The 67472-nt window shown below is 53.5% G+C and overlaps 4 protein-coding genes, 3 pseudogenes and 9 gene segments (V, D, J or C); 7 read left to right on the top strand and 9 right to left on the bottom strand.

Annotated features, from left to right (window-relative positions):
• Window positions 1-13659: 13659 nt before the first annotated feature.
• LOC128138264 (immunoglobulin heavy variable 3-23-like) lies at window positions 13660-14457 on the bottom strand. The segment is given in 2 exon segments: window positions 13660-14192; window positions 14373-14457. Coding segments are annotated over 2 exon segments (591 nt in total).
• Window positions 14458-27119: 12662 nt separating this feature from the next.
• LOC128138263 (immunoglobulin alpha-2 heavy chain-like) lies at window positions 27120-30511 on the bottom strand. Its single transcript, XM_052779560.1, has 3 exons — window positions 30341-30511; window positions 30106-30199; window positions 27120-27824 (listed from the first exon to the last, which is right to left on the bottom strand). Exons 1-3 carry the CDS (start codon window positions 30509-30511, stop codon window positions 27370-27372), a joined length of 720 nt encoding a protein of 239 aa, XP_052635520.1. The 3' UTR covers window positions 27120-27369.
• A 1799-nt stretch (window positions 30512-32310) lies between these two features.
• Window positions 32311-33191, top strand: LOC128138262 (immunoglobulin alpha-2 heavy chain-like). Its single transcript, XM_052779559.1, has 3 exons — window positions 32311-32413; window positions 32503-32604; window positions 32698-33191. The coding sequence occupies exons 1-3, from the start codon at window positions 32311-32313 to the stop codon at window positions 33189-33191; spliced, it is 699 nt and encodes a 232-aa protein (XP_052635519.1).
• A 210-nt stretch (window positions 33192-33401) lies between these two features.
• Window positions 33402-34021, bottom strand: LOC128138261 (immunoglobulin heavy variable 3-11-like). The segment is given in 2 exon segments: window positions 33402-33828; window positions 33942-34021. Coding segments are annotated over 2 exon segments (507 nt in total).
• A 95-nt stretch (window positions 34022-34116) lies between these two features.
• LOC128138260 (immunoglobulin heavy variable 3-23-like) lies at window positions 34117-34759 on the top strand (annotated as a pseudogene).
• A 916-nt stretch (window positions 34760-35675) lies between these two features.
• On the bottom strand, window positions 35676-36448 carry LOC128138259 (immunoglobulin alpha-2 heavy chain-like). The gene is made up of 2 exons (XM_052779557.1): window positions 36166-36448; window positions 35676-36073 (listed from the first exon to the last, which is right to left on the bottom strand). Exons 1-2 carry the CDS (start codon window positions 36446-36448, stop codon window positions 35676-35678), a joined length of 681 nt encoding a protein of 226 aa, XP_052635517.1.
• A 605-nt stretch (window positions 36449-37053) lies between these two features.
• Window positions 37054-37960, bottom strand: LOC128138258 (Ig heavy chain V region 914-like). The segment is given in 2 exon segments: window positions 37054-37540; window positions 37955-37960. Coding segments are annotated over 2 exon segments (493 nt in total).
• A 113-nt stretch (window positions 37961-38073) lies between these two features.
• LOC128138257 (immunoglobulin heavy variable 3-23-like) lies at window positions 38074-39211 on the top strand. The segment is given in 2 exon segments: window positions 38074-38127; window positions 38660-39211. Coding segments are annotated over 2 exon segments (606 nt in total).
• A 2090-nt stretch (window positions 39212-41301) lies between these two features.
• Window positions 41302-42943, top strand: LOC128138256 (immunoglobulin heavy variable 3-23-like). The segment is given in 3 exon segments: window positions 41302-41306; window positions 41662-41744; window positions 42504-42943. Coding segments are annotated over 3 exon segments (528 nt in total).
• Window positions 42944-43212: 269 nt separating this feature from the next.
• Window positions 43213-44764, bottom strand: LOC128138255 (immunoglobulin heavy variable 3-23-like). The segment is given in 2 exon segments: window positions 43213-43740; window positions 44693-44764. Coding segments are annotated over 2 exon segments (600 nt in total).
• Window positions 44765-50325: 5561 nt separating this feature from the next.
• Window positions 50326-51505, bottom strand: LOC128138254 (uncharacterized). The gene is made up of 3 exons (XM_052779555.1): window positions 51355-51505; window positions 51144-51262; window positions 50326-50751 (listed from the first exon to the last, which is right to left on the bottom strand). The coding sequence occupies exons 1-3, from the start codon at window positions 51503-51505 to the stop codon at window positions 50326-50328; spliced, it is 696 nt and encodes a 231-aa protein (XP_052635515.1).
• A 3747-nt stretch (window positions 51506-55252) lies between these two features.
• Window positions 55253-55744, top strand: LOC128138253 (immunoglobulin heavy variable 3-21-like; annotated as a pseudogene).
• A 92-nt stretch (window positions 55745-55836) lies between these two features.
• Window positions 55837-56558, bottom strand: LOC128138252 (immunoglobulin heavy variable 3-23-like; the record flags this gene model as incomplete). The annotated part of the segment is given in 2 exon segments: window positions 55837-56004; window positions 56151-56558. Coding segments are annotated over 2 exon segments (576 nt in total), but the record flags the coding sequence as incomplete, so codon positions are not given.
• Window positions 56559-56894: 336 nt separating this feature from the next.
• Window positions 56895-57536, top strand: LOC128138251 (immunoglobulin heavy variable 3-23-like). The segment is given in 2 exon segments: window positions 56895-57045; window positions 57139-57536. Coding segments are annotated over 2 exon segments (549 nt in total).
• Window positions 57537-57926: 390 nt separating this feature from the next.
• Window positions 57927-58295, bottom strand: LOC128138250 (immunoglobulin heavy variable 3-30-like; the record flags this gene model as incomplete). The annotated part of the segment is given in 1 exon segment: window positions 57927-58295. A coding segment is annotated over 1 exon segment (369 nt), but the record flags the coding sequence as incomplete, so codon positions are not given.
• A 1-nt stretch (window position 58296) lies between these two features.
• LOC128138273 (immunoglobulin heavy variable 3-23-like) lies at window positions 58297-59783 on the top strand (annotated as a pseudogene).
• The last annotated feature ends 7689 nt before the right edge of the window (window positions 59784-67472 follow it).

The raw sequence follows: 67472 nt of genomic DNA, 5'->3' as shown, positions 1-67472 counted from the left end.
GAGAAAGCATCCTCATATTTGGGGTAAAAACGCTCATAAAGGCACAAGCATCCCCATATTTCGGGCCAAAATAAGGAAAAGCGTGCCCAGACTGGCTGCAGAAATGGCCATAAAGGACAAAAGCATTCCCACATTTTTGGGAACAGTGCACCTAAGGGGAAAAGCATCCCCTGATTTGGGGCAAAAAAGGACCAAAGAGCCAAAGTGTGCCCAGACTTGGGTCAAAACTAGCCCAACGATCCAAAGCATGCCCTCATTTGGGATAACACTGGCCCAAAGAGACAAAACGTGCACAGATTTGGGTCAAAACTGTCCCTAAGAGCCAAAGCGTGCCCAGATTTGCATCAAAACTTGCCCAACGATCGAAAGCGTGCCCTGAGTTGGGGCAAGACTTGCCCAAAGAGCCAAAGCGTGCCCAGATTTGGGTCAAAACTGGCCCAACAATCCAAAGCATGCCGAGGTCTGGGTTGAAACTGGTCCAAAGAGCCAATGCGTGCCCAGATTCAGGTCGAAAGTAGGCTGAAGAGGCAAAGCATGCCCAGATTTGGACAAAATTGTCAAAAGAGGGCTAACCATCCCCAGATTTGCTAAAAAAGTTGACAATAAAGAGCAAACCATGCCCAGATTCGGGACAAAAATGGTCGTAAAAGGAAAACATCCCCAGATTTGGTGCAGAAGTGGCCTGAAAGGGAAAAGCATCTCTGGATTTGCTGCAGACGCGGCCAGAAAGGGGAAGAGGGCACAAGTGGGGGGGGCTGGTCCCAAGGGAAAGGGCCCCCCCCAGCCCCAGGAGTGGAGCTGAGCCCCCAGCAGCGTTTTTGTCACCACCTGCACCACTGTGATAAGCACCACAACCACTACCAGTACCCACGGTGACACAGAGGGGTACAAAATCCCCCGGCCCAACCCCCTCCTCTGCGGGGCCGCACGCCCGAGGGACCACAGGCTGAGCTCCTCCTAACTGCACCCAAAAATGCCCCTACAAGGGAAAAAACCCTCCAGATTTGCTGCAAAACTGAGCATTAAGTGCCAAAGCATCCTCATATCTCATTAGAAATGGCCATAAACCATGAGAGTCCCACGATCTGTTCCGAAAAGAGCTGCAAAGGGCAAATACGTCCCCACCTTTGTGGCAAAAATGCTCATGAAAAGAAGAGAACTGCTCAGATTCAGGGTAAAATTAGCCACAAAGGGCAAAACATCCCAGGATTTGGAGCAAAAAATGGCCATAAAAGACAGAGAAATGCCACTATTTGGGCTAAGACTGGCAATACAGAGCAAAATCAAGCCCAGATGTGGGGAAATCGTGGCCCTAAACCATAAAACAGCCCCATATTTCTGCAAAGGTGGCAATAGAGGGCAAAGCATCTTTGTATTAGGTCCAAAAATGTCCATAAAGGATAAAAAACATAGTCAGATTTGAGGCAAAACTGACTCTAAATAAAAAAAGCATCCCCACTTTGGGGGAAAAACCACGTAAAGGGCAAAACATCCCCAGATGTGGGGCACCACTGCACATAAAGGGCAAAAAATGCCCAGATTTGGGGCAAAACTGCCTCTAAACAAAAAAATATCCCCAGATTTGCAGCAAAACTGCACATAAAGGGCATAAACGTCCCCAGATTTGGGGCAAAATTGCACATAAAGGGCAAAATGTCCCCAGATTTGGGGCAAAATTGCACATAAAGGGCAAAATGTCCCCAGATTTGCAGCAAAATTGCACATAAAGGGCAAAATGTCCCCAGATTTGGGGCAAAATTGCACATAAAGGGCAAAATGTCCCCAGATTTTCTGGGGCATCCATCCCCCGTGGGTCATTCCCCCCCACCCAAAGGTGGTCCCTGAGGGTTCCCATCCCACCAGGGTCCCCAACACCACGCTGAGGCTCTTTCTTAGCTCAGCACCCGGGGAAAATTCGCTCCCTTGCAAGGACTCCTCCTGTCCCTGGCATCCCTGCTGCCAGACAGTTTAACCCCTTCTTGCAGCCGGCCCTCCTCGTCCCGTCATTCCCTCGTCACGAATGACCACTGCTGAGCAGCCCCGATTAGAATTTCCCCTTCAACATCCCGGCCGTTGTGGCAAGGTTGACAACGCAAAAAGGGAAAAAACACACCCCGATTGGCAGCAAATGTGAAAATAAAGGGTTAAACACGTCCCAGTTTGGGACAAAAATGCTCCTAAGAGGAAAACCGCGCTCACATTTCTTACGGAAAAGGCCAGCAAGGGCGAAAGCTGCCCTGGATTTCTGGCAGAAGTGGCCAAAAATGGGAAAACATCCCTATTTTCAGTGCTGCAGTGGCCAAAAAAGGGGAAGAGGGCACAACCGCAGGGCTGGTCCCCCGGGAATGGGTCCCTCTGGGTACGCAGCTGAGATGCCAGCAGCATTTTTGTCACCACCTGCACCACTGTGGTTCTCATAACCATAATAACCACTACCAGTACCCACGGTGACACAGAGGGCTACAAATTCCCCCGGCCCAGCCCCCTCCTCTGCGGGGCTGCACGCCCAAAGGACCACAGGCTGATTTTGTCCTAAATGCACCCAAAATTGCCCCACAAGGGAAAAAAACCACCAGATTTCCTGCAAAACTGAGCACCAAGTGCCAAAGCATCCCTGGATTCGCTGTAACGTCCATAAGGAGCAAAAGCATCCTCATTTTTAGGAGAAAAAATGGTCATAAAAGGAAAACGTCTTCATATTTGTTGAAAATATATTGGCCACAGAGGGCAAAGCATTCCCTCATTTCAGGCAAGACAGGGAATAAGAAGCAAAACCATCCTCACACCTAGGGAAAAATGGCCAGAAACAGCACGAAACCCCCAGGGTTGCTCTCAAAGCAGGCATGTAGGGAAAACATACCCAGATCTCAGGGAAAACTGGCCATAAATAGAAAAACATCCCCAGATTTGATGCCAAAATAGCCATTAAAAGGCAAAACATCCCCACATCTCCTGCAAATATGGCCAAAGGTGCAAAACATCCCCAGATTGGGGCTCAAAAAGGCCATGGTAGGCAAAACATCCCCACGCTGGCTGCTGAACTTGCTACTAAAAGAGAAAGCATCCTCATATTTGGGGCAAAAATGCTCATAAAGGCACAAGCATCCCCATATTTCGGGCCAAAATAAGGAAAAGCGTGCCCAGACTGGCTGCAGAAATGGCCATAACGGACAAAAGCATTCCCACATTTTTGGGAACAGTGCACCTAAGGGGAAAAGCATCCCCAGATTTGGGGCAAAAGTGGTCAAAAGAGGCAAAGCATGCCTAAGTTTTGCAGCAAAATTGACAATAAAGGGCAAAACGTGCCCAGATTTAGAGCAAAAATGGTCATCAAAGGAAAACCATCGCCATATTTGGTGCAAAAGTGGCCAAAAAGGTAAATCCGGCCCCACATTTGCTGCAGAAGTGGCCAAAAAGGGGAAGAGGGCACAAGTGGGGGGGGCTGGTCCCCCGGGAAAGGGCCCCCACCCGCTCCCGGGCATGGAGCTGAGCCCCCAGCAGCGTTTTTGTCACCACCTGCACCACTGTGATAAAGAATACCACCCCAACCAGCACCACTCACGGTGACACAGGGAGGTACAAAAACCCCCCCGGCCCAGCCCCCTCCTCTGCAGGACCGCACGCCCGAGGGACCGCGGGCTGAGCTCATCCCTCCCGCCCCCCAAAATACCCCTCAAAGGGAAATACAGCCCCAGATCTGGCAGCGAAACGGGGCATAAAGCACAACAGATCCCCAGATTTGCTGCAAAAATCACCCTAGAAGGAAAAAGCATCCCTGTGGTTGGGCACAACTGGGGATAATGGGCAAAAGCATCCTCATATCGGGGGTAAAAATGGTCATAAAGGCAAAACGTCCTCTGGTTTCCTGCTGAATTAGCCCTAAAAGCCCCAAATATCCCCCTAGTTGGGGCAGAAGTGGTCATAAATGAACAAACATCCTCTCTATTTAGGGCAAAAAACACCCTAAAATGAAAACTCGCCCTGACTTGCTGCAAAAGGGTTCAGCAAAAGAGGAAAAGGTCACGACCTGCACAAGCAGCGCCAGATTGGGTGCAAATATTGCCATAAAGGGCAAAAGCATCCCCTGGCTTGGGCAATACTGCACCCAAGAGCCAAAGCGTGCCCACGTTTGGGTCAAAACCGGACCAAAGAGCAAAAGCGTGCCCAGATTTGTGTTGAGCATGGCCGTAAAATGCAAAGCGTGCCTAGATTTGGGTCAAAACTAGCCCAACGATCCAAAGCGTTCTCTGACTTGGAGCAAAACTGGCCCAAAAAGCGAACGCGTGCCCAGTTTGCATCAAAACTGGCCCAAAGAGCCAAAGCGTGTCCAGGTCTGGGTTGAGACTGGTCCAAAGAGCCGATGCGTGCCCGGATTCAGGTCCAAAGTGGGCGGAAGAGGTAAAGCGTGCCCAGATGTGGACCAAATTGTCAAAAGAGGGCAAAACACCCCCAGATGCCCTAAAAAAATTGACAATGAAGGGCAAACCATGCCCAGATCCACACCAAAGTGGTCGTAAAAGCAAAACACCCCCCATATTAGGTGCAGAAGTGGCCTGAAAGGGAAAAGCGTCTCTGAATTTGCTGCAGACGTGGCCATAAAGGGGAAGAGGGCACAACCGCAGGGCTGGTCCCCCGGGAAAGGGCCCCCACCCGCTCCCGGGCATGGAGCTGAGCCCCCAGCAGCATTTTTGTCACCACCTGCACCACTGTGGTCCTCTTTACCATACCAACTACCATCAGTACCCACGGTGACACAGAGCGCTACAAATTCCCCCGGCCCAGCCCCCTCCTCTGCGGGGCTGCACGCCCGAGGGACCGCAGGCTGATTTCGTCCTAAATGCACCCAAAATTGCCCCTACAAGGGAAATAAACTCACCAGATTTCCTGCAAAACTGAGCATCAAGTGCCAAAGCATCCCTGGATTCTCTGAAATGTCCATAAGGAGCAAAAGCATCCTCTTTTTTAGGAGAAAAAAATGGTTGTAAAAGGAAAACCTTTGAGGAAATCCTCAAATGAGGAAGTCCTCATATTTGTAGAAAATATATTGGCCACAGAGGGCAAAGCATTCCCTCATTTCAGGCAAGACAGGGAATAAGAAGGAATACCATCCTCACACCTAGGGAAAAATGGCCAGAAACAACAAGAAGCCCCCAGGGTTGCTCTCAAAGCAGGCGTGTAGGGAAAACATACCCAGATTGGGGGAAAAATTGGCTGTAAAGCGCAACGCCTCCCCAGATTTGCTGCAAAAATCACCCTGGAAGGAAAAAGCATCCCTGTGGTTGGGCACAACTGGGGATAATGGGCAAAAGCATCCTCGTATCGGGGGTAAAAATGGCACGAAAGACAACAAGTCCCTCAATCGCTTGCGGAACTGGCTCTAAAACCAAAAGCATCCTCACAGTTGGGGCAAAAATGGCTCTAAACCAAAAATAAAGAAAAAAAAGCATGGGCGTATCTGGGGTAAAACTGTTTGCAAAAGGTAAAATGTCCCCAGGGCTGGGGCAAAACTGGACATAAAAGGCAAACCACCCCCAAATCGGATGCAAAACCAGCCATAGGGGAAAAACATCCCCACATTGGGACAAAACTGCGCAGAAGTGGCAAAACACCCCCACGGCTGGGGCAGAAGGCAGCATTAAGTACAAGAAAAAATGCCATATTTGCTGCAGATAAATGCAGAAAGGCAAAAGCACCTCTGGTTTGGGGCTAAAAAGGGCATAAAATGCAAAATATCCCTGGTTTTACTGCAAATACCAACAGAAAGGGACAAAGGCTCTGCATATTGGGGCAAAAGAGTCGTTCAGAGGCAAAACCTCCCCACGCTGGCTGCAGGCATGGACCTAAAAGCTTAGAGCATCTCATATTGGGGGGAAAAGTGGCGATAAAGGGCAAAACAGGCCCAGGTTTGAGTAAAAATGAGAGCTGAGCTCCCAGCAGTGTTTTTGTCACCGCCTGCACCACTGTGATAGTAAGTACCAGCACCCACGGTGACACAGGGAGGTACAAAAATCCCCCAGCCCCCTCCTCTGCGGGGCCGCACGCCCGAGGGACCACAAATGCTCACAAAAAGAAGAGAAATGCTCAAATTCAGGGTGAAATCAGCGGTAAAGGGCAAAACAGCCCCAGTTTGGGGGCAAAACTGTCTCTAAGTAAAAAAGCATCCTCAGCTTTGGGGCAAAACTGCACATACAGGGCAAAACCAACTCCAGAATTGCTGCAGAAGTGGCCAGAAAACGGAAAAGTGGGCACAACTGGGCGGGGTGCTGGTCCCCACGGATTTGGGCCAAACTAGCTAGACAGGGCAACAATATTCCCAAATTTATGGGATAAATTGTTGTAAAGAGTAAAGCAACGCCAGATGTGTGGCGAAAATGAAGAAGGGTAAAAATATCAATCTATTCAGCGCAACAATGGTCATAAAAGGGAAAACATGCCCACATTTGGAGAAAAGAGCCCCAAAGAGCCATAGCGTGCCGAGATTTGGGTCAAAACAGGGCCTAAAAGGCTAAGTGTGCGCAGATTTTGGTCAAAACTGGCTCAACAATCCAAAGCATGCCAAGATTTGGGTCAAAAATTGCCGTAAGGGCTAAAGCATACTCAGATTTGGGTCGAGAATGGCCAAAAAGGACCAAAGCGTGCCCAGACTGAGGGCAAAAATGGCCCAAAGAACTAAAGTGTGCCCACATTTGGGGCAAAATGGTAAAATTAGGGAAAAACATCCCCAGATTTGATGAAAAAGCAACAATAAAGGGTAAAACATGCCCGGGTTGAGGGCAGAAATGGTCCTAAAAGGAAAGGCATCACCACTTTAAGCAAAAATGAGACTAAAAGGCAAAAGTATTCTCACAGTTGGAACAAATCCGGCCATAAAGGGCATACGCTGGGCGGAAAACGGTATTAAGAGGCAAAACCAACCCCAGATTTTCTGCAGACGCGGCCAAAAAGGGGAAGAGGGCACAACCGCAGGGCTGCTCCCCTGGGAAAGGGCCCCCCCGCTCCCGGGCGCGGAGTTGAGCTCCCAGCAGCGTTTTTGTCATCGCCTGCACCACCGTGATAAGCACACCAACCATAATAACTACCACAACCACTACCAGTACCCACGGTGACACAGAGGGGTACAAAATCCTCCAGCCCAGCCCCCTCCTCTGTGGGGCTGCATGCCCGAGGGACCGCAGGCTGAGCTCGTCCTAACTGCACCCAAAAATGCACCTGAAAGGGAAATACAGCCCCAGATTGGGTGCAAAAATAGTCATAAAGGACAAAAGCATCGCCGTAGTTTGGGCAATACTGCACCTAAGAGTCAAAGTCTGCCCAGATTTGGGTCAAAACTGTCCCTAAGAGCCGAAGCGTGCCCAGATTTGCATCAGAACTTGCCCAACGATCGAAAGCGTGCCCTGAGTTGGGGCAAGACTCGCCCAAAGAGCCAAAGCGTGCTCAGATTTGGGTTTAGCATGGCCCAAAAAGCTAAACCATGCCCTGATTTTGGTCAAAACTGGCCCAATGATCCAGGTCTGCCCGGATTCAGGTCAAAAGTGGGCCGTAGAGGCAAAGCATGCCCAGATGTGGACAGAATTGTCAAAAGAGGGCAAAACAATGGCAGATTTGCTAAAAAGTTGACAATAAAGGGCAAACCATGCCCAGATTCACAGAAAAATGGTCGTAGAAGGAAAACATCCCCAGATTTGGTGCAGAAACGGCCTAAAAGGGAAAAGCGCCTCTGAATTTGCTGCAGACGTGGCCAGAAAGGGGAAGAGGGCACAAGTGGGGGGGGCTGGTCCCAAGGGAAAGGCCACCCCCCACCCCGTGCGGCTGCTGGCGAAAGCAGAGCTGAGCCGCCAGCAGCGTTTTTCTCATCGCCTGCACCACCGTGATAAGCACACCAACCATAACTACAACCACTACCAGTACCCACGGTGACACAGGGTGGTACAAAATCCTCCAACCCAGCCCCCTCCTCTGCGGGGCCGCACGCCCGAGGGACCGCAGGCTGAGCTCGTCCTAACTGCACTCAAAAATGCCCCTACAAGGGAAAAATTGCTCCAGAATTGCTGCAAAGCTGGGCACAGAATGCCAAAGCATGCTCATATCTCATTAAAAATGGCCATAAACCACAAGAGTGTCTCACAATCTGTTCCGAAAAGAGCTGCAAAGGGCAAATACGTCCCCACCTTTGCGGCAAAAATGCTCATGAAAAGAAGAGAAATGCTCATATTCAGGGTAAAATTAGCCACAAAGGGCAAAACATCCCAGGATTTGGGGCAAAACCGTCTCTAAATAAAAAAGCATCCCCAGCTTTGGGGCAAAACTACAGATAAAGGGCAAAAGTCCCCATGTCTGGGGCAAAAACTGCACATAAAGGGCAAAATGTCCCCAGATTTGGGGCAAAAACTGCACATAAAGGGCAAAACCAGCTCCAGATTTGCTGCAGAAGTGGCCAGAAAGGGGAAGAGGGCACAACCGGGCAGGGGGCTAGCCCCCCAGATTTGGGGCCAAACTAGCCAGAAAGGGCAAAAGTATTCCCAATTTATGTGATAAATTCTTGTAAAGAGAAAAGCAGTCCCACATTTGTGGCGAAAAAAGAAGAAAGGGATAAATATTGCCATGCATAGGGCAAAAATGGTCATAAAAGGGAAAGTGTACTGAGATTTGTGTCGAAACTGGACCAAACAGCCAAAGCGTGGCCAGATCTGGGTCAAAAATGGCCCGAAGAGCCAAAGTGTGCCCAGATTTGGGTCAAAACACTCCCAAAGACACAAAGCGTGCCAAGATTTGGGTTAAAACTGGACCAAAAAGCCAAAGTGTGCACCGATTGTTGTCAAAACTGACCCAAAGAGACAAAGCGTGCACAGATTTGGGTCAAAACTGACCCAAAGAGACAAAGCGTGACCAGATTTAGGTCGAGTATATCCCAAATAACCAACGCATACCCACATTTGTGTCAAAAATTGCCCTAATACTGTGGCGGTACACTCCGCCCAGCAGGAAACAAAACTTCTCCAGGCAGGGAGAAGAGGGAAAAAAAAAAAAACTAAACCCTAGAGGCTGCAGGCTGAAATTTGAACTGGCCAATTGAGACGTGCCAGGTACACAGAGGTGACCTTCTTGGCCAACAGGGATTAAATGACCACAGATCAGATTCGACAAGGGTATAAACGGCGTCCCGCCGGAGGATATGTTGGAATCAGTCCTCCTCGGAGCAGCGGGTCCGCAGTCGGGGACTCCCTCTTGGGTCGGGGCACCGTCGGAGGTAACTCCTCAAGGGAGAGAGCCCTTAGCTTTTAGGTGAGTGATATGCGCATTTTGAGTCATCACTTTTAAATCTTAAGGATTCTTAAGTCGGCCGTGTAGTACTAATTCCCCTTGCATCATTGAGGCTGTAGTTCACTACTGTTACCGGAGTTCTAACTAACTTTTCTGCTGAAGAATAAATCTGAGCTTTAACGCCTGTTGGATTTGATTGCGCGTGCATCTGTAACAAATACCTAAAGCATTCTCAGATTTCGTTGAGAATGGCCAAAAGGGGCCAAAGGGTGCCCCGATGTGGGTCAAAACAGGCCCTAAAAAACAAAGCGTGAGCAGATTTGGATCAAAACTGGCCCAAAGAGCCAGACGCGTGCCAAGATTTGGGTCAGAACTGGCCCAAAGAGCAAAAGCATGCCCAGATTTTGGCCAAAAATGCCCAAAGAGCCAACATGTGCCCAGATTTGGGCAAAAATTGCCCTAAGGCCTAAAGCATACTCAGATTTGGGTTGAGAATGGCCAAAAAACGCCAAAGTGTGCCCTGATTTGGGTCATAACTTGTCCAAACACCCAAAGCGTGCCAGGATTTGCGATGAGACTGGCCCAAAAAGCCAACGTGTGCACATATTTAGGCCAAAAATTGTCCAAAGACAAAAGCCTGCTCAGATTTGGGTCAAGGATGGCCAAAAAGGGTAAAAGTGTGGCCCGACAGGGGTTGAAATTGGCCCAAAGAGCCAAAGCATGCCAAGATTTGAGAGAAAACTGACACAAAGAGCCAAAGCATGCCAAGATTTGGGTCAAAAAATCCTCTAAGAGCCAAAGCGTGCCCAGATTTGGTCAAAATTGACCCAAAGCACCAAAGCATGCACAGATTTAGGCCAAAAATTGCCCTAAGATCCAAAGCCTGCTCAGATTTGGGTCAAGAATGGCCAAACAGAGCGAAGCCGTGCACAAATTTGGGTCAAAACTGGCCCAATGATCCAAGGCATGCCCAGATTTGGGTCAAGACTGGCCCAAAGAGCCAAAGCGTGGCTACATTTGGGTCAAAACTGGCCCTAGGAGCCAAAGTGTGTCCAGATTTGGGTCAAATGTAGCCCAAAGAGCCAAAGTGTCGCCAGATCTGGGTCAAAACTGGCCCAAAGAGGACAGAACTGGCGCTAAAATGCAAAGCGTGAACAGACTTTGGCCAAAAATTCCTCTAAGAGCCAAAGCATGACCTGACTTCAGTCAAAACTGGCCCAAAATGTCAAAGCGTGCCCAAATTTGGGCCAAAACTTGCCCTAGGAGCCAAAGTCTGCTCAGATTTGGGTTGAGAATGGCCAAAAAGGGCCAAAGCATGCCCAGATTTGGGTCAAAACTGGCCCAACGATCCAAGGCATGCCCACACTTTGGTCAAAACTGGCCCAAACAGCCAAAGCGTGCCAAGATTTGGATCAAAACTGGCCCAGAGAGCCAAAACGTGCCCTGACTTTGGTCAAATCTGGCCAAAGAGCCAAAGCATGCACAGATTTGGGCCAAAAATTGTCGTAAGAGACGAAACCTGCTCAAATTTGGGTTGAGAATGGCCAAAAAGGGCCAAAGCGTGCGCAGATTTGGGTCAAAACTGGCCCAAACAGCCAAAGCGTGCCTTGAATGGTGTCAAAACTGGCCCAAAGAGCCAGAGTGTGCCTAGATTTGGGCCAAATCTGGCCCAGAGAGCCACGCTGTGCACAGATTTGGGCCAAAAACTGCCCAAGGAAACAAAGCCAGCTCAGATTTGGGTTGAGAATGGCCAAGAAGGGCCAAGGTGTGCCCAGATTTGGGTCAAAACTGGCCCAAAGAGCCAAAGCATGCACAGATTTGGGTCAAAACTGGCCTAAAGAGCCAAAGCGCCCATAGATTTGGGGCAAAAATTGCCCAAGGAAACAAAGCGTGCTCAGATTTGGGTTGAAAATGGCCAAAAAGGGCCAAAGCATGCAACGATTGGGGTCAAAACTGGCCCAAATAGCCAAACCATGCCCAGATTTGGGTCAAAACTGCCCCTAAAAGGCAAAGTCTGAACAGATTTGGGACAAAAATTCCTCTAAGAGCCAAAGCATGACCTGACTTCAGTCAAAACTGGCCCAAAGCGTGCCTAGATTTGGGGCAAAAATTGCCCTAAGAAACAAAGCCTGCTCAGATTTGGGTTGAGAATGGCCAAAAAGCGCCAAAGTGTGCCCAGATTTGGGTCAAAACTGCCCAAAGAGCCAAAGTGTGCCAAGATTTGAGTCAAAACTGGCCCAAAGAGCCAAAGCGTGCACAGATTTGGGTCAAAACTGGACAAAGAGCCAAAGCATGCACAGATTTGGGGCAAAAATTGCCCTAAGAAACAAAGCCTGCTCAAATTTGGGTCGAGAATGGCCAAAAAGGGCAAAAGCGTGCTCAGATTTGGGTCGAAACTGGCCAAACAGCCAAAGCGTGCACAGATTTGGGTCAAAACTGGCCCAAAGAGCCTAAATGTGGCCAGGTTTGGGTCAAAACTGGCCAAAGAGCCAAAGCGTGCCCAGATTTGGGCCAAAAAGTGCCCTAAGACCTAAAGCATACTCAGATTTGGGTCAAGAATGGCCAAAAAGGGCCAAAGCGTGTCCCGATGTGGGTCAAAACTCGCCCTAAAAGGTGAAGCGTGCGCAGATTTTCATCAAAACCGGCCCAAAGAGCCAAAGCGCGCACAGATTTGGGTCAAAAATTGCCCTAAGAGCCAAAGCCTGCTCAGATTTGGGTGAAGAATGGCCAAAAAGAGCCAAAGCGTGCCCAGATTTGGGCCAAAAACTAGCCAAATCGTCACGGTAAAGGTTTTTGAGGTGTTTTGGGGACAGAGCGCAGAGCGGTGCGGGCATTTGTGGTGGTGGCCCAAGGGTGCTCGGGGTCACTGGAAGCACCTGGGTGCCACGCAAACGTGCTTGGGTGCTACGCAAGGACACTTGGGTGCCATTCAGAGGGCACTCGGGCTCACTGCAAAGGGTGCTGTGCAAGGGGCCGGGCTCCGCGCGAGGGTGCTTGGGTGCTCTGCAGTGGGTGCAGGCTCCGTGCAAGGGTGCTTGGGTGCTCTCCAAAAGGTTGGGTGCCGTGCAATAGCTCTTGGGCACGGTGCAAAGGTGCTTGTGCACTGTGCAAAACGTCTCACCCTCCGTGCAAGGGTGCTGGGGTGCTCTGCAAAAGCACTTGGGTGCCATGCAGTGGGTCCAGGCTCCGTGCAAAGGGTCTCATCCTCCGTGCAAGGGTGCTTGGGTGCTCTGCAAAGGATCTGAGCTCCATGCAAGGGTGCTTGGGTGCCATGCAGTGGGTCCAGGCTCCGTGCAAAGGGTCGCACCCTCCATGCAAGGGTGCTCAGGTGCTCTGCAAAAGCACTTGGGTGCCATGCAATGGGTCCAGGCTCCGTGCAAAAGGTCTCATCCTCCGTGCAAGGGTGCTTGGGTGCTCTGCAAAGGATCTGGGCTCTGTGCAAGGGTGTTTGGGTGCCCTGCAAAGGATCTGGGCTCCGTGCAAGGGTGCTTGGGTGCCATGCAATGGGTCCGGGCTCCGTGCAAAGGGTCTCACCCTCCGTGCAAGGGTGCTCGGGTGCTCTGCAAAAGCACTTGGGTGCCATGCAGTGGGTCTGGGCTCCGTGCAAAAGGTCTCATCCTCCATGCAAGGGTGCTTGGGTGCTCTGCAAAGGTACTTGGGTGCCATGCAAGGGTGTTTGGGTGCCCTGCAAAGGATCTGGGCTCCGTGCAAGGGTGCTTGGGTGCCATGCAGTGGGTCCAGGCTCCGTGCAAAGGGTCTCATCCTCCGTGCAAGGGTGCTTGGGTGCTCTGTAAAAGCGCTTGGGTGCCCTGCAAAAGCGCTTGGGTGCCATGCAAAAGGTTGGGTGCCGTGCAATAGCTCTTGGGCACGGTGCAAAGGTGCTTGTGCACTGTGCAAAATGTCTCATCCTCTGTGCAAGGGTGCTTGGGTGCTCTGCAAAGACGCTTGGGTGCCATGCAATGGGTCCAGGCTCCGTGCAAAGGGTCTCATCCTCCGTGCAAGGTGCTCGGGTGCCCTGCAAAGGATCTGAGCTCCGTGCAAGGGTGCTTGGGTGCCATGCAGTGGGTCCAGGCTCCGTGCAAAGGGTCTCATCCTCCGTGCAAGGGTGCTTGGGTGCTCTGCAAAGACGCTTGGGTGCCCTGCAATGGGTCCAGGCTCCGTGCAAAGGGTCTCATCCTCCGTGCAAGGGTGCTGAGGTGCTCTGCAAAGGTACTTGGGTGCCATGCAATGGGTCCAGGCTCCGTGCAAGGGTGCTTGGGCGCCCTGCAAAGGATCTGGGCTCCATGCAAGGGTGCTTGGGTGCCATGCAGTGGGTCCAGGCTCCGGGCAAAGGGTCTCATCCTCCACGCAAGGGTGCTGGGGTGCCCTTCAAAGGGTGCAGGCTCCGTGCAAAGCGCCTCACCCTCCGCACAAGTTCGCTTGGGCGCTTCGCCAGGCTCTCGAGCGCCGAGCAAAACCCCCACGCAACCGCCGCAACCGCTCAAGCGCGTCCAAACGGGGCCGCAAGTTGTCAAGCCTCGTTACCCTCCGCTTCCCCCCGCCCCGTGTCAGCCGGCGGCTTCTATTCTTTTTTTTTTTCTTTTTTTTTGGCCGGCGGCGCACCGTCCCGGCGTCACCGTGAGCAGCTTTCGCGCAGTAGTAGGTGGCCGTGTCGTCGGCCCTGAGGCTGTTCATCTGCAACGCGAGCGTGTTCTGGGAGTTGTCCCTCGAGACGGTGAAGCGCCCGCTGACCGCCGGCGCGTAACCGGTGTTATCGCCGCCGCTGCAAAGACCGGCGACCCACTGGAAACCTTTGCCGGCGGCGTGCCGAACCCAAACCATGTCGCTCTTGCCGAAAGCGAAGCCGGCGGCCTTGCAGAGGAGGCGCAGGGACCCCCCGGGTGTTTGGAGACCCCCTCCGGATTCGACCAGTTGCACGGCCGCGCGCAGCCCTGCGGAAAAAAAAAAAAAAAGGCGGAATGAAATCGGGTCCCGGCGTCAAGTCAGCCCGCCCCCCCAAAATCCGCGCTCTACGGCGTTGGGTCGCGTTGGGTCGCGTTGGGTCGCGTTGGGTCGCGTTGGGTCGCGTTGGGTCGCGTTGAGTTGCGTTGAGTTGCGTTGGGTTGACCTACCTGGGAGGGCGGCGAGGAAGAGGAGGAGGAGGAAGGTGGGGGCCGTGTGGATGCCCATGGTGGAGAGGAAGAGGATGGGGGAAGCCGGGGGATGTGCCACCATGGCGGGCCGGCCGGCTTTTATAGGCGCCGGGGGTCGGGAATTTGCATAAAGCGGGGCGGGGGGGGTCGTTATCGTCACCCTTCGTCACCCACCGTCACCCCGTGTTTTCATTGCAAATCCCCCGGTGGGTGCTCGTTAGCGGGGGGGGGGGGGAGGGGAAGATCGAATTGTTTTAATTAGTCCGCCGGCGGCGGGTTGATAGCGGCGGCGGGTCGTCGTTGGGGGCGAGGGATTAATTAATTGCAAGGTCCGCAGCAAGCCCTTCTCTCTTATTGCGAGGGAATTCTTTAATTACAAGCTTGGCCGCGCAGCCTTATATGGTTATTATAACAAATTATTTAATTGCCGTCTTCGCCACGCGCCCTTATAAAGTTTTTATATCAAATTATTTAATGACAAGCACTTCCGTGCACCTTTATATCGGTTTTATACCAAATTATTTAATTACTAGCTCTGCCATGCACCTTTATATCGCTTTTATAACGAATTATTTAATTACAAGCTCTGCCATGCACCTTTATATCATTTTTATACCAAATTATTTAATTACTAGCTCTGCCATGCACCTTTATATCGCTTTTATAACAAATGATTTAATTACAAGCTCTGCCATGCACCTTTATATCAGTTTTATAACAAATTATTTAATTACTAGCTCCGCCGTGCACCTTTATATCAGTTTTATACCTAATTAATTAATTACAAGCTCCACTGTGCACCTTTATATCGTTTTTATAATGAATCATTTAATTACAAGCTCGGCCATGCACCTTTATATGGCTTTTATAACGAATTAATTAATTAGAAGCTCTGCTGTGCACCTTTATGTCATTTTTACACCAAATTATTTAATTACAAGCTCTGCCATGCACCCTTATATCATTTTTATAACGAATTATTTAATTACAAGCTCCACTGTGCACCCTTATATCATTTTTATAACGAATTATTTAATTGCCAGCTCTGACGAGGGCTCTTAGTGCATCTTTGCAGTGAATTGTTTAATTGCAATCTTTGTAGTGTGCCCTGATCACTTAATTACACTGAATTAATTAATTGCAGTTGCTGCAGTGCCTCCATCAATTATTTACACTAATTAACTTAGCTGCAATGTCTGCAGTGCCCTGATCACTTAATTACACTGAGTAATTCAATTGCAATCACTACAGTGCCCTGATCACTTAATTACACAGAATTGATTAATTGCAATCACTACAGTGCCCTTATAATTTATTTACACAGAATTAATTAATGACAATGTCTGCAGTGCCCAGATCACCTAATTAAACTGAATTAATTAATTGCAATGTCTGCAGTGCCCTTATCACTTAATTACACTGAATTAATTAATTGCAATCACTACAATGCCCTTATCACTTAATTACACTAATTAATTTAATTACAAACTCTGCAGTGCCCTGATCACTTAATTACACTGAATTAATTAATTGCAACATCTGCAGTGCCCTGATCATTTAATTACACTGATGAATTAATTAATTGCAACCACTACAGTGCACTGATCACTTAATTATACAAATTAAATTAATTGTAATCCCAGCAGTGCCCTGATCACTTAATTACATGAATTAATTCAGTTATAAGCTCTGCAGTGCCCTGATCACATAATTACACTGATTAATTTAATTGCAATCACAACAGTGCCCTGATCACTTAATTACACTGATTAATTTAATTGCAAGTTCTGCAGTGCCCTGATCACTTAATTACACTGGATTAATTAATTGCAATCACTACAGTGCCCTTATCACTTAATTACACTAATTAATTTAATTACAAGTTCTGCAGTGCCCTGATCACTTAATTGCACTGAATTAATTAATTGCAAGCTCTGCAGTGCCCTGATCACTTAATTACACTAATTAATTTAATTAAAAGCTCTGCAGCACCCTGATCACTTAATTACATGAATTAATTGTTTGCAATCGCTGCAGTGCCCCGATCAATTATTTACACTGATTAATTAATTGCAAGCTCTGCAGTGCCCTCATCATTTATCTACACTGATTAATTAATTGCAAACAGTGAAGTGCCCTGATCACTTAATTACACTAATTATTTAATCGAGATCACCGCAGTGCCCTGATCATTTATCTACACTAATTAATTAATTGCAAACAGTGAAGTGCCCTGATCACTTAATTACACTAATTATTTAATCGAGATCGCCACAGTGCCCTGATTAAGATTACACTGAATTAATTAGTTGCCAGCCCTTCCTCTGCACTAATTATCCCGGAATTATTTAATTACCCTCTTTGTGGGTAATTATTGTTTATATGGGTTTGGTTCTTTCCTGGCAGTGACCTCATCGCTGACATCACGGGCATGATTTTGGGGCAGAAAGGCGGGTTTTGGGGGGCTGCCGGAACACCCTTCCCTGCTCCGGGGAGCAGGATTTTGGGAAAAGGCTGGGATTTTGGGATACAGGGCCGGGATCCTCATCCTCAGGGAAAGGATTTGGGGGAAAATAATGGGATTTGGGGAAGAGGCTGGGATTTGTGGAAAATAATGGGAGTTAGGGAAGAGGCTGGGATTTGGGGAAAACTATGGAGATTTGGGATACAGGGTAGGGATGCTGATCCTCAGGGCAAGGATTTGGGGAAAATAATGGGAATTAGGGAAGAGGCTGGGATTTTGGGAAAATAATGGGAATTAGGGAAGAGGCTGGGATTTTTGGAAAATAATGGGAGTTAGGGAAGAGGCTGGGATTTGGGGAAAACTATGGAGATTTGGGATACAGGGTAGGGATGCTGATCCTCAGGGCAAGGATTTGGGGAAAATAATGGGAATTAGGGAATAGGCTGGGATTTTGGGATGCAGGTTAGGAATGCTGATCCTCGGGGCAAGGATTTGGAGAAAATAATGGGAATTAGGGAAGAGGCTGGGATTTGGGGAAAATAATGGGAATTAGGGAAGAGGCTGGGATTTTGGGATGCAGGTTAGGAATGCTGATCCTCAGGGCAAGGATTTGGAGAAAATAATGGGATTTTGGGAATAGGCTGGGATTTGGGGATGCAGGGTAGAAATGCTGATCCTCAGGGAAAGGATTTTGGGAAAATAATGGGAATTAGGGAAGAGGCTGGGATTTGTGGAAAATGCTGGAGGTTTGGGATACAGGGTAGGGATGCTGATCCTCAAGGAAAGGATTTTAGGAAAATCATGGGAATTAGGGAAGAGGCTGGGATTTTAGGATGCAGGGTAGAAATGCTGATCCTTGGGGAAAGATTTTTGAGAAAATAATGGGAATTAGGGAAGAGGCTGGGATTTGGGGAAAATAATGGGAATTAGGGAAGAGGCTGGGATTTGGGGGAAATGCTGGAGGTTTGGGATACAGGGTAGGGATGCTGATCCTCAGGGAAAGGATTTTGGGAAAATAGTGGGATTTGGGGAAGAGGCTGGAATTTTGGGATGCAGGGCCAGGATGCTGATGCTCCAGGAAAGGATTTTGGGGAAAAAATGGGAATTTGGGAAGATGATGGGATTTTGGGATACAGGGTAGGAATACTGCTGCTCAGGGCAAGGATTTTGGGAAAATCATGGGAATTGGGGAAGAGGCTGGGATTTTGGGATACAGGGTAGGAATACTGATGCTTAGGGAAAGGATCTTAGGAAAATAAAGGGGTTTGGGGAAGAGGCTGCGATTTGGGGAAAATGCTGGGATTTTGGGATACAGGGTAGAAATGCTGATCCTCAGTGCAAGGATTTTGGGAAAACAATGGGATTTTGGGAAGATGCTGGGATTTGGGGATGCAGAGCTGGGATGCTGATGCTCTGGGAAAGGATTCTGGGAAAATAATGGGAATTTGGGAAGATGGTGGGATTTGGGGATGCAGGGCTGGGATCCCGATTTCCAGAGCAAGAATTCTGGGAAAATAGTGGGAATTTGGGAAGGTGGTGGGGTTTTGGGATACAGGGTATGGATGCTGATCCTCAGGGAAAGGATTTTGGGAAGATGGTGGGAATTTGGGAAGATGCTGGGATTTTGGGATGCAGGGCAGAGATGGTCTTGCTCGGGACAAGATCTTTGGGAAGATGGTGGGATTTGGGGAAAATGCTGGGAATTTGGGATGCAGAGCAGGGATCCTGATCCTCAGGGCAAGGATTTGGGGAAAATAATGGGAATTTGGGAAGATGCAAGGATTTGGGGATGCAGGGCAGGCGTATCGTGGCTCAGAGCAAAGATTTTTGGAAGATGGTGGGATTTGGGGAAAATGCTGGAATTTAGGGATGCAGAGCAGGGATCCTGATGCTCAGGGCAAGGATTTGGGGAAGATGCTGGAATTTGGGAAGTGGCTGGGATTTGGGGATACAGTGCAGTGATCCCCATGCTGAGGGCAAGGTTTTGGGGAAAATAATGGGATTTTGGGTAGGTTCTGGGATTTGGGGATGCAGGAAAGGATGCTGATGCTCTGGGCAAGGATTTGGGGAAAATAATGGGAATTTGGGAAGATGATGGGATTTGGAGAGGCAGAGCGGGGATACTGATGCTCAGGACACAAATTTTGGGAAGATGCTGGAATTTTGGAAGACTTTGGGATTTTGGGAAGCAGAGCAGGGATCCTGATGCTCAGGACAAGGATTGTGGGAACGTACTGGGATTTTGGGATGTAGGGAAGGGGTGCTGATGCTCGGGACAAAGTTTTTGGAAAGAAAATTGGATTTGGGGAAGATGCTTAGGTTCGGGGAAGAAGGGCAGGGATCCTGATGCTCAGGGCAAGGATTTAGGGAAGATGCTGGGATTTGGGGATGCAGGGCAAGGATGCCGATGCTCAGGGCAAGGATTTGGGGGAAAGATTATGGGATTTTGGGGAAAGATGCAGGGATTTTGGGATGCAGGGCAGGGGTATCTTGGCTCAGAGGAAGGATTTGGGGAAAGATGGTGGGGTTTGGGGAAGCTGGTGGGATTTGCAAGTGCAGGGCAGGGTTGCTGCTGCTCGGGGCAAGGATTTTGGGAAAGATGCTGGGATTTTGGGAAAGATGCTTGGATTTGGAGATGCATATCAGGGATGCTGATGCTCAGAGCAAGGATTTTTGGGAAGATGCTGGGATTTGGGGATGCAGGCCAGGGATGTTAATGCTCAGGGCAAGGATTTTGAGGAAGATGCTGGGATTTGGGGGAAGATGCTGGGAGTTTGGGATTCAAGGCAGGGATGCTGATGCTAAGGGAAAGGCTTTGGGGAAGATGCTGGATTTTGGGAAGATGCTGGGACTTGGGGATGCAGGACAAGGATACCGATGCTTGAGGCAATGATTTTGGGAAGATGCTGGGATTTTGGGGAAGATGCTGACACTTTGGGAAGATGCTGGGATTTGGGATGCAGTGCAGGGGCATTGAAGCTCAGGGCAAGGATTTAAGGAAGATGCTGGGATTTTGGGGAAATGCTGGGATTTGAGGGTGCAGGGGAAGGATGCTGATGCTCAGGGCAAGGATTTTGGGGAAGATGCTGGGATTTGGGGAAAGGTGGTGGGATTTTGGGAAGATGCTTGGATTTGGAGATGCATATCAGGGATGCTGATGCTCAGAGCAAGGATTTTTGGGAAGGTACTGGGATTTGGGGATGAAAGGCAGAGGTTTCTGGGCTCAGGGCAAGGATTTTGGCAAGATGCTGATATTTTGGGAAGATGCTGGGATTTGTGCATGCGGGCCAGGGATGCTGATGCTCAGGGCAAGGAATTTGAGGAAGATGTTGGGATTTTAGGGAAGATGTTGGGATTTGGGGATGCAGGACAAAGATGCCGATGCTTGAGGCACAGATTTTTGGGAAGGTGCTGGGATTTGGGGGAAGATGCTGGGAGTTTGGGATTCAAGGCAGGGATGCTGATGCTCAGGGAAAGGCTTTGGGGAAGATGCTGGATTTTGGGAAGATGCTGGGATTTGGGGATGCAGGACAAGGATACCGATGCTTGAGGCAAGGATTTAGGGAAGACAGTTGGATTTTAGGGAAGGTGCTGGGATTTGGGGATGCTGATACACGGGGCTAGTATTTGGGGGAAGATGTTGGGATTTGGGGATGCAGGGTAGGGGTGTAGAAGCTCGGGGCAACAATTTGGGGAAGATGGTGAGAATTTGCGGAAGATGCTGGGATTTGGAGACACAAGGCAGGGATGCTGATGCTCGGGGCAAGGGATTTTCCAAGATAATAGGATTTTTGGGAAAATGCTGGGATTTGGCATGCGGGGCAAGGATGCTGATTCCTAAGGCAAAGATTTGGGGAAAATGCAGGGCTTTGGGGGAAGATGCTGGGATTTTGGGATGCAGGGCAAGGATGCTGATGCTTAGAGCAAGGATTTTTGGAAGATGCTGTGAATTTTCAGGAAGATTTTGGGAAGATGCTACAGTATGCCGAAAATGCTGGGATTTGGGGATGCAGAGCAAGGATGCTGATGCATGGGGCCAAGGAATTTGGGGAAGATGCAGGGATTTTGGGAAGATACTCAGATTTGGGGATGCATGTTAGGAATGCTGATGCTCAGAGGAAGGATTTTTGGGAAGATGCCAGGATTTGGGGGAAGATGCTGGGTTTTGGAGATGCAGGGCACAGGGGTCTGGGGTCAGAGCAAAGATTTTGGGAAGATGCTGAGATATGAGGAAAATACTGGGATTTGGGTATGCAGGGCCAGGTTGCTGATGCTGAGAGCAAGGATTTTCGGGAAGATGATGGAATTTTGGTAAAGATGCTGGGATTTGGAAATGCAGGGCAAGGATGCTGTTGCTTGGGGCAAGGATTTTGGTGAATATGCTGGAATTTGGGGGAAGATGCTGAGATTTGGAGATGCAGGGCAGGGATGCTGATGCTCGGGGAAAGGTTTTGGGGAAGATTCGGGATTTGGGGAAGATGCTGGGATCTGGGGAAGATGCAGGGGAAGGTTGCTGATGCTTGGGGCATGGATTTGTGGAAGATGTTGCGATTTTGGGGAGATGCTGGGATTTGGGGATGCAGGGCAGGGGTATCTGGGCTTAGAGGAAGGATTTTGGAAAGTTGCTGGGATTTTGGGAAGATGCTGGGATTTGGGGATACAGGGCAAGGATACTGATGCTTGGGCCAAGGACTTTGGGAAGATGGTGGGATTTGGGGGAAAATAGTGGGATTTTGAGCTGCGGGGCAGGGGTGTTGATGTTCGGGGGAAAGATTTTGGGAAAGATGTTGGGATTTTTTTGGAAGATGCTGGGATTTGGGGATGCAGGGCAGGTGTGTTGATGCTCAGGGCAAGGCCTTGGGGAAGATGCTGGGATTTTGGGATGCAGGACTGATGCTGATTACCGGGGCAAGGATTTTGGGAAGATAATTGGATTTGGGGCAAGATGATGGGATTTGGGGATGCAGGGCATGGATACTGATGTTCAGGCCAAGGATTTTAGGAAGATGTTGGGATTTTGGGCAAGATGGTGGGATTTGGGCATGCTGGGCAGGGGTGCTGATGCTGAGGGCAAGGATTTGGGGGAATATGCTGCAATTTGGGGGAAGATGCTGGGATTTGGAGATGCAGGGCAAGGATGATGATGCTTGAGGCAAGGATTTTGGGAAGATAGTTGGATTTGGGGCAAGATGCTGGGATTTGCAGATGCAGGGTAAGGGTAGAGATGCTTGGGGCAAGGATTTGGGGGAAGATGCTGGGATTTGCAGATGCAGGGTAAGGGTAGAGATGCTTGGGGCAAGGATTTGGGGGAAGATGCTGGGATTTGGGGATGCAGGGCAGGGATGCTGATGTTCGGGGCAAGGATTTTGGGAAGACACTGGGATTTTGGGGAAGATGCTGGGATTTGGGGATGCAGGGCAGGGATGCTGATGCTCGGGAAATTGTTTTGGGGAATATGCTGAGATTTTGGGGAGATGCTTTGAGTTTCAGATGCAGGGCATGGTTGTCTGGGCTCAGAGCAAGGATTTTGGAAGATAATTGGATTTGGGGGAAGATGCTGGGATTTTGGGATGCGGGGCAGGGATGCCGATGTTCGGGGCAAGGATTTTGGGAAGATACTTGGATTTGGGGGAAGATGCTTGGATTTGCAGATGCAGGGCAAGGGTGCTGATGCTCAGGCCGGGATTTTGGGCAAGGTGCTGGGATTTTAGGAAGATGCTGAGATTTTGGGCAGATGCTGGGATTTGGGATGCAGGGCAGGGATGCTGATGCTCGGGGCAAGGATTTTGGGTAGATGCTGGGATTTTGGAGAAGATGCTGGGATTTGGGGATGCAGGGCAGGGATGCTGATGCTCGGGCAAGGATTTTCAGGAATATGCTGAGATTTTGGGAAGATGCTGGGATTTTTGGATGCAGGCATGGTTGTCTGGGCTCAGAGCAAGGATTTGGGAAGGTGATTTTTTTTTTGCAAAGCTGTTGGTATTTTGGGATGCAGGGAAGCATGCTGATGCTTGGGTGAAGGATTTGGGGAAGATGTTGGTATTTTGGGAAAATACTGTGATTTGGGGATGCAGGGCAGGGATGTTGATGTTCAGGCAAGGATTTGGGGAAGATGCTGGATTTGGGGAGGATGTTGGGATTTGGGGGAAGATGCTGGGATTTTTGGATGCAGGAGACAGTTGTCTTGGCTCAGAGCTAGGATTTGGGGAAGATGGTGATATTTGGGGAAAATGCTGGGATTTGTAGATGAAGGGCAGGGATGCTGATGCTTGGGGCAAGTATTTGGGGAAGATGCTGGGATTTTGGGGAAGATGCTGGGATTTGGGGAGGAAGGGCAGGGGTGTTAAAGCTCGGGTCAAGGATTTGGGGAAGATGCTGGGACTTGGGGATGCAGGACAGGTATCCCGATGCTTGAGACAAGGATTTGGGGAATGTAGTTGGATTTTGGGGAAGATGCTGCAATTTTGGAATGGAGGGCAGGGATGCTGATGCTTGGGGAAAGGCTTTTGGAAAGATGCTGGGATTTGGGGATGCAAGACAAGGATGCTGATGCTTGAGGCAAGGATTTTGGGAAAGTAGTTGGATTTTAGGGAAGAAGCTGGGATTCTGAGATGCGGGGCAGGGGTGTTGAAACTTGTGGGAAGGATCTTGGGAAGATGCTGGGATTTGGGGAGAATGCTCAGATTTGTGGATACAGGGCAGGGAGACTGGTGTTCGGGCAAGGAATTTGGGAGGATAGGTGGATTTGGGGGAAGATGCTGGGATTTGGAGATGCAGGGCAAGGGTAGAGATGCTTGGGGCAAGGATTTGGGGGAAGATGCTGGAATTTTAGGGATGATGCTGGGATTTTGGGCTACAGGGCAGGGATGCTAATGCTCATGGAAAGGCTTTTGGGAAGATGCTGGATTTGGGGAAGATGCTGGGATTTGCCAAAAATGCTGAGATTTGTGGATGCAGGGCATTGGTGCTGATGCTTGGGCCAAGGACTTTGGGAAGATGGTGGGATTTGGGGGAAAATAGTGGGATTTTGAGATGCAGGGCAGGGATGTCGCTGTTCGGGGCACGGATCTGGGGAAGATGATGGGATTTTGGGATGCAGGGAAGAATGCTGATGCTCGGGTGAAGGCTTTTGGGAAGATGCTGGGATGTGGGGATGCAGAGCAATGATGCTTATCATTGGGGCAAGGATTTGGGGAAGATAATTGGATTTGGGGAAGATGGTGTGATTTTTGGCAGGATATTGGGATTTGGGGGTGCAGGGCAGGGATGCTGATGCTCAGGGGAAGGATTTTGGGGGAGATGCTGGAAGTTTTGGGAAGATGCTGGGATTTTGGGATGCAGGACAAGGGATGCTGATGTCTGGGGCAAGGATTTGGGGAAGATGCTGGGATTTGTGGGGATGCAGGGCAGGGATGCTGATGCTCAGGGAGGGATTTTAGGAAGAAACTGGGTTTTGGGGGAAGATGCTGGGATTTTGAGGGATGCAGGGCAGGGAGTCTTATGATCACAGCAAGGATTTGTGGAAGATGCTGGGATTTGGGGAAAATGCTGGGATTTGGGGATGCGGGGCAAGGATGCTGATTATTGGGACAAGGATTTTGGGAAGATAATTGTATTTGGGGGAAGATGATCAAATTTTGGGATGCAGGGCATGCATGCCGATGCACGGGGTCAAGGATTTGGGGAAGATAATTGGATTTTGGGGAAATGCTGGGATTTGGAGATGCAGGGCAGAGCTGTCTAGGCTCAGAGCAATGATTTTGGGACGATGCTGGGATTTGGGAAGGTGCTGCAATTTGGGGATGCAGCGCAGGGATGCTGATGCTTGGGATAATTATTTTGGGAAGATGTTGGGATTTTAGAAACGGAGGGCAAGGATGCTGTTGCTCAGAGCAAGGAGTTGTCAAAGGTGCTGGGATTTTGGAATGCCGGGCAGGGATGCTGATGCTCAGGTCAAGGATATTTGGGAAGATGTTGGAATTTTGGGAAGCTGCTGGGATTTCTGGTTGTCAGGCAGGAATGCTGATGCTGGGGGCAAGGATTTTAGGAAGATGCTGGGATTTTGGGGGATGCAGGGCAGGGATGCTGATGGTCAGCGCAAGTATTTTGGGGAAGATGCTGGGATTTGGGGTGCAGGGCAAGGATGCTGATGCTTGGGGAAAGGATTTTGGGAAAATAATTGGATTTGTGGGAAGATGCTGGGATTTGGTGATGCAGGGCAGGGGAGTCTGGGCTCAAAGCAATGATTTTGGGAAGATGCTGGGATTTGGGGGGATGCATGGCAGGGATGCCGATGCTCAGCTGAAGTATTTTGGGGAAGATGGTGGAATTTTGGGGGAAGGTGCTGGGATTTGGGGATGCAGCGCAGGGGATGCTGGTGCTCAGGGCAAAGATTTTGGGAAGATGCTGGGATTTGGGCGGATGCAGGGCAGGGACGCTGATGATCAGGGCAAGGATTTTGGGAAGATGCTGGGATTTGGGGGAGAATAGTGGGATTTGCGCATGCTCAGCAGGGATGCCGATGATCGGGGCAAGTGTTTTGGAGAAGATGCTGGGGTTTTGGGGAAGATGCTGGGATTTGGGGATGCAGGGCAGGTGTCTTGATGCTCAGGACAAGGATTTGGGGGAAGATGCTGGGATTTGGGGATGCAGGGCAGGGATGCTGATTTTCAGGCCAAGGTTTTTAGGAAGATGGTGGAATTTTGGGGAAGATGCTGGGATTCAGGGATGCAGGGCAGGGATGCTGATGCTCAGGGCAAGGATTTTGGGGAAGATGCTGGGATTTGGGGGAAGATGCTGGATTTTTCGGATGCAGGGCAGGGTTGTCTTGGCTCAGAGCTAGCATTTTGGGAAGGTGGTGGGATTTCAGGAAGATGCTGAGATTTTGGGCAGATGCTGGGATTTGGAGATGCAGGGCAGGGATGCTGATGCTCAGGGCAAGGATTTTGGGAAGATGCTGGGATTTTGGGGGAAGACGCTGGGATTTGCAGATGCAGGGCAGGGGTGTCTGGGCTCGGGGCAAGGATTTTGGTGAATATGCTGGAATTTCAGGGATGATGCTGGGATTTGGGGCTACAGGGCAGGGATGCTGCTGCTCATGGAAAGGCTTTTGGGAAGATGCTGGATTTGGGGAAGATGCTGGGATTTGTGGATGCAGGGCAAGGGTGCTGATGCTTGGCCCGAGGACTTTGGGAAGATGGTGGGATTTGGGGGAAAATAGTGGGATTTTGAAATGCAGGGCAGGGATGTCGCTGTTCGGGGCACGGATATGGGGAAGATGCTGGGATTTTGGGATGCAGAGCAATGATGCTTATCATTGGGGCAACTATTTGGGGAAGATAATTGGATTTGGGGAAGATAATTGGATTTGCGGAAGATGGTGTGATTTTTGGCAAGATGCTGGGATTTGGGGATGCAGGGCAGGGATGCTGATGCTCAGGGGAAGGATTTTGGGGGAGAGGCTGGAAGTTTTGGGAATATGCTGGGATTTGGGGATGCAGGACAGGGATGCTGATGTCTGGGGCAAGGATTTGGGGAATATGCTGGGATTTGTGGGGATGCAGGGCAGGGATGCTGATGCTCAGGGAGGGATTTTAGGAAGAAACTGGGTTTTGGGGGAAGATGCTGGGATTTTGAGGGATGCAGGGCAGGGAGTCTTATGATCACAGCAAGGATTTGTGGAAGATGCTGGGATTTGGGGAAAATGCTGGGATTTGGGGATGCGGGGCAAGGATGCTGATTATTGGGACAAGGATTTTGGGAAGATAATTGTATTTGGGGGAAGATGATCAAATTTTGGGATGCAGGGCATGCATGCCGATGCACGGGGTCAAGGATTTGGGGAAGATAATTGGATTTTGGGGAAATGCTGGGATTTGGAGATGCAGGGCAGAGCTGTCTAGGCTCAGAGCAATGATTTTGGGAAGATGCTGGGATTTGGGAAGGTGCTGCAATTTGGGGATGCAGCACAGGGGTGCTGATGCTTGGGATAATTATTTTGGGAAGATGTTGGGATTTTGGAAACAGAGGGCAAGGATGCTGTTGCTCAGAGCAAGGAGTTGTCAAAGGTGCTGGGATTTTGGAATGCCGGGCAGGAATACCAATCCTCAGGGAAAGGATTTGGGGGAAGATACTGGGATTTTGGGGGATGCAGGGCAGGGAGGCTGATGATCAGGTCAAGGATTTGGGGAAGTTGGTGGGATTTGTGGATGCAGGGCAAGGATGCTGATGCTTGGTGTAAGGATTTGGGGAAGATGCTGGGATTTGCTGATGCAGGACAAGGATGCTGATTCTCAGAGCAAGGGATTTGCACAGATAATGCAATTTTGGGGAAGATGCTGGGATTTGGGGATGGAGGACAGGAACGTCTGGACTCGGGACAGGGGTCTGGGCTTGCTACAAGGATTTTGGGAAGGTTCTACGTGCCTGCTGCAGCCAGTCCGTGCTGGAGGTGCTTGAGGTGAAGCCAGAGCCCTTGCAGAGGAGGTCCGGAGCAAGAATTTGTGCCAAAAGCTAAGTATTTGGGCTCAAGAAAGGCTCGTTCTTGGTGCAAGGGTCCAGTTTTCCAAGAAGATGTAGGTGTTTCTGCAAGGATTTCAAGAAGGTGCTGGGGTCTGGAGACATGGTGCTGGGGTCAGTACCACCACTACCACCGTAAGCATCTTTCGCGCAGTAGTAGGTGGCCGTGTCGTCGGCCCTGAGGCTGTTCATCTGCAGCGTGAGCGTGCTCTGGGAGTTGTCCCTCGAGATGGTGAAGCGTCCTTTGACCGACGGCACGTACTTTGTGCTACTACCATCGCTGCTAATACTCGCGACGTACTCGAACCCCGTCCCAGGCGCCTGTCGCACCCAGTACATGCCTTTGCTGCTGAAGGTGAAGCCGGAGCCCTTGCAGAGGAGGCGCAGGGACCCCCCGGGTGTCTGGAGGCCCCCTCCGGACTCGACCAGTTGCACGGCCGCCCGCAGCCCTGGGGAGGGGGAAGAAGGTGAGAAGCTACCCCAGGTCCTGCTCCAGGCTGGTCCCAGACTAGGGGAAGGAAATCTGGGGTCCGAGGAGGGGGGTTCTCTGGGCAGAGGGATGGGTCTGTTCTGGGAGCGGGGGTCTGCGGACGACGCTGGGACCTGGGGACGCGCTGCGGGGACGCTGGGGCTCGGTGCCGGGGTGCGGGCTCGGGGCAGGCAGATGCAGCGGCTGCAGCCGTCGCAGCGCGGCACAGAGGGCTGGGGGCTGCCAGGCATCGCTGCCTCCCGCCTCCCGCGGGGACACCGCTCGCCTGCGGTTTTCCTGCCCAGACGCCCCGTCGGTGCCACCACAGCGACCAAGTTTCCCGCAGTAGTAGGTGGCCGTGTCGTCGGCCCTGAGGCTGTTCATCTGCAGCGTGAGCGTGCTCTGGGAGTTGTCCCTCGAGATGGTGAAGCGTCCTTTGACCGCCGACGCATACTCTGTGCTACTACCATCGCCGTAAATACCCGCGACGAACTGGAGCCCCTTCCCGGGTGTCTGTCGCATCCATCCCATGCCGTTGCTGCTGAAGGTGAAGCCGGAGCCCTTGCAGGGGTCTGGGCTTGGAGCAAAGGGTCTGGGCTCTGTTCAAGGGGTGCAGGATTGGGTCAGGGGTCTGGAAAAAGGGCTGGGGGCCGGGCAGGGATGGTCAGAGCCCGTGAAACCCTCCTCTGGTGTAACCATCCCCCCGAGCAACTCGAGTCCCCCTGGGCAGAGAGGACCCCCCCAGCAGGGAAAACTCCAGAGCAGCCCCCCTCCATCTTCATCCTCCTCGTCCTCTTCCTTGCAGACTTCCCAGGTAGGACCCCACAACCCCAGGCACGCAGATTTGGGGTGGGTGGGCGACTCTGGGACCCGGGCGACTCAATCCCGTCCTTTCTGTCTCCGCAGGGCTGCGGGCGGCCGTGCAACTGGTCGAGTCCGGAGGGGGCCTCCAGACACCCGGGGGGTCCCTGCGCCTCCTCTGCAAGGCCTCCGGCTTCACCTTCAGCAGTTACACCATGCATTGGGTACGACAGGCGCCCGGGAAGGCACTGGAGTACGTCGCAGCTGTTCGCGGCAGCGATGGTAGCACCTGGCACACACCGGCGTTCAAAGGACGGTTCACAATCTCGAGGGACAACTCCCAGAACACAGTCACGCTGCAGATGAACAGCCTCAGGGCCGACGACACGGCCACCTACTACTGCGGGAAAGGAGGAGATGGTTATGGTGGCAACGATGCTGGCACTGAGTCCCAGCATCCCTGCACTGCGTCCCCAACTCCTGAAATCTTCCCCAAACTCCCAACTCGTTCCTGGTCCCCTTCACCCAGCCCGGACCCTTGTCCTGAGCCTCGACCCTTTTCCCAGCCCAGACGTCTCTCTCCCAACCCGCAGCCTTTGCAGCGAGCCCGACCCCGGCACGGTGCCCAAATCCTCGGCTCTGGAACCGGCCGGGTGCTGCCAAGGCAGCCCCGTCGTCTGTACCAGCACCGTCACCCCCGGTGATTTCTGCCACCCGCTCCAGACCCTTCCTGGGCGCCCGTCACGTGTCGGAGCTGCGGGAGGCGAAGCCGGAGCCCTTGCAGAGGAGGCGCAGGGCCCCGATTTGGGTCAAGAGCCGGGGATTTGGGCACCGTGAAGGATTTGGGCTCGCTGCAAGGCTGCAGGCGGGATGTAAGGGTCTGGGTTTGGTGCAAGGGTCCGGGCTGGGAGCAAAAGGTCCGGGCTCAGGGACAGGATTTGGTTTTGGTGCAAGGGTCCGGGCTAAGTGCAGGGGTTTTGGGGACGTGCCAGGATGTGGGGACACGGCGCAGGGACGTTGGGTCTCGGTGCCAGGGTCGGTACCACCACCATCACATTTCGCGCAGTAGTAGGTGGCCGTGTCGTCGGCCCTGAGGCTGTTCATCTGCAGCGTGAGCGTGCTCTGGGAGTTGTCCTTCGAGATGGTGAAGCGTCCTTTGACCGACGGCGCGTAGTAGGTGCTACTACCACCGCTGTAAATACTCGCAACGAACTCGAGCCCCTTCCCGGGCGCCTGTCGCACCCATGCCATGCTGTAGCTGCTGAAGGTGAAGCCGGAGCCCTTGCAGAGGAGGCGCAGGGGACCCCCCCCGGGTGTCTGGGAGGCCCCCTCCGGACTCGACCAGTTGCACGGCCCGCCCCGCAGCCCTGCGGAGACAGAAAGGACGGGATTGAGTCGCCCGGCGTCCCAGAGTTGCCCACCCACCCCAAATCTGCGTGCCCGGGGTTGTGGGGTCCTACCTGGGAGGGCTGCGAGGAGGAAGAGGAGGAGGATTAGGAGGAGGAGGAAGGGTGGGGGGCTGCTCTGGGGTGGCTCCTGCTGGGGGCGTCCCCTCTGCCGAAGGGGGACTCAAGCTGGCCAGGGTGATGGTTACACCAGGGGAGGGTTCCACGGGCTCTGACCATCCCTGCCCAGCCCCCTGCCCTGTTTCCAGACCCCTGACCCAATCCTGCACCCCTTGAACTGAGCCCAGACCCTTTGCTCCAAGCCCCAGACCCCTGCAAGGGCTCCGGCTTCACCTTCGGCAGCAACAGCATGGGATGGATGCGACAGGCGCCCGGGAAGGGGCTCCAGTTCGTCGCAGGTATTCAGAACGATGGTAGTAGCACCTGGTACGGCGTCGGCGGTCAAAGGACGCTTCACCATCTCGAGGGACAACTCCCAGAGCACGCTCACGCTGCAGATGACAGCCTCAGGGCCGACGACACGGCCACCTACTACTGCGCGAAATGTGCTTACGGTGATGATAGAAAAGCTGGCAACACGTCCCCGTGAGAGACTGAAAGAGTTAAGGTCTCAAACATTGCGGTGAGGCAAGTTCTGCTTAAAGACAAACCCTGCACAGCGAGGAACCAAGGTCCAAAGCCCATCAGCTCAGACATCAGCAACAGAGGGAGAGGGTGTGCTGGAGGGTGCCCAGGTGTTCTGATATAAAGATCAAACGATGGCCAGGTCTGCAGGGAAGGAGAAGATACTCCCCAAACGACCCCCCCCAAGCCCAAAGGCTCACAAACTGCTCATTAACCTGACGAGGTCGGGTGCCCGCCCGAAGGAGGGGCAAGGATGATAAAAGGACACAAACTGAAGCCCCGGGTGCGCAAGCCCACCGGGACTGGGACCAACGTTGGACCCAGGACCGGTGAAATCTTTCTCCCTTCCTTTTTCTCTCTCTGTCTTCTTCTCTCTTTCCTTTTCCACAATCCCTACACCTCATCCGTTTCAAGATATAAACCGTTGACCAAGTCTGAGACTAGGAGTAGATCCAGCCGCCCCTAGACCCTTCTCTGAGGAGGGGTCTGGAAAGCAAGGGGGTCTGCTCTGAACCTCCTGACTCAATGGGAGGGATCTCCTTATTCCCTGAATCGATGTCTACGGTTACGCGGTTTACAGAAGTAGTCCTATGCCAATTCCTGTTGTGAGAAACCCGGCCACCTACTACCACGCCTGCCCAGCTCAGTTTGCTTCTGTCATGAATAAAATCTTTAACTGATCGTTTGGTGTCGTTTCACCTTAATTTAGCCCAAGGGAATTTCGAATTAAACACGACTCCCTGGTCTGTCCAGTCTGGGTCATGACAGTCCCAGCATCCCTGCGTTGTGTCCCAGCATCTCAGCAGCTTCCCAAAACCCTTGCCCTGAGCTTGGACCCCTACTCCAAGCCCGGACCCTCTCAGCGATCCTGGTCCCCTGCACAGAACCCAGACCCTCGCCCTGAGCCCGGACCCCTGCCCCGAGCCGGCATCCTTTGCCCCGAGCCTGGACCCTCGCCCCCCCTGCCCCAACATCTCTGCACCATTCCCAGCATCTTCCCAAAGCCCGGACCCTCACCCTGGACTGTTTGCACGAGTCTGGATCCTTTGCAAGGAGCCCAGACCCCTGCACGGTGCCCAAATCCCTGGTTCTTGCCCCAAACCCAGGCTTGGTGCGTCCTCTGCAAGGGCTGTACGTTGGGTGAGAGACGTCTGGGCTGGGTGGGAAGGGTCGAGGCTCAGGACAAGGGTCTGGGTTGGGTGATGGGGAGCAGGTAGGTTGCAGGAATCCAGGAATAAGGCAGGAGTTTGTGGAAGAGACCAGGATTTGGGGACACAGTGCAGGGGTGTTGGGGCTCGGTGCCAGCGTCGGTGCCACCACCACAATCGCCAGCAGTTTTCGCGCAGTAGTAGGTGGCCGTGTCGTCGGCCCTGAGGCTGTTCATCTGCAGCGTGAGCGTGCTCTGGGAGTTGTCCCTCGAGATGGTGAAGCGTCCTTTGACCGACGACGCGTAGTAGGTGCTACTACCATCGTCGTCAATAGTCGCGACGTATTTGAGCCCCTTCCCGGGCGCCTGTCGCACCCACTGCATCCAGAAGCTGCTGAAGGTGTACCCCGAGCCCTTGCAGAGGAGGCGCAGGGACCCCCCGGGTGTCTGGAGGCCCCCTCCGGACTCGACCAGTTGCACGGCCGCCCATGGAGCCCAAACACCCGGGCTCACCGCAAAGGAGGCGGGTTGGGCGCGAGAGGTCTGGGCTGGGTGGGAAGGGTCGAGGCTCAGGACAAGGGTCCGGGTTGGGTGACGGGGACCGGACACAGGGCTGGGGTCGGGCAGGGATGGTCAGGGCCCCTTGCACCCTCCTTTGGTGTAATCATCGCCCTGGCCAGCTGGAGTGCCCCTTCGGCAGAGGGGACCCCCCCAGCAGGAGCCACCCCAGAGCAGCCCCCACTCCACCTTCCTCCTCTTCTTCTTCCTCGCAGCCCTCCCAGGTAGGACCTGGCAACCCCAGGCATGCAGATTTTGGGGTGGATAGGCAATGCCAGGACCTGCAAGACTCAATCCCGTCCTTTCTGTCTCCGCAGGGCTGCGGGCGGCCGTGCAACTGGTCGAGTCCGGAGGGGGCCTCCAGACACCCGGGGGGTCCCTGCGCCTCCTCTGCAAGGCCTCCGGCTTCACCTTCAGCAGCTATGCCATGGTCTGGGCACGACAGGCGCCCGGGAAGGGGCTCGATTGGGTCGCAACTATTAGCAGCAGTGGTAGTAGCACCTACTATGCGTCGTCGGTCGAAGGACGCTTCACCATCTCGAGGGACAACTCCCAGAGCACGCTCACGCTGCAGATGAACAGCCTCAGGGCCGACGACACGGCCACCTACTACTGCGCGAAAGATGCTGGCAGTGACATTGATGCTCACACCGAGTCCCAGCATCCCTGCTCTGTGTTCCCAAATCCCGCCAACTTTCCAAATACCATCCACTCAGCCCAGACCCTTGCACCAAACCCAGACCCTTACATCCCGCCTGCAGCCTTGCAGCGAGCCCAAATCCTTCACGGTGCCCAAATCCCCGGCTCTTGACCCAAATCGGGGCCCTGCGCCTCCTCTGCAAGGGCTCCGGCTTCGCCTCCCGCAGCTCCGACACGCGACGGGCGCCCGGGAAGGGTCTGGAGCGGGTGGCAGAAATCACCGGGGGTGACGGTGCTGGTACAGACGACGGGGCTGCCTTGGCAGCACCCGGCCGGTTCCAGAGCCGAGGATTTGGGCACCGTGCCGGGGTCAGGCTCGCCTCTAAAGACGCGGGTTGGGAGAGAGATGTCTGGGCTGGGAAAAGCGTCGAGGCTCAGGACAAGGGTCCGGGTTGGGTGCAGGGGTCCAGGAATGAGGCAGGCGTTTGAGACAGATGTCGGGATTTGGGGACACGGTGCAGGGATGCTGGGACTCGGTGTGAGCATCACTGGCACTACCATCAGCTTCTTTCGCGCAGTAGTAGGTGGCCGTGTCGTCGGCCCTGAGGCTGTTCATCTGCAGCGTGAGCGTGCTCTGGGAGTTGTCCCTCGAGATGGTGAAGCGTCCCTTGACCGACGGCGCGTAGTGGGTGTAACTACCATCGCTGTCAATATGCGCGATGTATTCCAGCCCCTTCCCGGGCGCCTGTCGCACCCACTGCATGTAGGAGCTGCTGAAGGTGAAGCCGGAGCCCTTGCAGGGGTCTGAGCTTGGAGCAAAGGGTCTGGGCTCAGTTCAAGGGGTGCAGGATTGGGTCAGGGGTCTGGAAACAGGGCAGGGATGGTCAGAGCCCGTGGAACCCTCCTTTGGTGTAACCGTCACCCCGAGCAACTCGAGTCCCCCTGGGCAGAGAGGACCCCCCCAGCAGGGAAAACTCCAGAGCAGCCCCCCTCCACCTTCATCCTCCTCTTCTTCTTCGCAGCCCTCCCAGGGACGACCCCTGCAACCCCGGGCACACGGATTTAGGGGTGGGTGGGATACGCCAGGACCCCAGTGACTCAATCCCGTCCTTTCTGTCTCCGCAGGGCTGCGGGCAGCCGTGCAACTGGTCGAGTCCGGAGGGGGCCTCCAGACACCCGGGGGGGTCCCTGCGCCTCCTCTGCAAGGGCTCCGGCTTCACCTTCAGCAGCAACGACATGCAGTGGGTGCGACAGGCGCCCGGGAAGGGGCTCGAGTGGGTCGCGGGTATTTACAGCGGTGGTAGTAGCACCTACTATGCGTCGTCGGTCAAAGGACGCTTCATCTCGAAGGACAACTCCCAGAGCACGCTCACGCTGCAGATGAACAGCCTCAGGGCCGACGACACGGCCACCTACTACTGCGCAAAATATGATTGTGGTGGTACAGACCCCCAAAGCCCCCGCAGCGCGTCCCCACGTCCCAGCATCGTCCTGAATCGCCTCTCCATGGACTGTCCGGCTCATAGGTCACAAATGAGTTTCACCACGTCTGATGCAGAGACGGGATTCGTTTGGAGGGCTACAAAAGCCGCCCAGCCTGGGGTCGCGTTACGGCTCTGTGTCTCCGCAGAGACGACTCACCGGAGCTGTGTCAACAGCTCGGCCCTTCGTTGCCCAATAAACCCTAAACAGGGCGATGGCTGCGCCATTCGAGGAACCAAAACCCAAACTGAGCCTTGAAATCCCGTAACAAAGAGTCTCGATCTAACCGTTATTCAGTTGCTTGAGGAAGTAAGGTAAAGAAAAAAACAAGCTGGAGGGTTTCAGCTTCGGTTTCACATGACAACCTTGGGTACACAAACAGTCACAGACCAGTAAAAGAAAGAAAGATAAGGGGAAACTCCAGTCAGATATACAGAATCCACTCAGGCACCGGCATACACACCATTCCACAGGTCGGGGATAAATTACCTAGGATTCAGGTTGGAAAAAGGGGAGTCACTTCTCCAAATACACAGTTGGGTTGCGAAGGAAACTCTTCCCCCCCCCTTGATTGGGATGCTGGTCAAGGTAGCTTCCCGGGAATGCGAGCCCTTACCTGGAGGAGTGAGGGAATATGGTTTCTGCTCTAAGTTTGTAAACACTTCTGTGCTTCTGGTTGTCTGGGAATCGCTTGTGGCTGCAACAGTGCCCTACTCTGCGGGTGATGGTTACACCAAAGGAGGGTGCAAGGGGCCCTGACCATCCCTGCCCGACCCCAGCCCTGTGTCCAGACCCCGGCACCCAACCCGGACCCTTGTCTTGAGTTTTGACTCTTCCCACCCAGCCCAGACGTCTCTCTCCCAACGTACAGCCATTGCAGAGGACGCACCAAGCCTGGTTTGGGGCAAGACCCGGGGATTTGGGCACTGTGCAGGGATCGGGACTCATTGCAAAAGATCCAGACTCGTGCAGAGAGTCCACGCTCAGGGCGAGGGTCCGGGCTTTGGGAAGATGCTGGGAACGGTGCAGGGACGTTGGGGCAGAGTGTGAGGGTCCAGGCTCGGGGCAAAGGATCCCGGCTCGGGGCAGGGGTCCAGGCTCAGAGCGAGGGTCTGGGTTTGGTTCAAGTCTCCGGAATCGCTGAGAGGGTCCGGGCTTGGAGCTGGGTCCTGGCTCAGGGCAAGGGATTTGGGAAGATGCTGAGATGCTGGGATGCAGAGCAGGGATGCTGGGACATGGTGCCAGCATATCTATCACCATCAGCACATTTCGCGCAGTAGTAGGTGGCCGTGTCGTCGGCCCTGAGGCTGTTCATCTGCAGCGTGAGCGTGCTCTGGGAGTTGTCCTTCGAGATGGTGAAGCGTCCTTTGACCGACGGCGCGTACCAGGTGTAACTACCATCGTCATCAATACTCGCGACGAACTCGAGCCCCTTCCCGGGCGCCTGTCGCGCCCAAACCATGCCGTTGCTGCTGAAGGTGAAGCCGGAGCCCTTGCAGAGGAGGCGCAGGGACCCCCCGGGTGTCTGGAGGCCCCCTCCGGACTCGACCAGTTGCACGGCCGCCCGCAGCCCTGCGGAGACAGGAAGGACGGGATTGAGTCTTGCAGGTCCCAGAGTCACCCACCCACCCCAAATCCGTGTGCCCGGGGTTGTGGGGTCCTACCTGGGAGGGCTGCGAGGAAGAAGAGGAGGATGAAGGTGGAGGGGGGCTGCTCTGGAGTTTTTCCTGCTGGGGGGGTCCTCTCTGCCGAAGGGGGACTCGAGCTGGCCAGGGTGATGGTTACACCAGAGGAGGGTTCCACGGGCTCTGACCATCCCTGCCCGGCCCCCTGCCCTGTTTCCAGACCCCTGACCCAATCCTGCACCCCTTGAACTGAGCCCAGACCCTTTGCTCCAAGCTCAGACCCCTGCAAGGGCTCCGGCTTCACCTTCAGCAGCAACAGCATGTACTGGGTGCGACAGGCACCCGGGAAGGGGCTCGAGAGGGTCGCGAGTATTAGCGACGATGGTAGTTGGACAGGTTACGCGCCGTCGGTCAAGGGACGCTTCACCATCTCGAGGGACAACTCCCAGAGCACGCTCACGCTGCAGATGAACAGCCTCAGGGCCGACGACACGGCCACCTACTACTGCGCGAAAGCTGCTGGTGGTTATGGTGGCACCAACGCTGGCACCGAGCCGCAACATCCCTGCGCTGCGTCCCCAAATCCTGGCCTCTTCCACAGACTCCTGCCTTATTCCTGGATTCTTGCAGCCTACCTGCTCCCTTGCACCCCAACCTGGACCCCTGCACCCAACCTGGACCCTTCTCCTGAGTTTTGACCCTTCCCACCCAGCCCAGACGTCTCTCACTCAACGTGCAGCCATTGCAGAAGAGGCGCAGGGAGGAGGTTTGGGGCAAGACCTGGGGATTTGGGCACCGTGCAGGGGTCTGGGCTCCTTGCAAAAGATCCAGACTTGTGCAGAGAGTCGAGGCTCAGGGCGAGGGTCTGGATTCTGTGCAAGGGACCGGGATCGCTGCGAGGGTCCAGGCTTGGATCTGGGTCCTGGCTCAGGGCAAGGGATTTGGGAAGATGCTGAGATGCTGGGACGCAGCGCAGGGATGCTGGGACACGGTGCCAGCATCTCTATCACCATCAGCAGATTTCGCGCAGTAGTAGGTGGCCGTGTCGTCGGCCCTGAGGCTGTTCATCTGCAGCGTGACCGTGCTCTGGGAGTTGTCCCTCGAGATGGTGAAGCGTCCTTTGACCGACGGCGCGTAGTAGGTGCCACTACCATCGGTGTAAATACTCGCGACGAACTCGAGCCCCTTCCCGGGCGCCTGTCGCACCCAGTTCATGCCGTTGCTGCTGAAGGTGAAGCCGGAGCCCTTGCAGAGGAGGCGCAGGGACCCCCCGGGTGTCTGGAGGCCCCCCTCCGGACTCGACCAGTTGCACGGCCGCCCGCAGCCCTGCGGAGACAGAAAGGACGGGATTGAGTCGCCCGGGTCCCAGAGTCGCCCACCCACCCCAAATCCGCGTGCCCGGGGTTGTGGGGTCCTACCTGGGAGGGCTGCGAAGAAGACGAGGACGAGGAAGGTGGAGTGGGGGCTGCTCTGGGGTGGCTCCTGCTGGGGGGGTCCCCTCTGCCCAGGGGGACTCGAGCTGGCCAGGGTGATGGTTACACCAAAGGAGGGTGCAAGGGGCCCTGAGCATCCACCCGACCTGTTTCCAGACCCCTGACCCAATCCTGGACCCCTGGAACCCACCCCAAAAGGGGTTCTGGGCTGGTTGCAAAGGGTCTGGGCTCAGTTCAGGGGGTGCAGGATTGGGTCAGAGGGCTGGGGGCCGGGCAGGGATGGTCAGAGCCCGTGGAACCCTCCTTTGGTGTAACCACCCCCCCCGAGCAACTCGAGTCCCCCTGGGCAGAGAGGACCCCCCCAGCAGGGAAAACTCCAGAGCAGCCCCCTCCACCTTCATCCTCCTCCTCCTCACAGCCCTCCCAGGTTGCGATACCGAGAAGCCGGTCGAAGAAACTCTCTAAGACTCACTTTGGGGTTTTAGAAAGCAGGCAGTCGTTATTGCAGCGCTGGATGCACGGGGGAGAATTCCACCTCGCGTGCACGCCAGAGCTTCAGCGCAAACAGGTTATATGGAGTAACGACTGCATATTAATCAGATCTGTATACATATACATACAAATGATTGCAACTGATTATCATAGTACCGCCTACATCCCATCACGCGCAACGAAGACTTGATCGGAGCGGAAGGGCTGCTGTTGCGACCACCACGACCCGTCTGAGATTCTGTCGGCCGTCCTTGAAGTCTTTGTGCTTCTCCTTGGTCTTGGATCTTGAAGCTTAACGCAGTTTCAGTCCCACGCGGTCCGTTTCAACGTTGTTCTCACCCCGCGTACAGGAACATCTAGTCCTAAGAGCAAAGAACTGCAAAACTTAGGAGTAACTACGTCTACTAGTTAATTGCTTGGCTATACTTTTGCCTAGTGTTTCAACCATAGCGTTAGTTGGTTCTAATAAGATTTCTAATATTACTTATCAAATCTCATTTTTATAGTCTTTTAGCAGCAAACCAGATTCCACGGCTGGCACAAAATATTAAAACCATCAAAATATTTGGATGTACCGGACAGAATGTATGGCCATATGCTATCAGTAGGACCCAGCCACGCTGACCCCTACCCCGGGCACGTGGATTTTGGGTGGGTGGGCGACTCTGGGACCCGGGCGACTCAATCCCGTCCTTTCTGTCTCCGCAGGGCTGCGGGCGGCCGTGCAACTGGTCGAGTCCGGAGGGGGCCTCCAGACACCCGGGGGGTCCCTGCGCCTCCTCTGCAAGGGCTCGGGGTACACCTTCAGCAGCTTCTGGATGCAGTGGGTGCGACAGGCGCCCGGGAAGGGGCTCGAGTGGGTCGCAGGTATTAGCAGCAGCGGTAGATACACCTGGTACGCGCCGTCGGTCCAAGGACGCTTCACCGTCTCGAAGGACGACTCCCAGAGCACGCTCACGCTGCAGATGAACAGCCTCAGGGCCGACGACACGGCCACCTACTACTGCGCGAAAGGAGATGATAATTATGCTGGTGGCACCAACCCTGGCGCCCAGCCCCGACATCCCTGCGCTCTGTCCCCAAATCCTGAAATGTTCCCCAAACTCCCAACTCGTTCCTGGTCCCCTGCACCCAACCCGGACCCTTGTTCTGACTTTTGACCCTTCCCACCCAGCCCAGACGTCTCTCACCCAACATGCAGCCATTGCAGAGGACGCACCAAGCCTGGTTTGGGGCAAGAACCAGGGATTTAAGGTACAGCGTGGGGGATTTTGGCAGCGTACAGCGTTTCTGGGGTCCCTGGCATGGAGCAGGCAGGGAGCAGGGATGGGGACTGGGTGCAGAAGACAGAGCCGGGCAGGGGGTCTGGGTCAGGGCAGGGGTTCGGGGTTGGTGCCAAGGTCTGGGTGCCCCGCCAGGGTCTGTTCTGGGTGTGGGGGTTTCCGGAAGGTTCTGGGATGTTGGGATGCAGGGCAGGGATGCTCAGGCTCGGGGCAGAGGCTTTCCTCATGATGTGCAGACGGACGCTGGAAGACTTTCCCTTGGCTGACGGGGCGTACCGCGTGTCACTACCACCGCTCCAAATACCCGCGACACACTGGATCCCCTTCCCGGGGACCTGTCGCACCCATGCCATGTAGGAGCTGCTGAAGTCGAAGCCGGAGGCCTTGCAGAGGAGGCGCAGGGACCCCCCGGGTGTCTGGAGGCCCCCTCCGGACTCGACCAGTTGCACGGCCGCCCGCAGCCCTGCGGAGAGAGAAAGGACGGGATTGAGTCTTGCAGGTCCTGGCATTGCCTATCCACCCCAAAATCCGCGTGCCTGGGGTTGCCAGGTCCTACCTGGGAGGGCTGCGAGGAAGAGGAGGAGGAAGGTGGAGTGGGGGCTGCTCTGGGGTGGCTCCTGCTGGGGGGGTCCCCTCTGCCGAAGGGGCACTCCAGCTGGCCAGGGCGATGATTACACCAAAGGAGGGTGCAGGGGGCCCTGACCATCCCTGCCCGACCCCAGCCCTGTGTCCGGACCCCGGCACCCAACCCGGACCCTTGTCCTGAGCCTCGACCCTTCCCACCCAGCCCAGACCTCTCGCACCCAACCCGCCTCCTTTGCGGTGAGCCCGGGTGTTTGGGCTCCATGGGCGGCCGTGCAACTGGTCGAGTCCGGAGGGGGCCTCCAGACACCCGGGGGGTCCCTGTGCCTCCTCTGCAAGGCGTCCGGCTTCACCTTCAGCAGCTTCGACATGTACTGGGTGCGACAGGCGCCCGGGAAGGGGCTCGAGTGGGTAGCGGGTATTAGCTACGATGGTAGTAGCACCCAGTACGCGCCGTCGGTCAAAGGACGCTTCACCATCTCGAGGGACAACTCCCAGAGCACGGTCACGCTGCAGATGAACAGCCTCAGGGCCGACGACACGGCCACCTACTACTGCGCGAAATGTGCTGGTGATTGTGGTAGTGGCACCGACGCTGGCACCGAGCCGCAACACCCCTGCACTGTGTCCCCAAATCCTGGCCTCTTCCACAAACTCCTGCCTTATTCCTGGATTCTTGCAACCTACCTGCTCCCTTGCACCCAGCCTGGACCCCTGCACCCAACCCGGACCCTTCTCCTGAGTTTTGACCCTTCCCACCCAGCCCAGACGTCTCCCACCCAACGTACAGCCCTTGCAGAGGACGCACCGAGCCTGGGTTTGGGGCAAGACCCGGGGATTTGGGCACCGTGCAGGGGTCCAGGATCCTTGCAAAAGATCCAGACTCGTGCAGAGAGTCCAGCATCGCTGCGAGGGTCCAGTCTTGGAGCTGGAGTCTGGGGTCACAGCGAGGGTTTTGGGAAGATGCTGAGATGCTGGGACACAGCGCAGGGATGCTGGGACATGGGTCCAGGCTTAGGACAGGGGTCTGGGCTCCGTTCAAGGGGTCCAGGAATGGGTCAGGGGTCTGGAAAAAGGGCTGGGGGCCGGGCAGGGATGGTCGGAGCCGGCTGCCCCCGCCTTTGGTGTCACCATCTCTGTGTTGGTTCTGGCTGAGGTGGAGTGAATTCTCCCCACAGCAGCCCTCGCAGCGCCGTGCTCTGCGCCGGTAGCTAGAAAGGGGTCGGTGACCCACCGGCGTTTCGGCTACTGCTGGCACAGCACCAAGGCCGTCTCTCCGTCATCCCCCCCTCCCCTCGCCAGGAGGCTGGGGGTGGGCAAGGGCTTGGGAGGGAACGGAGCCAGGAGAGCCGACCCAAACTGACCAAAGGGATGTTCCGTACCCTATGACGTCAGCTCAGCTGTCATACCTAAGTAAAGGGAGGTGGAAGAGGGGCGCATTCGTTATTTTACGTTTGTCTTCTGGAGGAACCGCTACGAGTGCTGAAGGTTCCCAGGAAGCGGCCAGACATCGCCCGCTGGTGGGAAGTAGAGAATAAAATCTTTAGTTTTCCTTTGCTTTCGCGCCTGACCTTTGCTTTTGCGTTATTAAAGTGTCCTTATCTGGACCCAGGAGCCTTTTGTTCTGTTTTCACTCCCCTGTGCACCTGGGGGGGCAACGATAGAGCGGCTGTGGTGGGACCTTGGTCTCCAGCCACGGTCAACCCACCGCAATCACCCTGACCAATTCGAGTCCCCCTGGGCAGAGAGGACCCCCCCCAGCAGGACGCACCCCAGAGCAGCCCCCATTCCACCTTCCTCCTCCTCTTCTTCCTCGCAGCCCTCCCAGGTAGGACCCCACAACCCCAGGCACGCAGATTTGGGGTGGGTGGGCGACTCTGGGACCTGGGCGACTCAATCCCGTCCTTTCTGTCTCCGCAGGGCTGCGCGCGGCCGTGCAACTGGTCGAGTCCGGAGGGGGCCTCCAGACACCCGGGGGGTCCCTGCGCCTCCTCTGCAAGGGCTCGGGGTACACCTTCAGCAGCTACGGCATGGTTTGGGCACGACAGGCGCCCGGGAAGGGGCTCGAGTTCGTCGCGGGTTTTAGCAGCAGCGGTAGTTACACCTGGTACGCGCCGTCGGTCGAAGGACGCTTCACCATCTCGAGGGACAACTCCCAGAGCACGCTCACGCTGCAGATGAACAGCCTCAGGGCCGACGACACGGCCACCTACTACTGCGGGAAACTTGGTCGCTGTGGTGGCACCGACGGGGCGTCTGGGCAGGAAAACCGCAGGCGAGCGGTGTCCCCGCGGGAGGCGGGAGGCAGCGATGCCTGGCAGCCCCCAGCCCTCTGTGCCGCGCTGCGACGGCTGCAGCCGCTGCATCTGCCTGCCCCGAGCCCGCACCCCGGCACCGAGCCCCAGCGTCCCCGCAGCGCGTCCCCAGGTCCCAGCGTCGTCCGCAGACCCCCGCTCCCAGAACAGACCCATCCCTCTGGACCGAACCCCCCTCCCAAACCCCAGATTTGCTCCCGTGAGTCTGGGGCCAGCCTGGAGGAAGGATCAGTGGGAGTGGGGGGCTCTCTCCCCTTCTGCCCCCTCCCCAGGGCTGCGGGCGGCCGTGCAACTGGTCGAGTCCGGAGGGGGCTTGCAGAAACCCGGGGGGTCCCTGGGCCTCCTCTGCAAGGCGTCCGGCTTCGACTTCGGCAGCTACGGCATGTTCTGGGTGCGACAGGCGCCCGGGAAGGCGCTCGAATGGCTCGCAGGTATTCACTACAGTGGCGGTTACAACTTCTACGCGCCGTCGGTCGAAGGACGCTTCACCGTCTCGAGGGACAACTCCCAGAGCACGCTCACGCTGCAGATGAACAGCCTCAGGGCCGACGACACGGCCACCTACTACTGCGCAAAAGAAGATGATGATGATGGTGGCACTGACGCCGGCACCGAGCCCAACACCCCTGCTCTGCGTCCCCAAATCCCGGCATCTTCCTCAACTCCCCCCTCATCCCTGGTCCCCTGCACCCAACCCAGACCCTTGTTCTGAGTTTTGACCCTTCCCACCCAGCCCAGGCGTCTCTCACCCAACATACAGCCATTGCAGAGGACGCACCGAGCCTGGTTTGGGGCAAGAACCAGGGATTTGGGCACCGTGCAGGGGTCCGGGCTCGTTGCAACAGATCCAGACTCGTGCAAACAGTCCAGGCTTGGGTCCGGGCTTTGGGAAGATGCTGGGAACGGTGCAGGGACGTTGGGGCAGAGTGCGAGGGTCCAAGCTCGGGGCAAAGGATCCCGGGTTGGGGCAGGGATCGGGGCTCAGGGCGAGGGTCTGGGTTGGGTGCAGGGGTCCAGGTGGGGCTCAAGGGACCAAGAACTGGATGGGAGTTTGAGGAAGATGCCGGGATTTCGGGACGCAGCGCAGGGATGTTGCGGCTCGGTGCCAGGGTCAGTGCCACCAGCATCGTCATCAGCACCTTTCGCGCAGTAGTAGGTGGCCGTGTCGTCGGCCCTGAGGCTGTTCATCTGCAGCGTGAGCGTGCTCTGGGAGTTGTCCCTCGAGATGGTGAAGCGTCCTTTGACCGACGGTGCGTAGTAGGTGCTACTACCACTGCTGTAAATACCCGCGACCCACTCGAGCCCCTTCCCGGGCGCCTGTCGCACCCATGCCATGCTGTAGCTGCTGAAGGTGTACCCCGAGCCCTTGCAGAGGAGGCGCAGGGACCCCCCGGGTGTCTGGAGGCCCCCTCCGGACTCGACCAGTTGCACGGCCGCCCGCAGCCCTGCGGAGACAGAAAGGACGGGATTGAGTCGCCCGGGTCCCAGAGTCGCCCACCCACCCCAAATCTGCGTGCCCGGGGTTGTAGGGTCCTACCTGGGAGGGCTGCGAGGAGGAAGAGGAGGAGGACGAATGTGTGTGTGGTGGGTTGACGCTGGCTGGACGCCAGGTGCCCACCGAAGCCGTTCTGTCACTGCCCTGCTCAGCTGGACGGGGAGGGGAAATATGACAAAGAGCTTGTGGGTCGAGATAAGGACGGGAGAGATCACTCACCAATTACCGTCATGGGCAAAACAGACTCGGCTTGGGGAAAATTAACTCAATTTATTACCAATAGACCAGAGTAGGGTAATGAGAAATAAAACCAAATCTCAGAACACCTTCCCTCCACCCCTCCCTTCTTCCCGGGCACAACTTCACTCCCGGATTCTCTACCAACCCCCCCCCAGCGGCACAGGGGGACGGGGAATGGGGTTTACGGTCAGTTCATCACACGTTCTCTCTGCCGCTCCTTCCTCCTCAGGGGCAGGACTCCTCCCTCTTCCCCTGCTTCATCGTGGGATCCCTCCCACGGGAGACAGTCCTCCACGAACTTCTCCAGCGTGGGTCCTTCCCACGGGCTGCAGTCCTTCGGGCACAGACCGCTCCAGCGTGGGTCCCCCGCGGGGTCACAAGTCCTGCCAGAAAACCTGCTCCAGCGTGGGCTCCTCTCTCCACGGGGTCCCGGCCTCCTTCGGGCATCCCCCTGCTCCGGCGTGGGGTCCTCCCCGGGCTGCAGGCGGAGATCTGCTCCCCCGTGGACCTCCCTGGGCTGCGGGGGGACAGCCTGCCTCACCGTGGTCTTCATCACCACGGGCCGCAGGGGAATCTCCGCTCCGGCGCCTGGAGCATCTCCTGCCCTCCTTCTGCGCTGACCTGGGGGTCTGCGGGGCTGGGGCTCTCTCGTGTTCTCACTCCTCTCTCCGGCTGCGGTTTCTGTGCCGGCTGCAACTTTTTTTTCCTTCTTAAATATGTCATCACAGAGGTGCTGCCAGTGTCGTTGATGGGCTCGGCGTTGGCCGGCGGCGGGTCCGACGTACAGCCGGCTGGCATGGGCTCGGTTGGACCTGGGGGAAGCTTCTAGAAGCTTCTCACTGAAGCCACCCCTGTAACCCCCCCGCTACCAAAACCTTGCTACACAAACCCAATACAACCCAGAACAGACCCTTCCTGCACCCAGACCCCCCCAGGATCCCAGATTTTCTCCGCTGAATCTGGGGCCAGCCTGGAGGAAGGATGAGGGGAAGCTGGGGGGTCCCTGCGCCTCCTCTGCAAGGGCTCCGGCGTCACCGTCAGCGGCTACGGCATGGGATGGATGCGACAGGCGCCCGGGAAGGGGCTCGAATACGTCGCGGGGATTACCAGCAGCGGTGGTAGCACCGGTTACGCGCCGTCGGTCCAAGGACGCTTCACCATCTCGAGGGACAACTCCCAGAGCACGCTCACGCTGCAGATGAACAGCCTCAGGGCCGACGACACGGCCACCTACTACTGCGGGAAAGAAGATGATGATGGTGGTGGCACCGACGCCGGCACCGAGCCCCAACACCCCTGCTCTGCGTCCCCAAATCCTGAAATCTTCCTCAAACTCTCACGTTATTCCTGGTCCTGTCTTAGCTATTTATAGCTATGAAGCGGTATTTGGAAAATAACCTTTTAAATTACGAGTGGTGTTTCTGAGCCTCCAGATTGCGTCGTCCTCCTCTTTGGAGGCATCAGGTGCAGCAGAAACTCGCACCGCAGGCCGGTGTCTGTTATCTGTATCGTGGCTTCAGTTATACACGCATCTTTACGTTAGTGCCTGCAAAATGCTTCTGGATGAACATCGATCCCGTATTTTCAGTGATTAACTTAATTCATCGAATACAGCGTATTTTTGGCAATGGTTTTGTGTCTAATGCGGAATGGAAAGGGCGATACGAGCTAAATGTGAGTGAACATCTAGAAATCACCAAGAAAACCGCTGCCAGTAGCTGAAAGAAACCATCGGTCGCAGTTGAACTTCTTGAGTGCTCGGGGACGGTGGGAAGCGGGCATGAAATGCTCCCTCTTCCTCCTGAGCAACGGATGGAACCAAAGAGTAAACTTTTATAAAAACTGAGTCTTAAGGGAAAAAAATTCCGATGCTGCTGGTCAGGAAGGCATCTCCGGATGTGATGGGCAATGCTTGTTTGTCTTTAAGGACTGGTTCACAAACCATGACAACAGAAAAGATCGTTTATCCTTTGTCTGCCCTTTGATGATTTACCTGCTGTTTCCCTTTTGCCTGTTCCCTGGAGAAGTGAGTTGCTCATGAAATAATTTCTGAGTTTCTGCCATTCACAATACTCTTAAAGTAGCCCGGCGCTTGCTTTTGACTTATTTTCAGGTGCCGGGCACCTGCGGTAATTCAGAAGCTGCTTCACGAAAAGTCAGGTACTTTGTGCAGTGATTGATTCTGGGTGGGATAGTGGAGGCTGGAACTTTTCGGGCAGTCCCCGTTTCAGTTATTCCTGCTTCTAAGCCAGAGCTGTAAAACTGCTGGCATGTCCAGTTGCTCTTCGGGGCTTTATAGCGATATAGAGAACGAACCGCTTATTGCTTAATGATTGTTTCTCTGTAACTTTACGTACCAAGGACTGGTGTTTGTCGAGGATTAAGCCCGTCAGAGACTGGTCCTTGGGAGGGATGAGCAAGAAGGAACCATAAGTGATCACAAAACTTAATTAAATGTTTGATGAATTTACAATCTTGTTACGAAGGCACAAGTAGAGGCCTTGCCTGAATAGATAGGGCCGGAAAAGATAACAACTCCTGCCTTTGTTCTCGTCCTTGTAGATAATTTAGCTTAAACTAACCGTATGGTTCTATACCACTAACGAAAACTTAGATAATAAGAGCACTAACAAGCACCGACGTATCAAAACATGTAAAGGACCATACTGCGCAGAATCACCTGAGGAGGGTCAAGTAGCGGACAAGTGAGGAAGACTACGGAAGACCACCAGAGACCTTCAATGCGCCTGCGTAAAGGACATTTACATATGCTAATAGTTTCCCGGAAAACTAATGAATATGTATAACATTTCTCGGAAATCTAGTGAATAAGTACGTAGAACGTGTACTTAACCTGCACAATTAAACCCGACGGTGCGCACGATAGGTGGAACGATCCCCCCCTGTGCACCCAGCGCTGCCAATAAAGAATACCTACTTAATAGTTAATCAAACTATTGAGTTAGTTTCTTTGAAACAATAGAGAGGCATCCCTGTCAAACTAAAGCTGGTCAGTTTGTGGCTGCTGCCCAGCAAATTTGGCCCTTGACTCGCTTCCAAATGGTGCAGAAGGCAGCGGAATTTGGGGACGGTCCAGAAACACGGCCAGGGCTAACGCCTTACGGACCACCCGCCCTAATCACGGCGGTCTGGAGACAGTTGGGAGCATCATCGAGGTGCTAACACCCCAACAAAACCCGGGAGACGGAGGGGAAGAGAGGAATCCCGTGCGGATTGGTGGTTTTTTCGAGCTGGGATAGAGAGCGTGGAGCAAAGGGTTGGGACTGCAGCAGCGGCTGAAGCGCCCTGGGTGGGTTTCGCAGGAAAGCCGGGAGAGATCCGACAGTCCTTACCTACACGGAGCGCTCGTCCGGCAGCCGCTTCTACGAGAAGTTCCTTAATTACCAAAAAGTAAAAGCTAGCTTGGGCCTCGAAGTGTGAGGATACAACACAACGTACAGCGGCATGAAAACTCGAATGAAGTATTTGGGTACTACATACACATCTGTTTGGGGCACCACAGCTGTACTTTAAGGTAGTTTAGCTTCCGATCTTTTAATCGGTGAGGACAGTGTCGTACATCGGGCTGCATTTTTTAAGATTGGGTGGCTGCGTTGCCTAAAAGTACATTAATCCTAGGAAGAGAAAGTTATCTAGGGAGAGTCATACCTTTTCCACCGCGCTCTGCAAAGCTTCTTTCCGAAGGTGTGCTTCTGCCAATGAAAACGGACGTTGCAAGCTGTTTGTGCTGTATTTAATGCTGCTCATCAAGATGAAATATGACACCATCAAAAATAGGGTTTATCACTAGCATAAGCGAAATACTTTTTTTTCGCGTGTATTTACACCGATGGTAGTGGCACGTTCTACGCGCCGTCGGTCAAAGGACGCTTCACCATCTCGAGGGACGACTCCCAGAGCACGGTCACGCTGCAGATGAACAGCCTCAGGGCCGACGACACGGCCACCTACTACTGCGGGAAAGAAGATGATGATGATGGTGGCACCGACACCGGCACCGAGCCCCAACACCCCTGCTCTGCGTCCCCAAATCCCGGCATCTTCCTCAAACTCCCACTTTGTTCCTGGTCCCCTTCACCCAACCTGGACCCCTGCACCCAACCCGGACCCTTCTCCCGAGTTTTGACCCTTCCCACCCAGCCCAGACGTCTCTCACTCAACGTGCAGCCATTGCAGAAGAGGCGCAGGGAGGAGGTTTGGGGCAAGACCCGGGGATTTGGGCACCGTGGAGGGGTCCAGGCTCATTGCAAAGGATCCAGGCTCAGGGCGAGGGTCTGGGCTTGCATCCAGGCTTTGGGAAGATGCTGGGAACGGTGCAGGGACGTTGGGGCAAGAGGCGAGGGTCCAGGCTCGGGGCAAAGGATCCCGGCTCGGGGCAGGGGTCCGGGCTCAGGGCGAGGGTCTGGGTTGGGTTCAAGGCTCCGGAATGGCTGCGAGGGTCCAATCTTGGAGCTGGGTCCTGGCTCAGGGCAAGGGATTTGGGAAGATGCTGAGATGCTGGGACGCAGCGCAGGGATGCTGGGACACGGTACCAGCATATCTATCACCATCAGCAGATTTCGCGCAGTAGTAGGTGGCCGTGTCGTCGGCCCTGAGGCTGTTCATCTGCAGCGTGAGCGTGCTCTGGGAGTTGTCCCTCGAGATGGTGAAGCGTCCTTTGACCGACGGCGCGTAGTAGGTGCTACTACCACTGCTGGTAATACTCGCAACCCACTCGAGCCCCTTCCCGGGCGCCTGTCGCACCCAGTTCATGGCTTTGCTGCTGAAGGTGAAGCCGGAGCCCTTGCAGAGGAGGCGCAGGGACCCCCCGGGTGTCTGGAGGCCCCCTCCGGACTCGACCAGTTGCACGGCTGCCCGCAGCCCTGCGGAGACAGAAAGGACGGGATTGAGTCGCCCAGGTCCCAGAGTCGCCCACCCACCCCAAAATCCATGTGCCCGGGGTTGTGGGGTGCTACCTGGGAGGGCTGCGAGGAAGAAGAGGAGGATTAAGAGGAGGAGGAAGGTGGAGGCTCCTCTGGGTGGGTCCTGCTGGGGGGGTCCCCTCTGCCCTGGTTTTCTAGAGTTGCTCGGGGTGATGGTTACACCAAAGGAGGGTTCCACGGGCCCTGACCATCGCTGCCTGGTCCCCAGCCATGTCTCCAGACCCCTGACCCAATCCTGCACCCCTTGAACTGAGCCCAGACCCTTTGCTCCAAGCTCAGACCCTGCAAAGGCTCCGGCTTTGACTTCTGCAGCTTCGGCATGGAGTGGGTGCGACAGGCGCCCGGGAAGGGGCTCGAGTTCATCGCAACCATTTACAGCAGTGATAGTAGGACCTGGTACGCGCCGTCGGTCCAAGGACGCTTCACCATCTCGAGGGACGACTCCCAGAACACGCTCACGCTGCAGATGAACAGCCTCAGGGCCGACGACACGGCCACCTACTACTGCGGGAAATCTGCTGATGGTGATAGAGATGCTGGCACCGTGTCCCAGCATCCCTGCGCTGTGTCCCAGCATCTCAGCATCTTCCCAAAACCCTTGCCACAAGCCAGGACCGCCGCTCCAGGACTGGACTCTCGCAGCGATCCCAGAGCCGTGCACCCAGACCTTCAGCCCTGTGAAATGGGGAGCCAAAGGAACCTTAGTAGATATAGTAGATATATGGATGTGGATAGGAACTGTTTAATAATTATCTGGCTTATAGTGAAGTTAAAGAAATTTCAGTAGAGGTAGACATGGCCCAAGGGGATGAGAAGTGATGCTTAACGTTTGCATTGTTGAGGCTGGCTGGGGCAGGAGATAGACCCTGATAAGAAGCAGCAGTCGACCCCAAAAACCAGCCAAGACCGGCCTTGTGACTTCTTGGAACTCATTTTAATATGAAGCGGGAATAGATCATGCCTATGTATAGGCGCATTGCAAAACTCTATGTATATGTAACACTTGACTGTTTAAATTTGAAGTAAGTTGCCGAGTTGGGCATGCACGACTTTGGTGGGACGACCCCCCGCGCTGCCCAGCGCTGAATGAACGTACCTACTTTAAAGTCTCACCGACTGTGGAGTCTGTTTTCCGCACGTCACCTGAGCCCGGACCCCTGCCCCGAGCCGGGATCCTTTGCCCCGTGCTTGGACCCTCCCACCCTGCCCCAACGTCCCTGCACCGTTCCCAGCATCTTCCCAAAGCCCAGACCCTCGCCCTGAGCCTGGACTCTCTGCACGAGTCTGGATCCTTTGCAAGGAGCCCGGACCGCTGCACGGTGCCCAAATCCCCGGGTCTTGCCCCAAACCCAGGCTCGGTGCGTCCTCTGAAGGGCTGTACGTTGGGAGAGAGACGTCTGGGCTGGGTGGGAAGGGTCAAAACTCAGGAGAAGGGTCCGGGTTGGGTGCAGGGGTCCAGGTTGGGGTGCAAGGGAGCAGGTAGGTTGCAAGAATCCAGGAATAAGGCAGGAGTTTGTGGAAGAGGCCAGGATTTGGGGACACAGTGCAGGGGTGTTGGGGCTCGGTGCCAGCGTCGGTGCCACCACCACAATCACCAGCAGCTTTCGCGCAGTAGTAGGTGGCCGTGTCGTCGGCCCTGAGGCTGTTCATCTGCAGCGTGAGCGTGCTCTGGGAGTTGTCCCTCGAGATGGTGAAGCGTCCCTTGACCGACGGCGCGTAGTTTGTGTAACTACCACCGCTGTTAATACTCGCGACCCACTCGAACCCCTTCCCGGGCGCCTGTCGCACCCAGTTCATGGCTTTGCTGCTGAAAGTGAAGCCGGAGCCCTTGCACAACACGATCTGGGAGGAGAATTTAAGGTACGGCGCGGGGGATTTTGGCAGCGTAGAGGGTTTTCTGGGGTCCCTGGCATGGAGCAGGCAGGGAGCAGGGATGGGGACTGGGTGCAGAAGACAGAGCCGGGCAGGGGGTCTGGGTCAGGGCAGGGGTTCGGGGTTGGTGCCAAGGTCTGGGTGCCCCGCCAGGGTCTGTTCTGGCTGCGGGGGTTTCCGGAAGGTTCTGGGATGTTGGGATGCAGGGCAGGGATGCTCAGGCTCGGGGCAGAGGCTTTCCTCATGATGTGCAGACGGACGCTGGAAGACTTTCCCTTGGCTGACGGGGCGTACCGCGTGTCACTACCACCGCTCCAAATACCCGCGACACACTGGATCCCCTTCCCGGGCGCCTGTCACACCCAGTTCATGCCGTTGCTGCTGAAGGTGAAGCCGGAGCCCTTGCAGAGGAGGCGCAGGGACCCCCCGGGTGTCTGGAGGCCCCCTCCGGACTCGACCAGTTGCACGGCCGCCCGCAGCCCTGCGGAGACAGAAAGGACGGGATTGAGTCGCCCGGGTCCCAGAGTCACCCACCCACCCCAAATCTGCGTGCCCGGGGTTGTGGGGTCCTACCTGGGAGGGCTGCAACGAAGATGAGGAGGATGAAGGTGGAGGGGGGCTGCTCTGGAGTTTTCCCTGCTGGGGGGGTCCTCTCTGCCCAGGGGGACTCGAGTTGTTTGGGGTGATGGTTACACCAAAGGAGGGTTCCACAGGCTCTAACCATCCCTGCTTGGCCCCCAGCCCTTTTTACAGCCCCCTGACCCAATCCTGGACCCCTTGAATAGAGCCCAGAGCCCTGCAAGGGCTCCGGCTTCACCTTCAGCAGCAACAGCATGGCATGGGTGCGACAGGCACCCGGGAAAGGGCTCGAATACGTTGCGCTTATTAGCAGCAGTGGTAGTTACACCGGTTACGCGCCGTCGGTCAAGGGACGCTTCACCATCTCGAGGGACAACTCCCAGAGCACGGTCACGCTGCAGATGAACAGCCTCAGGGCCGACGACACGGCCACCTACTACTGCGCGAAAACTGCTGGTGATTGTGGTGGTGGCAGCGACGCTGGCACCGAGCCCCAACACCCCTGCACTGTGTCCCCAAATCCTGGCCTCTTCCACAAACTCCTGCCTTATTCCTGGATTCTTGCAGCCTACCTGCTCCCTTGCACCCAGCCTGGACCCCTGCACCCAACCCGGACCCTTCTCCTGAGTTTTGACCCTTCCCACCCAGCCCAGACGTCTCTCACCCAACGTACAGCCCTTGCAGAGGACGCACCGAGCCTGGGTTTGGGGCAAGACCTGGGGATTTGGGCACCGTGCAGGGGTCCAGGATCCTTGCAAAGGATCCAGACTCATGCAGAGAGTCCAGGGCGAGGGTCCGGGCTTTGGGAAGATGCTGGGAACGGTGCAGGGACGTTGGGGCAGGGTGGGAGGGTGCAAGCTTGGGGCAAAGGATCCACGGTCGGGGCAGGGGTCCGGGCTCAGGGCGAGGGTCTGGGTTCCGTACAAGGCTCCGGGATCGCTGCGAGGGTCCGGGCTTGGAGCTGGGTCCTGGCTCAGGGCAAAGGTTTTGGGAAGATGTTGAGATGCTGGGATGCAGAGCAGGGATGCTGGGACACGGTGCCAGCATTTCTATCACCATCAGCAAAATCTTTCACGCAGTAATCCGCACGGGTGATGAACAGGAGGAGCTGGAAGCCATCATGCAGCAGGATAGATACGACTTAGTCGCCATCACGGAAACACGGTGGGACCACTCCCGTGACCGGAGTGCTGCACTGGATGGCTACAAGCTCTTCCGAAGGGATAGGCGAGGTAGAAGAGGTGGTGGGGTGGCTCTCTACGTTAGGGAATGTTTGGACTGTTCAGAGCTACACGATTCTGATGACAAGGTGGAGTGCTCATGGGTGAGGATGAGAGGGAAAGCCGATAAGGCAGATATCGTGCTGGGAGTCTGTTATAGACCGCCCGACCAGGTTGAAGAGACGGATGAATCGTCCTACAAGCGGCTGGCAGTAGTCTCAGAATCGTGTGCCCTTGTCCTCGTGGGGGACTTTAACTTTCCAGACGTCTGCTGGAAATACAACACAGCAGAGAGTAAACAGTCTAGGAGGTTCTTGGAGTGTGTGGAAGATAACTTCTTGACACAGCTGGTGGGTGAGCCAACCAGGGGAGGAGCCTTGCTAGACCTGTTGTTTACGAACAGGGAAGGACTGGTGGGAGGTGTGATGGTCGGAGGCCGTCTTGGGCTTAGCGACCGTGAAATGATAGAATTCTCAATTCTTGGTGAGGCAAAGAAGGTGGTCAGCAAAACCACCGCTATGGACTTCCGGAGGGCAAACGTTGGGCTCTTCAAGGCACTGGTTGAGAGAGTCCCTTGGGAGACGGTCCTGAAGGGCAAAGGGGTCCAGGAGGGATGGACGTTCTTTAAAAAGGAAATCTTAATGGCTCAGGACCAGGCTATTCCCCCGTGCCGCAGGTCGAACCGCCGAGGAAAACGACCGGCCTGGCTGAACAGGGAGCTTTTGCTAGGAGTCAAGAAAAAAAGGAGAGTTTATCATCTCTGGAGGAAAGGGCGGGCAACTCGGGAGGAGTACGGGGATCTCGTTAGGTCATGCAGAGAGGAAATTAGAAAGGCAAAAGCTCAGCTAGAACTCAATCTGGCCACTGTCGTAAGGGACAACAAAAAATGTTTTTACAAATATGCTAACAGTAAAAAGAATCCCAAGGAGAATATTTGTCCTTTAATGGATACAGAAGGGAACGTAGCCACCAGAGATGAGGAAGAGGCCGAGGTGCTTAATGCCGCCTTTGCCTCAGTCTTTAATAGTGAGTCCAGTCATCCTCAGGGTACTCCACCCCCTGAGCTGGAAGGTGAGGATGAAGAGCAGAACATACCCCCCTTAATCCAGGAGGAATTCGTTAGGGACCTGCTACGCCGTCTGGACACTCACAAATCCATGGGACCCGATGGGATCCATCCGAGAGTACTGGGGGAACTGGCAGAGGTCCTTGCCAAGCCGCTCTCCGTCATCTATCGGCGATCCTGGTCACCAGGGGAGGTCCCAGAGGACTGGAGGTTTGCCGATGTGACGCCCATTTACAAGAAGGGTCGGAGGGAGGATCCGGGGAACTACAGGCCTGTCAGCCTGACCTCGGTACCGGGGAACGTTATGGAACAGTTTGTCTTGAGAGCGCTCACATGGCAAGCCCGGGATAAGAGGGGGATCAGGCCCAGCCAGCGTGGGTTTACAAAAGGCAGGTCCTGCTTGACCAACCCGATCTCCTTCCATGACCAGGTGACCCGCCTAGTGGATGAGGGAAAGGCTGTGGATGTTGTCTACCTGGACTTCAGCAAGGCCTTGGACACTGTCTCTCATGGCATACTCCTTGAGAAACCGGCGTCTCGTGCCTTGGACAAGTGTCCTCTTCGCTGGGTGAAAAACGGGCTGGATGGCCGAGCCCAGAGGGTCGTGGTGAAGAGAGTTAAATCTGGTTGGCGAACGGTCACAAGCGGCGTTCCCCAGGGCTCGGTGTTGGGGCCGGTTCTGTTTAATATCTTTATCGATGATTTGGACGAGGGGATCGAGCGCTCCCTCAGCAAGTTTGGCGACGACACCAAGTTGGGAGGGAAGGTCGATCTGCTGGAGGGTAGGAAGGCTCTACAGAGGGATCTGGACAGGCTGGATCCATGGACCGAGGTCGTTTGTACGAGGTTCAACAAGGCCAAGTGCCGGGTCCTGCACTTCGGTCACGGCAACTCCATGGAATGCTACAGCTTTGGGGAAGAGTGGCCGGAAAGCTGCCCGGCAGAAGAAGACCTGGGGGTGCTGGTCGACAGCCGGCTGAATATGAGCCAGCAGTGTGCCCAGGTGGCCACGAAGGCCAACGGCATCCTGGCCGGCATCAGAAATAGTGTGGCCAGCAGGAGCGGGGAGGTGGTTGTCCCCTGTACTGGGCACTGGTGAGGTGACACCTCGAGTCCTGGGTTCAGTTTTGGGCCCCTCGCTACGGGAAAGACGTTGAGGTGCTGGAGCGTGTCTGGAGAAGGGCAACCGAGGTGGTGAGGGGTCTGGAGAACAAGGAGAAGGGTCTAGAGAACTTCGAGGAGCGGCTGAGGGAACCGGGGTGGTTTAGTCTGGAGAAGAGGGGGCTGAGGGGAGACCTCATCGCTCTCTACAACGACCTGAAAGGAGGGTGTAGCGAGGTGGGTGCTGGTCTCTACTCTCAAGTAACTAGGGACAGGAGGAGAGGAAACGGCCTCGAGTTGCGGCAGGGAGATTTGGGTGAGATATTAGGAAAAAATTCTGTCCCGAGAGGGTTGTCAGACGTTGGAATGGGCTGCCCAGGGAAGTGGTGGAGTCACCATCCCTGGAGATATTCAAAAAGCGCGTGGACAGGGTACGCCAGGGCATGGTTTAGGGGGCATGGTTGATGGTTGGACTCGATGATCTTGAACGTCTTTTCCAACCGAAATGATTCTATGATTCTATGAACTGGTGGGGTCCGGAGGGGGCCTCCAGACACCCGGGGGGTCCCTGCGCCTCCTCTGCAAGGGCTCCGGCTTCACCTTCAGCAGCAACAGCATGAACTGGGTGCGACAGGCGCCCGGGAAGGGGCTCGAGTACGTCGCGAGTATTAACAGCGGTGGTAGTTACACAAACTACGCGCCGTCGGTCAAAGGACGCTTCACCGTCTCGAAGGACGACTCCCAGAGCACGCTCACGCTGCAGATGAACAGCCTCAGGGCCGACGACACGGCCACCTACTACTGCGCGAAAGAAGCTGATGGTAGTGCCAGTGATGCTCACACCGAGTCCCAGCATCCCTGCACCGTGTCCCTAAATCCCGGCATCTGTCTCAAACGCCTGCCTCATTCCTGGACCCCTGCACCCAACCCGGACCCTTGTCCTGAGCCTCGACCCTTTTCCCAGCCCAGACGTCTCTCTCCCAACCCGCGTCTTTAGAGGCGAGCCCGACCCCGGCACGGTGCCCAAATCCTCGGCTCTGGAACCGGCCGGGTGCTGCCAAGGCAGCCCCGTCGTCTGTACCAGCACCGTCACCCCCGGTGATTTCTGCCACCCGCTCCAGACCCTTCCCGGGCGCCCGTCGCGTGTCGGAGCTGCGGGAGGCGAAGCCGGAGCCCTTGCAGAGGAGGCGCAGGGCCCCGATTTGGGTCCAGAGCCGGGGATTTGGGCACCGTGAAGGATTTGGGCTCGCTGCAAGGCTGCAGGCGGGATGTAAGGGTCTGGGTTTGGTGCAAGGGTCCGGGCTGGGAGCAAAAGGTCCGGGCTCAGGGAAAGGATTTGGTTTTGGTGCAAGGGTCCGGGCTGAGTGGATGGTATTTGGAAAGTTGGCGGGATTTGGGAACACAGAGCAGGGATGCTGGGACTCGGTGTGAGCATCAGTGTCACTGCCAGCTTCTTTCGCGCAGTAGTAGGTGGCCGTGTCGTCGGCCCTGAGGCTGTTCATCTGCAGCGTGACCGTGCTCTGGGAGTTGTCCCTCGAGATGGTGAAGCGTCCTTCGACCGATGGCGCGTAAAGTGTGCTACTACCATCGCTGCTAATAGTTGCGACCCACTCGAGCCCCTTCCCGGGCGCCTGTCGCGCCCAGACCATCTCGTTGCTGCTGAAGGTGAAGCCGGAGCCCTTGCAGAGGAGGCGCAGGGACCCCCCGGGTGTCTGGAGGCCCCCTCCGGACTCGACCAGTTGCACGGCCGCCCGCAGCCCTGCGGAGACAGAAAGGACGGGATTGAGTCGCCCGGGTCCCAGAGTCGCCCACCCACCCCAAAATCCGTATGCCCGGGGTTATGGGGATCCTATTTGAGAGGGCTGTGAAGAAGATGAGGAGGAGGACGGTGGAGTGGGCGCTGCTCTGGAGTTTTTCCTGCTGGGGGGGTCCTCTCTGCCCAGGGGGACTCGAGTTGCTCGGGGGGGTGGTTACACCAAAGGAGGGTTCCATGGGCTCTGACCATCCCTGCCCGGCCCCCAGCCCTCTGACCCAATCCTGCACCCCCTGAACTGAGCCCAGACCCTTTGCAACCAGGCCAGAACCCCTTTTGGGGTGGGTTCCAGGGGTCCAGGATTGGGTCAGGGGTCTGGAATCAGGTCGGGTGGATGGTCAGGGCCCGTGGAACCCTCCTTTGGTGTAACCATCACCCTGGCCAGCTCGAGTCCCCCTGGGCAGAGGGGACCCCCCCAGCAGGACCCACACAGAGCAGCCCCCCCTCCACCTTCCTCCTCCTCGTCTTCTTCGCAGCCCTCCCAGGTAGGACCCCATAACCCCGGGCATGCGGATTTGGGGTGGGGTGGGCGACTCTGGGACCCGGGCGACTCAATCCCGTCCTTTCTGTCTCCGCAGGGCTGCGGGCGGCCGTGCAACTGGTCGAGTCCGGAGGGGGCCTCCAGACACCCGGGGGGTCCCTGCGCCTCCTCTGCAAGGGCTCCGGCTTCACCTTCAGCAGCAACGGCATGAACTGGGTGCGACAGGCGCCCGGGAAGGGGCTCGAGTGGGTCGCGGCTATTAACAGCAGCGATAGTAGGACCTGGCACGCGCCGGCGGTGAAAGGACGTTTCACCATTTCGAGGGACAACTCCCAGAACACGCTCGCGTTGCAGATGAACAGCCTCAGGGCCGACGACACGGCCACCTACTACTGCGCGAAATGTGCTGATGGTGATAGATATGCTGGCACCGTGTCCCAGCATCCCTGCTCTGCATCCCAGCATCTCAGCATCTTCCCAAATCCCTTGCCCTGAGCCAGGACCCAGCTCCAAGATTGGACCCTCGCAGCCATTCCGGAGCCTTGAACCCAACCCAGACCCTCACCCTGAGCCCGGACCCCTGCCCCGAGCCGGGATCCTTTGCCCCGTGCTTGGACCCTCCCACCCTGCCCCAACGTCCCTGCAGCGTTCCCAGCATCTTCCCAAAGCCCGGACCCTCGCCCTGAGCCTGGACTCTCTGCACGAGTCTGGATCCTTTGCAAGGATCCTGGACCCCTGCACGGTGCCCAAATCCCCGGGTCTTGCCCCAAACCCAGGCTCAGTGCGTCCTCTGCAAGGGCTGTACGTTGGGTGAGAGACGTCTGGGCTGGGTGGGAAGGGTCAAAACTCAGGACAAGGGTCTGGGTTGGGTGACGGGGACCAGGATCAAGGCGGAAGATTGAGGAAGACACCAGGATCTGGGCACAGAGCACTGGGATGTTGGGGCTGGGTGCCACCATCACCGTCACAAGCACATTTCCCGCAGTAGTAGGTGGCCGTGTCGTCGGCCCTGAGGCTGTTCATCTGCAGCGTGAGCGTGCTCTGGGAGTTGTCCCTCGAGACGGTGAAGCGTCCTTTGACCGACGGCGTGTAGTGGGTGCTACTACCATCGTAGCTAATCCCCGCAACGAACTCGAGCCCCTTCCCGGGCGCCTGTCGCACCCACTCCATGCCGAAGCCGCTGACGGTGACGCCGGAGCCCTTGCAGAGGAGGCGCAGGGACCCCCCCGGTGTCTGGACTCGGTGGACCGTGCAACTGGTGGGGTCCGGAGGGGTCTGCAGACACCCGGGGGGTCCCTGGGCCTCCTCTGCAAGGGCTCCGGCATCACCGTCAGCGGCTACAGCATGGTCTGGGTGCGACAGGCGCCCGGGAAGGGGCTCGAGTTCGTCGCGGGTGTTGACGGCGGCGGCGGTAACAGAGGTTACGCCTCGGCGGTCGAAGGACGTTTCACCATCTCGAGGGACGACTCCCAGAGCACGGTCACGCTGCAGATGAACAGCCTCAGGGCCGACGACACGGCCACCTACTACTGCGGGAAACATGCTCGTGGTGGTGGCCCCGAGCCCCAACTTCCCTGCACTGTGTCCCCAAATCCTCCCAAAACCATCACCCCCACCCCAAGACCCCTGCAGCCAGTCCAGATCCTTGCCCCGAGCCTCGGCCGGTTGTCCCACACCTCAACCGTTTGCCGCAAACCTCAACTCTTTCACCCAAACTGCAAGCTTTTTTGCCCCAAATCTCAACCATGTTTGCCTCAAACCTCTACCATTTGCCCCAAAGCTTGACCATTTTTGCCCCAAACCTCGACCATTCACCCCAAACCTCAACCACTTTGGCCCCAAACCTCAATTGTTTGCCCCAAACCTCAATTGTTTTGGCCCCAAACCTCAATTGTTTGCCCCAAACCTCAACTCTTTGCACCAAAGCTCAACCATTTTGGCCCCAAACCTCAACCGTTTTTGCCCCAAAGCTCAATTGTTTGCCCCAAACTTTGACTGTTTGCCACGAACCTCAACCTTGTTTGCCCCAAATCTCAACCGTGTTTGCCTCAAACCTCTACCATTTGCCCCAAAGCTCAACCGTTTGCCCCAAAGCTCAACCGTTTTTGCCCCAAACCTTGACCGTTTTGGCCTCAAACCTCGACCGTTTCACCCAAATCTCAACCCTTTGCCCCATACTGCAATCTTTTTTGCCCCAAATCTCAACCATGTTTGCCCCAAACCTCTACCATTTGCCCCAAAACTCAACCCTTTGCCCCAAACCTCAAGCATTTTTGCCCCAAAGCTCAATTATTTGCACCAAACTTTGACTGTTTGCCACAAACCTCAACCGTTGGCCCCAAACCTCAACCATTTCCATCAAACCTCAACTGTGTTTGCCCCAAACCTCGACTGTTTTTGCCCCAAACCTCGACCGTTTTTGCCCCAAACCTCGACCGCTTTGGCCCCAAACCTCGACCGTTTGCCCCATACTGCAATCTTATTTGCCCCAAAACTCAACCCTTTGCCCCAAAGCTCAACCATTTTTGCCCCAAACTTTGACTGTTTGCCACGAACCTCAACCGTTGGCCCCAAACCTCAACCATTTCCATCAAACCTCAACCATTTTGGCCCCAAACCTCAACTGTTTGCCCCAAACTGCAGTCTTGTTTGCCCCAAAGCTCTACCATGTTTGCCCCAAAGCTCAACCGTTTTTGCCCCAAACCTCAATTGTTTGCACCAAACTTTGACTGTTTGCCATGAACCTCAACCGTTTGCCCCAAACCTCAACCGTTTGCCCCAAACCTCAACCGTTTTGCCCCAAACCTCAACCGTTTTTGCCCTAAATCTCAACCGTGTTTGCCCCGAACCTCAGCCGTTGGCCCCAAACCTCAATTGTTTGCACCAAACTTTGACCGTTTGCATCAAACCTCAACCATTTTGGCTCCAAATCTCAACTGGTTTTGCTTCAAACCTCAACCGTTTTCGCCCCAAACTTCAACCGTTTCACCCAAATCTCAACCGTTTGCCCCAAACTGCAATTTTTTTTTGCCCCAAACCTCCACCATTTGCCCCAAACCTCAACTGTTTGCCCCAAAGCTCAACCCTTTGCCCAAACCTCGACCGTTTTTGCCCCAAACTTTGACTGTTTGCCCCAAACCTCGACCGTTTTGGCCCCAAACCTCGACCATTTGCCCCAAACCTCAATTGTTTTTGCCCTAAATCTCAACCATGTTTGTCCCAAACCTCAACCGTTTCACCCAAATCTCAACGGTTTGCCCCAAACTGCAATCTTTTTGCCCCAAACCTCCACCATTTGCCCCAAACCTCAACTCTTTTGCCCCAAACCTCGACCGTTTTTGTGCCAAACTTTGACTGTTTGCCACGAACCTCAACTGTTTTGGCCCCCAAACCTCGACCATTTGCCCCAAACCTCGACTCTTTTGCCCCAAATCTCAACCGTTTTGGCCCCAAACCTTGACCATTTTGCCCCAAACCTCAACCGTTTTGCCCCAAACCTCGACTCTTTTGCCCCAAATCTCAACCATTTTGGCCCCAAACCTTGACCGTTTTGCCCCAAACCTCCACTCTTTTGCCCCAAACCTCGACCGTGTTTTCCCCAAACCTCGACTCTTTTGCCCCAAACCTCCACTCTTTTGCCCCAAACCTTGACCGTTTTGCCCCAAACCTCGACCATTTTGCCCCAAACCTCGACCGTTTTGCCCCAAACCTCGACTGTTTTGCCCCAAACCTCGACCGTTTTGCCCCAAACCTCCACTCTTTTGCCCCAAACCTCGACCGTTTTGCCCCAAACCTCGACTCTTTTGCCCCAAACCTCCACTCTTTTGCCCCAAACCTTGACCGTTTTGCCCCAAACCTCGACCGTTTTGCCCCAAACCTCGACCGTTTTGCCCCAAACCTCGACTGTTTTGCCCCAAACCTCGACCGTTTTGCCCCAAACCTCGACCGTTTTGCCCCAAACCTCCACTCTTTTGCCCCAAACCTCGACCGTTTTGCCCCAAACCTCCACTCTTTTGCCCCAAACCTCGACCGTGTTTTCCCCAAACCTCGACTCTTTTGCCCCAAACCTCCACTCTTTTGCCCCAAACCTTGACCGTTTTGCCCCAAACCTCGACCGTTTTGCCCCAAACCTCGACTGTTTTGCCCCAAACCTCGACCGTTTTGCCCCAAACCTCGACTGTTTTGCCCCAAACCTCCACTCTTTTGCCCCAAACCTTGACCGTTTTGCCCCAAACCTCGACCGTTTTGCCCCAAACCTCGACTGTTTTGCCCCAAACCTCGACCGTTTTGCCCCAAACCTCCACTCTTTTGCCCCAAACCTCCACTCTTTTGCCCCAAACCTCGACCGTTTTGCCCCAAACCTCCACTCTTTTGCCCCAAACCTCGACCGTGTTTTTCCCCAAACCTCGACTCTTTTGCCCCAAACCTCCACTCTTTTGCCCCAAACCTTGACCGTTTTGCCCCAAACCTCGACCGTTTTGCCCCAAACCTCGACTGTTTTGCCCCAAACCTCGACCGTTTTGCCCCAAACCTCGACTGTTTTGCCCCAAACCTCGACCGTTTTGCCCCAAACCTCGACCGTTTTGCCCCAAACCTCCACTCTTTTGCCCCAAACCTCGACCGTTTTGCCCCAAACCTCCACTCTTTTGCCCCAAACCTCGACCGTGTTTTCCCCAAACCTCGACTCTTTTGCCCCAAACCTCCACTCTTTTGCCCCAAACCTTGACCGTTTTGCCCCAAACCTCGACCGTTTTGCCCCAAACCTCGACTGTTTTGCCCCAAACCTCGACCGTTTTGCCCCAAACCTCGACTCTTTTGCCCCAAACCTCCACTCTTTTGCCCCAAACCTTGACCGTTTTGCCCCAAACCTCGACCGTTTTGCCCCAAACCTCGACCGTTTTGCCCCAAACCTCGACCGTTTTGCCCCAAACCTCGACTGTTTTGCCCCAAACCTCGACCGTTTTGCCCCAAACCTCGACCGTTTTGCCCCAAACCTCCACTCTTTTGCCCCAAACCTCGACCGTTTTGCCCCAAACCTCCACTCTTTTGCCCCAAACCTCGACCGTGTTTTCCCCAAACCTCGACTCTTTTGCCCCAAACCTCCACTCTTTTGCCCCAAACCTTGACCGTTTTGCCCCAAACCTCGACCGTTTTGCCCCAAACCTCGACTGTTTTGCCCCAAACCTCGACCGTTTTGCCCCAAACCTCGACTCTTTTGCCCCAAACCTCCACTCTTTTGCCCCAAACCTTGACCGTTTTGCCCCAAACCTCGACCGTTTTGCCCCAAACCTCGACCGTTTTGCCCCAAACCTCGACTCTTTTGCCCCAAACCTCCACTCTTTTGCCCCAAACCTCGACCGTTTTGCCCCAAACCTCCACTCTTTTGCCCCAAACCTCGACCGTGTTTTCCCCAAACCTCGACTCTTTTGCCCCAAACCTCCACTCTTTTGCCCCAAACCTTGACCGTTTTGCCCCAAACCTCGACCGTTTTGCCCCAAACCTCCACTCTTTTGCCCCAAACCTCCACCGTGTTTTCCCCAAACCTCGACTGTTTTGCCCCAAATCTTGGCCAAGCCCAACGTCTTCCTGATGCCCCGAGCCTGGATCCCTGCGGGGTACCCAGACCTTGGCCCCAATACACTTATTTATTAGCCTTAATTAAGAAGGGCTGGGGGATAAATTTAATTATTAGTCCTAATACACTTAATTATTAGCCCTAATGAACTAATTATTAGCCATACTTTAGGAGGCATGGGGGAGAAATTTAATTAGAAGCCCTAATTGACTTAATTATTAGCCCTCATATAGGTGGGCTGGGGAATAAATGTGATTATAAGGCCTAATAGACTTAATTATTAGCCATACTTTAGGAGGCATGGGGGAGAAATTTAATTATAAGCCCTAATGGACTTAATTATAAGCCCTCATATAGGTGGGCTGGGGAATAAATGTAACTATAAGGCCTAATAGACTTAATTATTAGCCCTAATTTAGGGAGGCTGGGGAACAAATTTCATTATAAGCCCTAATAGACTTAATTATTAGCCCTAATAGACTCAATTATTAGCCCTAATTTAGGGAGGCTGCGGAATAAATTTCATTATAAGGCCTAATAGACTCAAATATTAGCCCTAACAGACTTAATTATTAGCTCTAATTTAGGGGGCTGGGTCTTAAATTTAATTTTAAGCCTTAATACACTTAATTATTAGCCCTAATAGCCTTAAATTTTAGTCCTACTAGACTTAAATTTCAGCCCGAATTGAGGCGCCCTGAGGGATAAATATAATTACACCCCGAAATTCAGGTGCCGAGAGCAACAGCTGTAATTAAAAGCCCGAAAATGAGAACAGCGACTAAATCTGGGGCGGAAAAAGGCCCTTTTGGAGGTTTCGGGTCCATTAATGGGTATTTTTGGCGGCGGCAGCTGCGCGGGAAAGCCCCAAACCGGGCGGGTTTAGCAGAGAAAAAGGGGCCGCCCCCGGCAGCTGCGCACCCCAAAATACAGCGAGAGCCAGCGGTAACATCGGGTCGTACTTGGGGGATTTTTTAATTAATTTGGTTAATTTAAAAATTGGATTATTTTCTATGATTGTCGGGTTTATTTGATTTGCTATGTAATCTTTATTATTATTTTCTTGGGAAATGCGTGCTATTTTATTGTTATTATTACTAGCTTTGCAGAAATACGGTGATATTATTTCTTATTATTATTATATTTTAATTATTATTATTTATTACTTGCCACTTTATATTCGTTTATTATTATCGATAATACATCCTACTTCATTTTCTTTTATTACTATCATTAGCACTAAAAACTTCTACTTGATTTCTTCTTATTATTTTTATTAGCAGAAATGCGCCCCGCTTTTTCTTTTATTAGTAGTATTAGCACAAATACTTCTGTTTATTATTGTTATTACCGTTGTTATTAACAGAAATACTTCTACTTTATTTTTAAATTATTACTATCAATAATACTTGCCGATTTATTGTTATTATTACTGTTCTTGCAGAAATATGTTACTTTCTTGATTATTATTACTATTAGTCGAAAAGTGTCTGCTTTATTTTTTTATTATTATTATTATTATCATCAATAATACTTGCTATTTTATTCTTATTACTACCTTTGGAGAAATATGTGCTACTTTTTTATTAGTAGTAGAAATAATTCTACTTTATTATTATTATATTTATTAGTATTATTTTATCATTCATTATTGTATTATCATTATTACATGCTACTTTATTTTAATTATTATTAACAGAAATGTATTCTACCTTATTTTCTATTACCATTATTATTAGCAGGAATTCTTCTACTTTATTTTTATTATTATCACCAGAAATACTTTTACTGTAGTACTCTCATAAAAAGAAATTATTATTCTTAATACTACTTTATTTTCTTCTTATTATTAGCAGAAATACTATTTTAGTTTTTATAATTTTCCCTGCTATTTTATTGTTGTTATTATTTTAGCAGAACTACGTGCTTTATTATTATTATTTTTATTATAATTACTATTATTATTAGCAGAAATAATTGTTCCATTATTTTTATTACCACTAGCAGAAATCCTTGCTGCCTTTTTATTCCTATTCCCCGCAGAAACACGTCCTATTTTATGAACATTATTTTATTAGAAATACTTATTATTTATTCAGTGTTATTATTTTTAGCAAGAAAAAGCGCTATTTGGGGGTTTTATTATTATTTTTAGTAGAAATACATGCGATTTGATATTTATTATCGTCACCAGTATTAGTATTGATTAATTATATTTTAAATTATTTTTCTTATGTTTATATAAATTATTATATTACTAAATTATAAGTGTTATGTTTATTTCTTATTATCCATATTTATTACTCAAAATATGTGATAGTTTATTTTATTATTATTATTATTAGTGGAAATACAGGCTATTTTATTTTTACTATTATTCTTATATTTGGCCAAAAGATGCACAGCTCGCTTTAATTTTTTTAATTTTCTTTATTATTATTCTTTCTTTTCTCGGTGTTGCCTGAAAAACCATTAAAAAAGAACTTCAATATAAACCAAATAAAATAATAAATAAACAAAAAAAAACTTTAAATCCCCCTTTTTTTTGGAGGGGGGGGGACAGGGACATGACAACACCACCAAAGGGTCCACAGAGCGGCGGAATAAAGAAAAGCAATGAAAATAAAATAAAATGAAATTAAATTAAATAAAATAAATTAACTATCAGAAAATAACGGAATAAAAAGAAAAGAAAGGGGGAAAGAGAAGAAAGGGAATAAATAAAGGGAATAAAAAAGAAAATAAAGGGAATAAAAAAGAAAATAAAGGGAATAAAAAAGAAAATAAAGGGAATAAATAAATGGAATAAAAAAGAAAATAAAGGGAATAAATAAATGGAATAAAAAAGAAAATAAAGGCAATAAATAAATGGAATAAAAGAAAATAAATGGAATAAGTGGAATAAAAAAAGTAATGGAATAAAAAGAAAGTAAATGAAATAGAAAGTAAAAGAAATAAAAGAAAAATGGAATAAAAAGAAAATAAATGGGATTAATAGAAGGAGTGAAAGAAAATAAGTGGAATAAAATAAAAGCGAATAAAAGAAAATAAATGTAATAAAAAGAAATAAATGGAATAAAATAAATCTAATAAGTAAATGGAATAATTAATAAAAGGAATAAAAGAAAGGGAATAAAGAAATGGAATAAAAGAAAATGAAGAAATGAAATAAAACATGGAATAAAAAGAAATTAAATGGAATAAAAGGAGTAAAAAGAAAATGAATTTAATAAAAGGAATAAAAGAAAATAAAGGGAATTAAAGAAATAAATTGAGTAACGGGCGTAAAGAAATTAAAGGCAGAAAAGAAATAAAAGAAAATAAAGAGAAGAAAGAAATGGAAATAAAAATACGTAAAAATACATTAATTAACTAGAACTAAAGTAATAATAAGAATAGATTAAAATATCTGAAATTAGTGACATAAAAATAAATGGAAGAGCTGAACTAGATGAAGCAAAAGAAATAAAAATAAATGCCATAAAAGAAAGCAAAATAAATAAATGAAAGAACAATAAAAGCAAAATAAATAAACAAGAAAGAAAAATTAAAGGAAAATAAATACAAAAGAAAAAATAAAAGAAATACAGAAAAATACACATAAGAGATGAAATAAAAATAAATGGATGATTATATGGCTGAAATAAAAGAAATAAACTTAAATGCACAAAAATAAATGAAATTAAATGTAGAAAAATAAATTAAATGCAGAAAAATAAATGGAATTAAATGTAGAAAAGGGCAATTAAATGCAGAAAAATAAATGAAACGCAGAAAAATAAATTAAATTAAATGTAGAAAAACAAATGAAATAAATGTACAAATATAAATGAACTGAAGGAAATGTCAATGAGCCAAAGAAATAAAATGAAATTAAAGAAAAGAAATAAAAATCAATCAAATAAACGGAATCAAATCCACCAAACCCAACTGGCACAGCGGCGCCTCAAAATGGCGTTCTAATCTGCCTAGCAACGCGCGCTCATTGGCCCCGCCGCGGCCGGAGGGGCGTGGCTTCGGTGGGGTGACGCCGCGCCGGCGCAGACCGGATGGAGCGGGGCGGGGGGGAAACCCGGAAGCGCGTCCCTCCCCCTAGCAACCGCGGGGTTTCCTTAGCAACCGCGGGGTTTTCCTTAGCAACCGGGGGTTTTTCCTTAGCAACCGGGGGTTTTTCCGTAGCAACCGCCTCGGGGTGGGTTCAAAGGGGGGGGGGGAAGGGGCTGGGGGGGGGTCGGAGGCCTGAGGAGGCCTCTGGGGGGGGGGGGAACAGGGTTTGGGGGGGTCTAGGCCTCAGTGGGGGGGACTAGGCCTCGGACGACGACACCAGGCCGAGGTAGGCCCCGGGGGGGGATAAGGGGGGGGGGGGCAGGGTCTGGGGGGCAAAAACGAGGGGGGGTCACCCCATTCACCCCATTTTTTCCTCCTCCTCCCCCCCCCAGGACATCTACAGGGGACGCACCCCCAGTTTCTGCGCCCCCCCCCCCCATCAGGTAAGAATAAACCCCCCCGAAATGAGAGGGGGACCCCCCCTTTTACACCTCCCCCCCCCAAAAAATAAGTATAGAACCCCCCAAAATGAGTAGGCGGCCCCCAAAAATAAGCCCACCCCCCCAAATCACTAGACACCCCCCCAAAATAAATATATAACCCCCCCAAAATAAGTGTTTAACCCCCCAAAATAAGTGTTTAAACCCCCCAATAAGTATTTAGCCCCCCAAAATAAGTATTTAACCCCCCAAAATAAGCAAACAGCCCACCCAAATAAATATACACCCCCCAAAAATGAATTTACACCCCTAAAAATAAGCTTACTCCCCCCAAAAATGTATATAACCCCCCCCAAAATGAGTATATAA

Source organism: Harpia harpyja, unplaced genomic scaffold, assembly GCF_026419915.1.
Source record: "Harpia harpyja isolate bHarHar1 unplaced genomic scaffold, bHarHar1 primary haplotype scaffold_190, whole genome shotgun sequence".
NCBI classification, from domain to species: Eukaryota; Metazoa; Chordata; class Aves; order Accipitriformes; family Accipitridae; genus Harpia; species Harpia harpyja.
The sequence above is the reverse complement of the archived record's forward strand: the minus strand, read 5'-3'. Positions and strand labels throughout refer to the sequence as shown.

Bases quoted from the DNA above. Each gene is read 5' to 3' on its own strand.
- LOC128138263 (XM_052779560.1), bottom strand. From the start codon at position 30,511: ATGGTGAAGCGTCCTTTGACCGCCGACGCCGTACCAGGTGCTACTACC. The intron at 30,200-30,340 runs GTCTGGGCTCAG...CCCCTTCGGCAG, and splicing joins TCTGGGGCTTGGAGCAAAGG to AGGGGACGCCCCCAGCAGGA. The intron at 27,825-30,105 runs GTAGGACCCCAC...CCCCCTCCCCAG, and splicing joins CCTCCTCGCAGCCCTCCCAG to GGCTGCGGGCGGCCGTGCAA.
- LOC128138262 (XM_052779559.1), top strand. From the start codon at position 32,311: ATGGAGCCCAAACACCCGGGCTCACCGCAAAGGAGGCGGGTTGGGCGC. The intron at 32,414-32,502 runs GTGACGGGGACC...CGCCCTGGCCAG, and splicing joins AGGACAAGGGTCCGGGTTGG to CTGGAGTGCCCCTTCGGCAG. The intron at 32,605-32,697 runs GTAGGACCTGGC...CTGTCTCCGCAG, and splicing joins CTTCCTCGCAGCCCTCCCAG to GGCTGCGGGCGGCCGTGCAA.
- LOC128138259 (XM_052779557.1), bottom strand. From the start codon at position 36,448: ATGCTGTTGCTGCTGAAGGTGAAGCCGGAGCCCTTGCAGGGGTCTGAG. The intron at 36,074-36,165 runs GTAGGACCCCAC...CTGTCTCCGCAG, and splicing joins CTTCCTCGCAGCCCTCCCAG to GGCTGCGGGCGGCCGTGCAA.
- LOC128138254 (XM_052779555.1), bottom strand. From the start codon at position 51,505: ATGGTTAGAGCCTGTGGAACCCTCCTTTGGTGTAACCATCACCCCAAA. The intron at 51,263-51,354 runs GTAGGACCCCAC...CTGTCTCCGCAG, and splicing joins CTTCGTTGCAGCCCTCCCAG to GGCTGCGGGCGGCCGTGCAA. The intron at 50,752-51,143 runs GTGTGACAGGCG...TTCTCCTCCCAG, and splicing joins GCAGCAACGGCATGAACTGG to ATCGTGTTGTGCAAGGGCTC.